This window comes from Lycium barbarum, chromosome 4, assembly GCF_019175385.1.
Source record: "Lycium barbarum isolate Lr01 chromosome 4, ASM1917538v2, whole genome shotgun sequence".
Lineage (NCBI taxonomy): Eukaryota > Viridiplantae > Streptophyta > Magnoliopsida > Solanales > Solanaceae > Lycium > Lycium barbarum.
The window spans coordinates 42,967,831-43,039,919 of record NC_083340.1 but is presented as its reverse complement, the minus strand read 5'-3'; the positions used below and the strand labels follow the sequence as shown (position 1 = coordinate 43,039,919).

The 72,089-nt window shown below is 37.1% G+C and overlaps 1 protein-coding gene and 1 pseudogene across 1 annotated transcript; one reads left to right on the top strand and one right to left on the bottom strand.

Moving 5' to 3' along the window:
- Positions 1–16,505: 16,505 nt before the first annotated feature.
- On the top strand, positions 16,506–23,405 carry LOC132637447 (uncharacterized; annotated as a pseudogene).
- Positions 23,406–45,759: 22,354 nt separating this feature from the next.
- On the bottom strand, positions 45,760–47,631 carry LOC132635960 (UDP-glycosyltransferase 74F2). Its single transcript, XM_060352579.1, has 2 exons — positions 46,837–47,631; positions 45,760–46,635 (listed from the first exon to the last, which is right to left on the bottom strand). Exons 1-2 carry the CDS (start codon positions 47,485–47,487, stop codon positions 45,901–45,903), a joined length of 1,386 nt encoding a protein of 461 aa, XP_060208562.1. The 5' UTR covers positions 47,488–47,631; the 3' UTR covers positions 45,760–45,900.
- Between the last annotated feature and the right edge of the window lie 24,458 nt (positions 47,632–72,089).

Genomic DNA, 72,089 nt, shown 5'->3' with positions numbered 1-72,089 from the left:
TTGAGAATTTGGAACGACTATAAGTACTAACTAATCATTGATTGAAGTAAGTGGAATGTGGCTTTGGATGAGTTGCTACCTGGGTTGCATTACCCGAGTACAGATGATCAGATGAGATTTTATACTATATATAGAAAGGTTCTTCTCGCCTTGTGGTTTTGTTAAGGGTTCGTACGTGGATAACCAAAGTCATAAATTATAAAGAAAAGACATGGATATGGTAGAGTATACCAAGTGAGTTGGGAAAAAAAACAGATCAAGCGAATGTGAGATTGGAAATAGGGACATAGAGCAGAATATAAACAGATAATGGTATAAGTATACCCTAAAAGGGGGGAAGCGGGTGAGAGAAATGTGAGTGTAAGATGGAAACAATTGACCCTGCAATGTATTTGACATGGATACTTAAACTTCAAGTGAGATCCCTTGCTGAAACAAGTTAGTAAGATCTGAGAGCCAGCAATAAACGGATAGAAGCCAGGATGATATTTGAGACAGTGTTGAGAATCATTTGTAAAGGTCTTGAATTGTATGACATTAATAGTTGGTGCTTATAAAAAGAAAGAGTACGACAAGAGAATGGTAACGAGTAACTTGAGAGATATTAAAAAGGATAGCAATGCTATACTTAGAGGCTAAGATTTGGCAACAGAGTTGTGCGCTAATGATATTGTGACTTATAAGTAGCAAAGGGAAGGGATAGAAAATCTCCTATCATAGGATATGAGAAAATCAAAGGGGTGAATAAAGGAGAGGAAAGGAGTATGAAAAGAAAGGTTACGAACGAGTTTTAGTACGGATATGTAAAGCATAATGAATCAGGAGAAGGAAAGACTATGACTAAGAATGGATATATTTTATATAAGTTGTATAAGAATAGTTATGCAACCTACGAATATTTGTATGCTAAGAATGAGACCAAGTGGGTACTTGATAAGAAGAGTAAGGATTCAGTAATAACAATGCGGTTATGATATTTCGGGTACATCAAGGAAAGGTGTAAGATGGTTTGAGCCAAATTACCGAGATAGAATTAATACTGAGGGCAAATAGGACATGGCCATGGTTGAGCCGAGAATTTTTATCCCGATATCAATTGTAAGATACGAGAGGAGAATGCATGGTAAAGCATAAAGACTAGTGAAACGACGCTAAGGTATTTGAGCACCTTTGCATATTTTTGTAAAGATTGCAACATAATGTGTGACAGAAAAACTAAGAGCAAAATTTGAGTAAAGAGGCAGTAGAAGTGTTTGAATTAAAAAATAGGAAACGACATGAGATAATATGCCTAAAGTGTTATAAGTTGGATTAAGGGAAATGGTTTAAGCGAGACGACCAGAACAAGTGGGATTACTGGATGACAGTGAATTTATATGTCAAATCAAAAATTCCTTCAGAATTATACCAGTTAATGATAGTCAGATCACAAAGCAGCTATGTAAAGATATTAAATGAGGGAACTCTAACGCTACTTGATGGCCAACTCTAAAGATCGAGATAAGGGCAAAAAGGGTAAGGTCACAGTGAAAGTCAAGAAGTGATATATAATGCCGGAGATTCCAGAAGATGGGCTGTAACAGTTGAGCAATGTAAGGTTATTGAAGTGAAATAATGCTACACCAAGGGAAATTTCGTTTTACTGGTAGAATCTGCGAAGGGTCTACAGGTTACTAGAGGCATGAAATACTCCAGGGATAATAAATTCTAATAAATTGACGAGGAACGTCTACGCGTAAGAGGTAGGATGAAGTGAACGATACATCTTAAGGAAGTAACTTATAGAAGAAGAAAGAGTCGAGTTATGACTAAGTGCACCAGATAGAAGAGTAAGATTTCAACGGGAGAGCTCGCAATACAACTGTTAACCAACTGCGAAATGAAAAGGAAAGTAAAGACAACGGCGTGGAAGTATTACCTCGAGAAGCAACAGAGAGAGGAAATATTATGGGAATAGTTACTTAGAGATCTGAAATGTATTATAATAAATTGAAGGGAATCGACCAACGAAAGAGGCATGTGAAGAGTATAACCCAGTAAAAGAACATTTAAGGAAGTATTAGGAGCGCAGGACTAGTTTAACATTCGAGGACGAATGTTCTAAAGGGGGGAAGGATGTTACATCCCGTATTTTCATGTGTTGGAAAGCGTGCGAGTTAAATGATATTAGTAACGAAAACGAGATTATCCTCCCAAGCTTGTGGGTGGTTATAGTAATGGTACATATGTGTTATAAATATTTGAAGTTAAACAAATCTAAGAAAATAAGTTTTGTCGAGGTTCGAAATTTATTTGATGAAATACGGTCCAAGCTATAATATCCCGTATTTTTGGACTAGAAAATTTAATCGTCCAACATGAACAAATTTACCCAAGCCCGGAGAATTCGATCATATCCAAGGATGAAAATTGAGAGCTCGGTGTACAAAGATTTTGAGGTCCCGAAATAATTTAGGACTTAACAAGTGTGACCACGGTGATTGGGAATAATATTTTATGTATGACAAAGAGGCTATGGACTAGAGTTCTACCGCATGATTTATGATAATGATTATATGGAGTGTGTTAAAGGTGATAAAAGGGTGGCATTTTACGTGAAAAATCTAGATGATACACAAGGTTAATATGTAATGTTGGAGAGGGGTACAAAAAGGCGTGTATTAACTGATAAATCGGTATATTTTCAAATGCCATTATATGCATTGTTGTATTATTGCTATTGCCACGTGTAAAATTAGGGGACAAAACCCTTGTGCTTGGTAAGAGGGTTTTAAATGCAGCATGTGGTACATTTTTCTTTACATTGATAGCTAGATTATTTAATTAAATTTTGTTGATGCTATAAAGAAAGATATGTGGGTCCATAAAGGAATTAATGCTTAAAGTGATAGCTTGAACAAAGAGGCCATACGGTGGTGCTTTATGAATTGGATAAAAGTATTTGCTTTGTTTATTTTCCTTGGCTAAAAAGGTGCCAACAATGTTGTTGCTACTTCATCTTATTTAAAGTGTGAATAAAGATTTAAATGGAGAATGGAAGAACATAGCTAGAGCTGAAACTTTCAGTAGCACAAAACCCATGTTTGAGGCCTTATGATAAAAGATTAACTTGGGGGTGAAGGCACCACGCACAACAACCATTTTATTGCTCCAAAATTTATTGTGCAACGTGAGAGAATAGAGATCTGAAGCCACGACTTTAGGGTCCAAATGAGACGAAGCTCAAAGTGTTTTTCCCAACCTTATATCACGGATTTTCGGATCGTGAGAAAAATATCAAGAATCATTAAGAGGGCTCAAGTTGGGCTTTTAATAATCAAGGTAAGACCTCTCCTTTATCTTAACTTATGAGTTCGTACACGAGCGTATATTGAACTGTTTGGGTATATACTCTTATGTATTGATGATTTGACTCCAAAAGGAATTTAATAAGGTTGAGCTATTATTGTAGGATTTGTTGGTATTGTTGTCGATGATTTGGCCGAGTTGAATTCTCGGGGTTGGTTGAATTTATAAAGGAAGTGCTGTCCGAATTTCTATAAAGGACGTGCTAGCTTAGGGTTGGATTCCTAAGTACCTATAGCTAATGTGTGGTATCTACTGACGTTGTTGTAGATGTTGGGAAGTACGAGACTTAAGTTTGGATTAGCTTAAGAAGCAGACAGGTATGTAAAGCTAACCCTTCTTTCTTTTTGGCATGATCTTTATAAAACAAACAAACGACGTGTATATGATTCCAAAGAAGTTCTTATTCTTAGAGCCACTAGAATGGCTAATGTTCTTGACTTCCAGAAGCTATTTCATTATGTCTTGATACGTGCATACGATTCCAGAAGTTCTATTTTGATATAATCCGTATTGACATTCGAAAGGTACTGGATATGGCTATTGTCTTGATTTTCAAAAGATGATTTGTTTTAAATATTCTATTGAGTCCTTGAATTCCATAAGCTATTTCATGTTAGCTTGATATGTGTCTATGATTTTCGAAGTTCCATTTGACATAATCCATAATGATATTTGAGTGATACTTGACATGACAGACTCCTTTGACACTCAAGTGTTAGTTTATTTTACTTATTCTATTGAGCCTCAGATGATGACTTGGTTTGTATATGGTCACTCACTACTCTGCTCGTGCATGCTGTCATTACGTCATTCACCGAGTCCCGGGCCGGGTATGTTATCGTGCACAGTGTCACTGCATTATTCACCGAGTCCCTTACTAGAGGGCCGGGTACGGTATATGTATATGATGATATGATGATATGATTATGACACCGAGTCCCATGATGGGTCGGGTATGGTATACGTGTACACGACTTTATTCACCGAGTCCCTTACTAGAGGGCGGGTACGGTATATGTATATGATGATATGATGATACGATGATATGATTATGGCACCGAGTCCCATAATGGGCCGGGTATGGTATATGATAATGATATGCATGATTTTGTTTCGTAAAGCACAGGTACAGTGATTTCTTGATTATCATACTTGTCTCCTGGAATCTCTACTTCAGTTATGATCTTCCTTAATGTATTTCATGCTTTATATACTCAGTACATATCTCGTACTGACCCCCTTTCTTCGGGGGGGCTGCGTTTCATGTCCGCAGGTACAGATAGTTGGTTTGGTGACCCTCCAACTTAGGACTTCTGCTCAGCTGTTTTGGAGAGCTCTATTGTTCCGGAGCCTAGATTATTTTGGTACAGATCTATTGATGTAGATTTATGCATATCCAGGGGTACGGCGGGGCCCTGTCCCGTCATATTTCACTATTGATACTCCTAGAGGTCTGTAGACATATGTGGGTTGTATATGGGTTATGGCCAGCTGCGTCGATATGATTTGTTCTGGATATTCCTGTATGTAGTGGCAGCCTTGTCGGCGTGCGTATTGTATTATGCTTTGGTTAGCTATGACTCCTCAGGAGACAGGTTTATGACATGTGACGTGATGAATCTTTAGTTGCCTTTACAAGTTTCCATACAGTCCTCAGTTCAGTCTGACTATGTCTAACAGGTTTGTATATGAGTGTCCAGCTCGGGCACTAGTCATGGCCCATGGGGTTAGGTCGTGACAGCTATAGATCAAGCCTGTCTCCCTGGCCACCTGCAGGCATGACGCAGTGTCCACAGACCAAAGGACGTTAGTATGAAGAATGTACTGAGTATGTAAAGCATGATCAATATTAATATAGAAGCATAATAAGCAACATGAGAAATAGCATAAGATGGGAGATAGTAGAATCGTCGTCATAAGCACTTACTTGCTTTTCATAGGGACTTTCCATTTCTAATGCGAGGTTGTGTAGATACATCCGTATTCGTATGCGTACTCATGTCCTTACTTGTTTACATTCGTATCCATAGTCATATCCATATACATATCCTTATTCATATACATATTCTTATTCGTATTTGTATCCTATTCGTATTCATACTCATATCAATATCATATACATATTCACATCATATACATAGCATTTACATAACATACCCGACCACGAAGGTTCAGTGTTTCACGTACCCGACCATGGCTAGGCTCGGTTATAATACATACCTGGTCAACCAAGGCTTCAGGGTTACACATATCTGGCCCTACCAAGGCTTCAAGGTTATCCATACCCAACTGCAAAGGTGCCCGCGCGTTACATAAATATATACATATTCTACTCGGCCTTATAAGCTCGGGGTTCCATAATAGTCATACATAGACACATATACATAATAGCTCATAAGCATCTTTAGCATCATTACTATTATCATCGTTATCATCATCGTCATTACCATTATCGTCGTCATCATTATCGTCGTTCATTACATCTATCCTTATAGGATTATTCGTCATATGAGGAATTTAGTACAATCGTAATACATATCAAGAATTATAAGTTTTGTAGCTTTTTGAAGATAGAATCATTTGGAGAGCATCATAAGCTCATAGAAGAATAGATATTTGGCCAAAGAACCATGCCTTATTAAAGAAGGGTTAGCCTTACATACCTTTCCATTCAACTATTTTATCACTTGCACGTTCTCCTTCAATACTCACGTTTATACCTTCATTAGAGTTATACTATCATTAGAAAACCGATAGCTAGCATACATGACTAAGGCTAGAGAAAATTGGACAGCATCTCCTTTATTTATACGACATTCCTCCATATCGTAAATCAACTCTCAAACGTAAATAATACATTCATAATATCATAACAATAGTCTTTATTTATCCACATTATCTATATTTCTCAATTCACTTCCAATCACCCATATTCATGGTCATAGCACACTATTAGATCCACTCATATACAATGTCTATCCCATGTTCTTAATGTCATTTATAACATGATTATAATCATATCATATCACGAATCATTACTCAATCCAACTATTACTCAAAGATGACACTATTCCCACATTCGGGACCCATCTTCTATATTCTTTTACAATAAAAGTGTTTCAACCTTAAAACACCTTAAACTACACGGAAATATCATAAAACTTACCTTAGAGGGTGTGGGGATGAATCTTGAGTGGAAATACTTCCCTTGAACCAAACCCTAGTTCTCCTCCAATGGAATTTCTTGTGGTCCTCTAACCCTTGGAAGCTTCTTAACACATAAACACTTGATTCTAGTCTTTGATCTTTGTGTTCTCTTGAACTTGAGTGGAATATGCTTAGATAAGGGTTTTTGAGCTCTCAACACTTGTAGAATATGAAAAATGAAGTAAAAGAACCCAAGGCATCTACTTATACAAACATTAAAAATCTGCCCGTCAGGACTTCCACGGACACTTATACGGTCCGTATAGTATTGTACGGTCCGTATAAGTGGTCGTGGTTCACGAACCATCAAATCAACTCCCTTCCGGGAGTTATACGGACACCTTATACGGACCGTATAAGTGGTCGTATAACTCCATTCCTCTGAAATGGTTTTCGTCGTTTCGTTCGATCTCCAATCCTTATGGAACCTTCTTAACACTTGTATAATACTTCATTAACCATACAATAGGCTCTATAGCATCCCTTCAAAACATCACCACATAAACATTAGCTCAATCATAGCGGAACCTTTCCGAACACGACTTTCGTTTCGCTCCCTTCAACAAACTAAACTACACATATTCATAGAACTTCAAAATCTTCTTAGATGAACCTCTAGCTATCTAATCCTTCGCTTAACCTTGTAGGGATTTCATAATCACCTTAAGCTCACATTAACCTATCCACAAATCAACACATACGAAATTTCTGAGGTGTAACATCATATCTAGGCCTCATCCTCACCCCCGGTCAAATGAGCCTTTTTCATATATGTATATTTATACGTATCTAGTGTCACATTATTATCAATAGTCAAATTATCATTTGTATCTCAATTCCACCAAGAATATCATATTAAATTCTCATCACAACGCCAATGACCTGTAAGTCCCAACATAATGAATAGTGGCACGAAGCCCACATAATCACTCAAACAACAACATATAGGAAGTTCAACCACACACACAATCATGTTTGAAGACTAGACATGCTTTCTCCTATCAATTTCACAGCACATACAATCAACTAATCAAAGTCTAACTCAACTAGACCGTAACCTACCTCAAACATAGAGCTGGAACAATGCGAATCACTCAGCTACAGTCTTCCCCTTCGGTAAAGCCTCGGAACGCTCAAAGTCTAGCAATTAGAATGCTCAATAAGTTATAATCACTGTAGTCACAAAATCAATTTAAGAACACCCTTCCCTTTAGCCCCATTCCAATGGGTGAATGATTTTTAGGTGTCAATCAACCTAACACTTGCCTAGCAACCACCAATTATCAATTTATAAGGCTATTTAATCAAAACATCTATTACGAGCAGTTTTCATGGTCAACCTATCATTTTTATGGAACCCTAAGTCTCAATTTACTCAGTTCATGAATCTAAAGGTTCAATTCTTGATTAAAAGGAGATAATAAACACATGATAACAACCATAACCCATCAACTATAGAAGGTCTATTAGGTTCTAGGGTTATTATTTCTAATTCACCATTGTAGACCCATAAAAGGTATGATAATCATGAAGATGATAACGTAATGATGGAAGAAATGGTTGAGACTTACCTTTCAAGGATATTCTTGCCCTAGCTTGGAAATTCGCCACAGGTGCTTGTGGGGAACTGTTTTAGAGTTTTATGAATAAAGAATTCAGAACTAAATGTTTAAAAGTCGACATTTTGTTCCCGTCGACCACTACGGCGGTCAAATCACCGCTGCAGCGGTCCCACTATAGCCGCCAACTGCCCGCTATAGCAGACCACACTAATCCTGACGTCCGCCATGGCGGGACTGATCCCGCTATAGCGACATCGCCTTAGCAATCCAGTGCCTGCCATAGCGGACACAAAGAAAACCAACTGACCGCTGCGGCGAGAAGCTCACCGCTGTAGCGGTTCTACCGTAGCGGTATCTCCCCCGCTGCAGCGGTACCGCTGAAACAGTAAGCTCAAAAGTTTCCCAATTTTTCAACCCTACCGCCCAACATTTCATCCGAGGCCTCACAAATAAAACAAAACATGCACATAAATATAAAAATACTATACAAACTCGCCCGTGGCCTCGGAATTCCCAACGGAGTTCTAATTCCCCACGTCACCCCCCCCCCCCCCCAATGGACTAAACACAAACAACAAAATCACAACACAAGCCAAGTTTTCAGTTCTTAGACTTATACAATCGAGTTTCTATTAACTCGTTCTACCACTGGGAAGGTTCTATTTGGTGGGGTGATCCTGTGTTTTCCATAACGACCGGCAGGGTCGTTACACCAGATACCAATTAAAACACCGTTCGTTCCCGAACAGACAAAGATGAGGAATCTAGGAAAAGTCACCTGACTCGGTGAAAAGTTGATGATACTTGCTACGTATATCTGATTTTGTTTCCCAAGTAGCTTCCTCCACCGCGCAGTTCTTCCACTGAACCCTCACGGAGGATTTTTTCTTGGACCTCAACTTATGAATATCTCTATCTAAGATAGCAACAGGCTCTTCCTCATATGTCAAGTTCTCATCTAGAAAAATCAAATCCAAACGGATTATGTACGAACCATAGTCGTGGTACCTCTTCAACATCGAAATGTGAAATACCGAATGAACGCCTGATAGACCCGGAGGTAAAGCCAACTCATAAGCTACCTTCCCCACACACTTGAGAAGCTCAAACGGCCCAATGTACCTTGGGCTAACCTTGCCCTTCTTCATTAACCTCATCACACCCTTCATGGGTGAGACCTTCAATAATACTTGCTCTCCTTCTCCAAACTCAAGATCTCGGACCTTACGATCTGCGTACACCTTTTTCCTACTCTGTGCTTCCAGAAGCTTAGCTTGAATCACCTTCACCTTCTCTAAGGACTCTCTCAGCAAGTCTGTACTCCAAGGTCTCACCTCAAAAGCATCAAACTAACCAATAGGACACCTACATCTCCTCCCATACAACGCCTCAAATGGAGCCATGTCAATGCTCGAGCGGTAGCTATTATTATATGCAAACTCAACCAATGGTAAGAACTGATCCCAATGACCATCTAAGGTCCAACCTAGTACCCAATTCCTCATGCAAATGCTCCTAAATTTAGATTTGAAAGTTATGCCCCTGTCGGACACGATGGAGATAGGCACCCCATGAAGCCTAACTACTTTACAAATGTAGATCTTGGATAATTTCTCTGTGTCATAAGTTATCCGCAACGGAATAAAGTGGGCAGAATTCATCATCCTGTCAATAATAACCCATATAGAATCAAACTTACTCAACATCTTCGGAAGACCAACCACAAAATCCATTGCTATTGTTTCCCACTTCCACTCAGGAATAGGCATCCTCCGAAGTGTACCTCCAGGTTTCTGATGTTCATACTTCACCTGCTGGCAATTCAAACACTGAGTAACAAACTCCACTATATCATGCTTCATCCTATTCCACCAATAGTATTGTTTCAAATCAAGATACATCTTACTAACGGCAGGATGAATGGAATACCTCGAACTGTGAGCCTCTGTCAGAATAGTCTTAGTCAAATCACCCACAGGTGGCGCGCAAACTTGCCCTTTAATACGAAGCACACCCTCTTCATCAATCATGGCCTCCTTGGCCTCACCACGTAATACTTTGTTACGAATTTTACACAACTTAACATCCTCAAACTGCTTACCTTAATTTGCTCCAGAAATGATGACCGAGCCTCAACACAAGCCAACACCCTGCCTGTGTTGGAAATATCCAGTCTCATAAAACTGTTAGCCAGAGTCTGAACCTCTCTAGCTAACAGACGCTTTGAAGAGATCAAACGAGCCAGACTTCCCATACTAGCCGACTTCTTGCGCCATGCGTCAGCCACCACATTTGCTTTATCAGGATGATACAGAATGGTGATGTCATAACCTTTCAGCAGTTTTATCCATCTCGGCTGACTAGAGTTTAGATCCCCCTGAGTGAACACATACTGCAAACTACGGTGGTCAGTATACACCTCACAATGGACACCATACAAGTAGTGCCTCCAGATTTTCAGCACGAACACCACTGCTGCCAGTTCTAAGCCATGAGTAGGATAGTTCTTCTCATGCACTTTCAACTATCAAGAAGCGTGAGAAATCACCTTATTTTCCTGCACCAAAACAACACCCAAACCAGAATGTAAAGCATCACAATAAACAACAAAATCTTTACCCTCAACGGGCAATGCTAGAATAGGCGTTGTAGTCAAAAATGTCTTGAGCTTTTGAAAGCTCTCTTCACACTCATCGGACCACTGAAACAAGACCTCTTTCTGAGTTATAAGTATCAAATGAGAAGCAATAGAGGTAAACCCTTTCACAAACCGACGATAATAGCTAGCCAGGCCCACGAAACTACAAATTTCGGTCACTGATATGGGCCTATCCTATTCCCTGACTGCCTGAATCTTCTGCGGATCCACCATGATATGGTCTCTTGAAATTATATGCCCCAAGAAGGACGCAGAAGACAACTGAAATTCACACTTGGAGAACTTAGCATACAGCTTCTTCTCCCGCAATACCCCAAGAGCAATCCTCAAATGTTTCTCATGCTCCTCCTTACTTCTAGAATAGATCAGGATATCATTAATGAACACTATTATGAAAGAGTCTAAAAAGGGATTAAAACACTGTTCATCAAATCCATGAACTCAGCTGGGGCATTTCTAAGACCAAAAGACATAACCAAGAACTCATAGTTTCCATACCTAGTCCTGAAGGCTGTTTTAGGAACATCTTCTGCCTGAATCTTCAACTGGTGATACCGTGACCTTAAGTCAATTTTAGAGAACACTAAATCTCCATGTAACTGATCAAACAAGTCATTAAAACAGGGGATGAGATACTTGTTTCTGATAGTCACCTTGTTCAGCTGACGGTAATCAATACACATACGCATAGAACTGTGCTTCTTTTTAACAAACAACACAAGAGCACCCTAAGGAGAGACACTCGGGCGAATAAACCCCTTACTCAAAAGATCTTGCAACTGCTCTTTCAATTCCTTTAATTCTGCTAGCGCCATCCTATATAGTGGAATAGAGATAGGACGAGTCCCTGGGTCTAAATCAATCCGAAAATCAATGTCACGATCAAGTGGCATACTTGGCAAGTCCGCGGGAAACACATCCGTAAACTCGCATACCACTAGAACTTAATCAATAGATGGAGTATCTACGTTGGTATCACGGATATGTGCCAAATAAGCTAGACAACCCTTCTCCACTAGCTTCCTAGCACGAACGAATGATGTGACTCTCTTAAAGAGGGGACTAAGGTTACATTTCCACTCAATTCTAGGTGCCTCGGGCATAGCAAAGGTAACCGTTTTAGAGTGACAATCAAGAATTGCATAATGCGGGGACAACCAACTCATGGCCAAAATGACATCAAAATCTACCATATCTATGATCATCAAATCCGCTCAAGTACTATATCCCATAAATGTAATCGCGCAAGAAGGGTAGACTCCATCTACCACCACTGAATCCCCAACTGGAGTAGATACATAAATAGGGGAATTAAGAGTATCACACATCATATCCAAACCCACAGCAAGATATGAAGATATATATGAAAAAGTAGTTACCGAATTAAATAAAATAGAAGCCATCTGGTCATAAACTGAGATAGTACCTATGATGACAGCATTGGAGGCCTCAGCTTCGAGTCTACTTGGGAAAGCGTACAAATGACCGTGCCCTCCTGTAGCTTGTGAACCCCCGCGATTACTCTATCCAGTCTGAGCCCCACCCCTGCCGGACTGCTGTCCACCTCTGCCAGCCTGAGGGCCGCCTTAGTTAGGTTGAGCGCCACCGCTGTCGGTGCACGGTCCTTACCCCCTCTATTTGGTGCAAATGGAACTCAGGGAGCCTGATACTGAGTCCTCTGTCCACCCTATCTAAGCTTAGGGAAAAACCTCTCGATATGTCCTACCTCACCACACTCGTAACATGCACGGTCCAGCGTAGGTCGCTGAATAGAAGCTGATGAAACATTATAACCCCCATGCTGACCTGAAGACTAATAATTGGCCCCTGATGGCCCCAACAGACACATGTATAGCGAACTGAACTGGACATCCTGAATACACCTGTGAACTCTGACCTCTCAAGAAGGAGTTGCTGAAATTCCCACCCCTTCGGGTTTTCTTCTCTATCTGCTTTGCGTGACTTTCCCGTTTAATCCCCTCAACAACAAGGACATGCTCCACTACCTCCTGGAATGAAGCCCCAGTGGCTACAAGCTGAAGAGCTGATAGCTGAAGTCCAGTGTTCAATCCCTTTACAAAATTCCTGATCCTCTCCTCCTCAGTAGGCAGCAACTGAAGAGCATACCGGGATGAGGAATGCAAACGGGACTTGTAAACAGCAACAAATGAGTTCCCCTAATCAATATTAGCAAACACGTCCTTCCTTCTGTTCCACAGAGTACGTGGGACATGCTTATCTAAGAACACTGAATAGAACTGAACCCAAGTCAACGGAGGTGACCCAGCTGGCCTGCACTCCACATATGCCCTCCACATAACTTGGCATCACCCAAGAACTGAAAAGTCACAAACTCAACATCATACTTGTCCATAGCCACCATACTTGTCCACAACCTCTCATAACAATCTATAATGAACTCGTACACATCCTTTGACTCAGTATAGATCATGCTCATCACCGGTCATCACTGGCCCTGCAACTGGCCTCAAAAAAGCCCCGAAACCCGAAACTTCATCAAAGAGAGGTGTCACTGCTGCGGCATGCTGAACTCCCAGATCCTGAACTCTATCCAGACCTGGGGCTGCTATCCTTGCGCCTCTACCTGCTGGAACGGCCGGTGTAGCCCCAGTCTATGCTAACCCATGCAACCAATTTAGCACTTGCGCCATCACATCTGGTATACCAGGAGCAGCTGCAGCCCTTGGTGAAACTGGTACTGCCGCTAGCTTGCCTGGTGCAGCTACATCTCCTGCTACCTCATTAGGGGCCACTGAAGGCATGGGATCAACTGCTGGGACCCCGCCCCTAGCTGGTGGCGCCCTCTACCTGCTCCTCTACCTCCAACTCTGCCTCTAGCTGCTGCCGCGCATGTTCTCGCCATCTGCAAGAGAACGAAGGATAGTCAGATACCAATTCAAATTATCCAGATACCAATTAGAATGAAGTAGCACGAAAGAAAGAAAGAGAAGAGAAAATTCCTATTGTGCGATAGCCTCTCAAAAATAAGTACAGACGTCTCTGTACCGATCCGCAAGACTCTACTAGACATGTCCTTATACGACGAGATCAATGAACCTAAATCTCTGATACCAACTCTGTTACGACCCAACCCGCTATGACTGGCACCCACACTAACTCCTAGTGGGCAAACCCAAAACGTAAGCCATCTACCCGTTCAAGTCCATTTTTATATTAACCAATTCAACCATTATTAACCATTAAAGCACAAGATAAATCAAATTAAGTCATTCCATAAAATAATGAAGTAAATACGGAAGTCCTAACTATTACAACCCCAAAATCCGAAAGTCGTTATACAAGGACTCTAATCCAAAACATGTCTAAGGAATGTAAGCTGTCTAAACAAATAACCAACAATGTTTGGAATAATAATAGACATCATAAAGGAAGATCTTCGGGCGGCCTGGCATGGATAGAAGCTTACCCTAAATCTATCAGCAAACAGCCTCAACGCTAGTATGAGTTCGGGTAGCAGCCTCTGGATCACAATCTACACTCAAAAGAATGCAGCAAGATAGTATCAGTACAAATACTATGTACTGGTAGATATCATAGGCCGACTAAGCTGTTGTTTTGCCATAAAAATTATTCACTTTTTTCTGAAATTTTCTTTCACGTTTTTCACTTTTGGGCGTTTGGCCATAAATATAACGAATCCAACTTGAAGTTGTATTCCGAAATATCAAAAACTCAAAAAACTTTTTTTTCAAAAAGATTTCACTTTTTTACAACTACATTTCACCAAAAACTACAATTTTAAAAACTATAGCCAAACACAACTCCAACTCCAAATCCAACTTCAAAAATTCCAAAAAACAAGTGAATTTGTTTTTGGTATTTATGGCCAAACGACGCCTAAGATTATTATCATGCATACATCATAAAATTAATAAAATAGACAAGCTAGTCAACAACACATAATCAATAACCCAACACAAATCAACAAAGGATATTAACTATCAAGTCACCCAATGATATCAAGAGTCAAATCAACGGAAGCAAGCAACGGAAATAAGTCTATCAACAATAACGATATACACGTTGTACACACATGCTAGATGATGTCATTGCTCAGTAGTCATGACCATCAGGGGACCCATGGTGTCCATGTACCACTCGTCCCGAACTCACTTCTCGGACCCGAGCTCACAATTAGGCCACATCCTCACCCCCGGTCAAATATGCCTATTCATATCTAGGCCTCATCCTCACCCCCAGTCAAATGAGCCCTTTTCATATATGTATATATATCTGTATCTAGTGTCACATTATTTTCAATAGTCAAATTATCATTTGTATCTCAATTCCACCAAGAGGATCATATTAACTTCTCATCACAACACCATCGACCTGTAAGTCCTAACACAATGAATTGTGGCACGAAGCCCACATAATCACTCAAACAACGACATATAGGAATTTCAACCACAAACACAATCATGTTTGAAGACAAGACATGTTTTCTCTTATCAATTTCACAACACATACAATCAACTAATCAAAGTCTAACTCAAGTAGATCGTAACCTACCTCAAACGTAAAGCTGGAACAATGTGAATCACTCCGCTATAGCCTTTCCCTTTCGTAAAGCCTCGGAACGCTCAAAGTCTAGCAATTAGAAGGCTCAATAAGTCATAATCACTCTAGTCACAAAATCAATTCAAGAGCACCCTTCCCGTTAGCCCCATTCCATTGGGTGAATGATTTCTAGGTGTCAATCAACCTAACACTTGCCCTATCAACCACCAATTATCAATTTATAAGGCTATTTAATCAAAACATCTATTACGACCAGTTTCCATGGTCAAGCTATCATTTTGATGAAACCCTAAGTCTCAATTAACTCATTTCATGACTCTAAAGGTTCAATTCTTAATTAAAAGGAGATAACCCAAGCCATTAGATGATAAACACATGATAACAACCATAACCCATCAACTATAGAAGGTCTATTAGGTTATAGGGTTATTATTTATAATTCACCACTGTAGACCCATAAAAGGTATGATAATCATGAAGATGATAACGTAATGATGGAAGGAATGGTTGAGACTTACCTCTCAAGGATATTCTTGCCCCAGCTTGGAAATTCGCCATAGGTGCTTGTGGGGAACTCTTTTGGAGTTTTATGAATAAAGAATTCGGAACTAAGTATTTAAAAGCCGAAATTCTGTTCCTGTCGATCGTTACAATTGTCAAATCACTATTGCAGCGATCTCGCTATAGCAGCCAAGTACCCCCTATAGTGGACCACACTGATCCAGACCTCCGCTGTGGCGGGCCTCATCCCGCTATAACGATATCACCAAATCAGTCGAGTGCTCGCCATAAAGGACACAAAGAAAGCTAACTGAACGTTGCGGCGAGAAGCTCACCGCTGTAGTGGTTCCGCCGCAGCGGTACCATTGAAACAGTAAGCTCAAAAGTTTCCCAGTTTTTCAACTCTACCACCCAACATTTCATCCGAGGCCTCACAAACAAAACAAAACATGCATATAGACATAAAAACACCATACGAACTCGCCCGTGGCCTCAGAATTCCCAACGGAGTTCTAATTCCTTACGTCATCCCCCTCCCCCCAGTGGACTAAACACAAATAACAAAGTCACAACACAAGCCAAGTTTTCAGTTCTTGGACTTATACTATTGAGTTTTTATTAGCTCGTTTTACTCTTGGAAAGGTTCTATTTAGTGGGGTGATCCTATGTTTTCCATAACGACCGGGAGGGTCGTTATAGGAATATGCATAACTCTTGTGGTTCTGATGGGCGACAACTATCATGAATGGGCTAAGGTAGTGAGAAATGCTTTTTGAGCAAAAAAGAAATTCATTTTTGTCAATGGACTGATTACACAACCCAAGGAAGAAAGATTTGAACTCTATGACTGGTATGCCATCAATTCGATGTTGGTTGCTTTGGTCTTTAACACCATATATCTGGCACTTCGTTTGGTGATCTCTTACATGAAAACTTTTAAAGAACTATGGGAAGGCTTGCGAGAACAATTTTCAATTAGTAATGAAATGGGAGTACACCAATTGAAAAGCAACCTTGCATCCAGTAAACAAGGAGGACAAGTTGTTGCTGCATACTACGGTAAACTAAAAAGCATGTGGAAGAACTTATTGGCTACACAAAAAGTCTGATATGTGTTGGGTGTACTTGTGAAGCAGCGAAGGAACTGGTGCAAGAATGTGGAAAAGGAGAAAGTTCATCAATTCTTGATGGGACTTGGTGATGAGGTGTTCGGGATCACGTATTCTAACATATTACGCACAGAACCTCTGCCCACGTTAAATAGAGTCTATGCTATGATTTTATAGGAGGAGCGACAACAAAATGTTGCTCGAGCTAAAGAGGAGAGTGCAGATGCTGTAGCTTTTGTTGTGCAGTCCTTATCTCATACTCGTAGCAACTACGGTGGTGGACCATCTAATAACTCGTACAAACTGAGATGTGCTAATTGTGGTAAATTTAATCATGATGAGAAAGACTGTTTTCAGTTGATTGGGTATCCTGAATGGTGGGGTACAGGACAATAAGAAGGAAGGACTAATGGATGTGGTCGTGGCGGACCATCTGGAAACTTTGGTAATTCTGGATGTGGTCGTGGCGGACCATCTGGAAACTTTGGTAATTCTGGATGTGGTGGCACCGGACATGGTGGCACTAGTCTAGAATTGCAGTAGTTTCCAAATACCAATGGACTGTGCTGATATCTAAGCTTAACTCTCCAAAATAAGAATCATGAACATTGACAGGTAATGTTTTTGGAATTCGCTGGATTGTCAGTGTTGATTCTAAGTTATTAAATGACTCATGTGATGTGCCACCATATTTGGCTAGCCTTCCAAATGCCATGACTGTCACTTCGAAGATGGGAACTTTTATATTAGCAAATAATATGAAACTACATAATGTTCTTTATGTACCTCAGTTAAAATTCAATGTAATCTCTGTGTCTAAGCTTACGATTGAAAATCACTGTTTAATCATATTTGATGACAAGCTTTGTGTGATACAGGATAGACTTTTGAGGATAGTGACTGGTGTGAGTGAGCAACGCGATGGGGGTATATTATTTCAAGGAAGTGGCACGACAAGAAGCACAAGCAAATAACACACATAAAGTGGACAATTTTGATTTATGGCATCGTCGGCGTGGTCAACCCTCCGATAAGATAGTTTCATTTCTTCCTAAAATTAGTAGTCGTAATAAAGCAGGCGATTGTGTAGTATTTTCCTAAGATCAAAACAGACACGAGAAGTTTTTCCTAATAGCATGAATCAAAGTTTTGATTTATTTGAATTAATTCATTGTGATGTGTGGGGCCCTTATTGTGTTCCTTCTTCTTGTAATACAATGTATTTTCTTACTATTGTGGATGGTTTTTCTCATTGTGTGTGGGTCTACTTAATGGCCGAGAAAAGTGAAGCTAAGGCATAAGATAAAACAATTTTGTTCCATGGTAATTACTCAGTTTGGATGAAGGGCGAAAATACTTAGAAGCGATAACGGTAAAGAGTTTACATGTCTTCATGCTTTCTATGCAGAGCAGCGAATAGTGCATCAAACAACTTGTGTTGATACCCCTCAGCAAAATGGACGAGTGGAACAAAATCATCGAATGTTACCCATGCACACCGTTTCCAAGCTAATTTGCTGATCTCATTTGGGGGAGAATGTGTCTTGATCGCAGTTTATCTTACTAATCAAACTCCTACTACTATATTGAATGGAAAGATTCCTTATTAGTTAATCTTTGGAAAAGAACCTTCATAGAATCCTCTAAAAGTATTTATATGTCTATGTTTTACTAATTCTAAGTCCCGAGACAAAGAAAAGTTTGGCCCCAAGAGTCGTCGATGTATTTTTATTGGATATCCTTTAGGGAAGAAAGGATGGCGAGTCTACGACTTGGACACTGGAGTTTTTTTTGTGTCTCGTGATGTCATTTGTGATGAAAAGTCTTCCCTTGTGTTAGTTTAGTAACTTCCCCCGAGACCACCACTTCACTGGATTCTCCTACTATGCAACATGCCCACTCACTCGTTATTGACTCAAGGGGGACATCAATATTGAGCCTAACGCCAATGAAGATATGAGGGTGGAGATTTCTTCTCCTAGTCCCACTCAGGAGGAAAATACGAACAAAGTTCGCCTATTATGGATACAGAAGCTACAACTACGGTGGCAGATGCTCTTGGTCAGGGACATGGGGAATGCAAAGTGTCTAGTAGACTGAAACATTATGTATGTTACACAACTCAATGTCATGTTACTCGTTGCGCTAATACCCTAGCATAAAGTTTGTCACCCACTAATTCACAGTCTTCAGGTACATCGTAACCTATAGCTAACTACGTGACTAGCAATAATTTTTCTTCTAGACACAAGTTTGGCAGCTGTAACTGCAGGAACTGAACCCATAAAGTTTTCTGATGCTGTACGCGACCCTCTTTGGCGACATTCTATGAAAGAAGAAATTCATGGATTGGAAAAGAATGTTACATGAACATTGGAGTCTCTTTCTCCGGCGACGAAGGCTATAGGATGCAAATGGATATATGTCACCACCCGTTAGGTCATTTTGATTTTTTTCTCTTTTTTGCCTATTTTGCCCTTGTGAACCTGCCCCTTTATTTGTTTTCGATTGCTATGCAGAGGGTGTGGTTGGCACAATTTTCGAGATCGTTGAAATCTTTTAAGCTTAAAATTAGCTAAGTTAAAGAATTCTTAAGTGTTGGGTTGACTTTAAGCATCATCGGGGGCAATTGTGTCATTTTGGGAATTTTGTCAGTTCCATTAGCTTCGGAACGTCGAGTACAGGTTAGTTGTGTATTTGGTACAGTTCCCGAGGGCCTTGGGGGCATTTTCATCTTTTGGTTGGGAAGTTAGTTTTTGCCTGTTCGGGGTTGACTTGGCCAACGAGACATCTTTTGGAAATTTCAAGTGCGCGAGTGAGTTCGTAGAGCATTTTAACATGTGTTTGCATATTTGGTTTGTGTCAGGGAGGTCCCGGGAGAGTCTTAAAATTTCGGGTGATGAGAGTCAAAAATCAGATATTTGCTGGTTTTTTGGTGTACCCACAGGTGCGAGAGTGGTCTTGCCCCTGCAGATATGCTCTAACGAGTGGAGGCCCGTAGGAGCGTGACTCTGAGGATTTGGCCTAGGTCCGCTTCAGCGAAGATATTCCTGTAGAAGCGAGATTGCAGCTGCGAAGGTAGTCCCACAGCGGTGAGATCGAGATATTTTTTAGAGGTCCGACGGTGTGAGTTTTCTAGTGCAAACTTGAGTGTGCAAGTGCGCATATCGCTGAACATAATGAGCTTTTACGTGTCTTCGTTCCTTGGACATTCCATTTCTAAACCCTTAAGTTGAGAGCGTTTTTGGAAGAGAATTCAAGGAAGAATTGGTGGGTAAGTCTCCTAACTCAATTTTATGATTATTTCCATGGTTAGAATCAAAACCCCGTGGTTAGAATGTTGATTTTAAGAGAAATATTGAAGGGTTTTGGAACCCAACCTAAATTTGGAGTTATTGGAATTTGAGCATGAATTAGTGATTATTATTGGATGATTTTCAGTTTATGGGTTATATCAAGTGTGAGGAACATGATTCTAGGCTCAATTTAATGTTTTGCCCTTTGGGTTCGGAATCCTAATTTTAGGGCTAAATTTGGGGGCTTTGGATTATGTAGCAATATAGGTGTTGTTGGATTCGTGTTCTAACATATAATCCATATTTGATTAAACTTTTTTCATTTGGAGAATATGCGGAAAGGCAACGGGCTTCATGGTTTGAGATTCCGCAATTTCAGGTATGTTGAGACCTTGAACTCTTTCTTGAATGTGTGTTTTGGATAAATGAACCTAATAAGAGGGAATTGGGGCGAATTAAGGGGGTTTTGATACTCGTGTGGTGACGAGCACCAGTATCGGATACCAGTCATTATGTTATGGGTATTTGTGCAATTTCAATTGTATAGTTGGTCTGAATGCCATGCTTTGGGTGCTAGCTGATAGAATAGTACGATTCTTTGGATCTGTGATTGGGATCTGATGCCCGTAATTTATGTCTCTTATTGTTATTGCCTGTCATGTCTGTTTGTATTCATATCACTCATATATCCTCGTTAAAGTAAAAAGGAAGTAAAAAGGTGAAGCTTTTATGATATTGTAAACATGAGGATGGATTCCATGCTTATATGCTTGTTCTTGACTTAATGTATGCCATATTCATTAGTTATATGTATTCATGCATATGATTTGAGGATATGCTTGTGAGTCCGATGGGATCTTGTTCTGGACGAGTGACGATTCTTTTAGCGTGTTCCGTTAACAAATGGGTCCGGTCGGCTAAGTGACAGGTACTTGAGATATGATATGTGGAAACCGTGATCCGAGGTTGCTATCAGAGCGGTCTGTGATCCAATGATTTTTCGAGGCGGTGATATATGGGCCTCATGAGCCCCCATGAGCCATGATTCGTTAATATTCTAACGTGTGTATATCGGGAAGTCGAAACAAAGGCCTTGCAATGCATTTGAATCTCATTCATCTTATCTTATGTTATTGTTGTGATTATTGGTATTTGACTTGCCTTTGCTTGAATTCTATTTGCTATTTGAGCTTAATCATTAAAGCATGGTTATCTTGTATTTTGGGCTAATGGTGGACAAGTGTGGTTGTGGTTTCGTAAACCAACCCTCGTCTCCGTTCCGAAAAGGGTCGGTCAACGATGCTGCTAGGTACCCGTTGTTTATTATACTCACGCTACACTTGCTGCACCTTTTTGCTTGCAGACTCGGTTCTTAGGACGAGTGAAGCTCGTGACTACCAAGCAGCCTGCTAGAGCCTTGCTCGAGAGATTGGGATGAGCTCCTTGGATTCTGGATGTCTCTGGATTTTCCTTGTCCTTTATTTTCTGTCTTCTTCAGTTTAGGCAGTTTCTTATGTATTCAGACTATTTCATACTCTTAGTAGTCCTTGTGTTATGGTGATACCAGATTTTGGGAAGGATTGTAATAACTATTTAAGTATTTCTATTTAAGATTTTTAAGACTTGAAATTAACTTGTATGATTTATTCCTCTTTTAGTATTTCTGTTTATTTTGGGCTATTAATGGTTGGTGTTGGCTTACTAGTACGGTGGGACTAGTGCCATCACAACTTGGTAATTTGGGTCGTGACAATATATAAGAAGAAATTTAATTCTGATGGTACAAATGAGCAGTTTAAAGCTCGACTTGTGATTCTTGGCAATAACCAGGTGGACGACATTACTTATAATGAAACTTTCGCTCCGGTGGTGAAAATGGTAACTAAACGAGTTTTCCTTAGCATTTTTATAGCTAAAAAAATAGGAGTTGCATCAAATGGGTGTTCATATTGCATTCTTGCATGGTGATTTAAATGAAGAAGTTTATATGCAACTTCCACCTGGATTTGAGACCACAACTCAAGGGAAGTTGTGTCGTCTCCACAAATCCTTATATGGATTGCGACAAGCTCCAAGAAATTGATTTGCCAAACTCGCTACTACTTTAAAGCCATTTGGTTTTTTGCAATCATATGAGAATTACTCTTTATTTTCTTATAGAAAGAATGGGTTGACACTACATGTATGGTTTGACACTACATGTTCTTGCTTATATCGATGATCTGATCATTGCAGGAGATGATTCTGGTGCTATTACTAACTTTAAACAATATTTGCATCAGTGTTTTTACATGAAAGATCCTGGGCTTTTATAACATTTTTGGGGATAGAAGTGGACAGAAGTACAAGTGGTCTGTTTCTTTGTCAAAGAAAATATGTACTCGATATTTTGAGTAAAACTGGTCTTCTTGGTGCCAAACCTGCGAGTGTTCCTATTGAGAAAAATCACAAACTCGCTTGGACAACAATAATGATTTTACTGAACCTGAAAAATATAGATGCTTGGTCGGTCGGCTGATTTATTTGACCATCACTCGTCCTGAGCTGTGCTACTCAGTTCATATATTGGCTCATTTCATGCATCGTCCAAAGGAGAAACATTGGGAGGAAGCACTTCACGTAGTGAGATATTTGAAAGACAGTCCAGGTCAATGAATTTTCTTATGAGCTGATAACAATTTGCTTTTAAATGCACATTGTGATTCAAATTATGCAAGTTGTCCGGTAACACGACACTCTTTAACTGGTTATTTTATTCTATTAGGAAATTCACCAGTTTCTTGGAAAACCAAGAAGCAACATACTGTCTCTCGCTCCTCAACCGAAGCGCAATATCGTTCTATGGCAACAATAGTGTGTGAGTTGAAATGAATCAAGGCATTGTTATGATCATTCGGGGTCTTTCACAAGGATTCGTTTGTATTGTGATAGTGAAGCTGCTCTCCATATATCTGCAAATCCGATTTTCCATGAGCATACGAAGGACATTGAGGTTGATTTCCACTTCATACGTGATGAAATAGCAGCTGGTCACGTTGTTGCATCTGATGTGCACACTTCTCAACAACTAGCTGACACATTTACTGAGGCGCTCGGGAAACAACAATTTTTGTATCTACTTTGCAAGTTGGGCATTCACGACCTTCTTGCTCCAACTTGAGGGGGAGTATTAGGAGATGTACCATAAGTGTAAATAGGCGGTGGTATATTTGAGGAAGTTGTATATATTTAGGAGACTATTACCTTACTTACGATAGGTTTTCTTGGTTAGCAAAGTTTAGGATTTGTATATATATATATTTGTCTTCAACCTATTCATTGGAATACAACATTAATTCCTTCAACCTCGTTTTCTTAAACTAAATTTAAAATAATGAAATTGACATTAAAAACTGCATTAACACGAGATTTCCATCTTGAAATCCATTTTTTATCATCAGATATTTACAAAAGAAGAAAGAAAATTGTGTACAAATTTGGGGAAAATTCAAATTGAATGGGATAACGGGCGTTATTCTCAAAATTGGCCCGGCCAAACCTCCTTGTGGCTTTTTGTCCCGCTAGATCTCTGAAAAATACACAAAATAAAAAACAAATCGAGTATCAAAGATGAGTTCATGGGGTTTAAAAATTTACTGGAGTTTCAAGATCAAGAAATGCTTCATCGGGTTCAAAACCTTATAAGTTAAAATTGAAGAAATAATTTATGGGGTTCAAAAATTGCTTTGTTGGAGCTATTGTTCCTTTGGTAACTTGAATCCACGATCCTGGTGTAACACCCTGTACCTCCCAATTGAGTTACGCTCATGATTCGAGACATAGAAACCATGACGGGGAGTGTTGGGATTGGAAATTGGCTTGCAACGCTAAATGTACATTTTACGTCATTTTGTACGGGCCGTACAATTTTGTACGTGACATACTCTGTGGGCTTACATTAGGGAGGAAAATCAGAAGTCACTGAAATTTTCCATTTCGAGGTACAGCTTGGATGTACGGGATGTACATCAATGTACGGGACGTACTTTTGTCCCGTACATTTCAGACCAAAAACCGTAGTCAATGGATTTTGAAAAATCATAGTACGGCCCAATTGTATGGGTTGTACTTAAAAGTACAAGACGTACAATTGGCCCGTACTTTCCCGCTTCAGCAAATAGTATAAATACATGGGTTCCGTCCAAAAATCTTATTTTCATATTTCCAATCCCTAGCATGAAGTTCTTCTCTTCCCACAATTAGAATGCATCAAAGTAAGCCTATTCTAATCATCTCAAGTGAATTCTAACATATATTCATGAATATTACATAAGGGTTCATCATTCCTAACCTAGGATTTTCAAGAAAACCCATCTAAAGGATTCAAGATTAAGGCTTTCAGGATTCTTCTCAAGTTCAAACCATTAGTTACAAGTTTTGGAGCGCTTACAGGTGTGTAGAGTTTCTATATACGTGCTTCATTGTTCTTCTCCACACCACTTTCTTCCATGGTAATATGAAATTTCACCAAAACTAGGGTTTCCGGCCATGTTCATGATAACCCTAAGTACATATACCATGATATACTATGTTGTATTAATAATTCGTTATTGTGTTCTTAATATTCCATTCCGGTTATTGAGAATCTGTCTGTAATCCATGAAAACCCATAGTTTGCATTCCATGGTTCTTAAATGCAAGATATGAACTATTATGCTTATTTTCATGAAAATCCTACATGTCTCCATGTTTTCATACAAGTTATACCACGTATCCATGTTAATGTTATATTATAGCTACAAATTATGTTGCACGTTATGTTTATGAAATTCATGGGCTACTAAGCCAAATATATCCATGTTCATGTTTTGAGAGCTGCACAGATTACCGAAAAGGCTCAGATAGCCTAAAACTACATATGCCAACGTAGTTTTTTAAGGCTCGCTCCGCCCAGTTAGGATTGTACCTTCATTTTTACCCATTGCGGGGTTATTGGATCCATTCATGTTCATGTTTATGTTCATGTCTTTTACCCCGGCAAAGTACAGGATGGCTTAGTTAGTCGCTCAGAGATCAGACGCCACATACTTCACGTGGTGGTTACATATCAGTTATACTAAGGCTCTCCCACTTCAATGTTTTACTCATGTTATATATATATATATATATATATATATATATATATATATATATATATATATATATATATATATATATGTACTTATGTCGGATATGCCCATGTTCATGTTCAGCTTACGGTTTCAGTTTCAGTTCTATTATTTCATGTGCCATGCTTTATTTCATTTAGTTGCTTTACATACCAGTACAATTCGAATGTACTGACGTCCCCTTTATTTGCCTGGGGGCGATGCAGACTTACAGGATGACGGATCAACACGTTAGGACTAGCTCGTGTTTCTATTCTATTCGAGGTGTTATCTCTATTTACGTTTATTTTAGTCATGCAGTGAAGGTATGCCGGAGGCCTCGTCCAGGTAAACATTGTAGCAATCAAACTCATGTAAGAGGTTTCATAGACTAGTCAATCATGTTTATGTCATATGGTCAGAGTCGTATAGCCAGCATTGCCTCAGTATTTATTATTATATTTTCAGACATCTTCTGCATCATGTTTAAACAATATTTTCAGTATTACTATGAGGTCACATGTTTTACTCAGATTATCCACGTCTTACATTATATTCTACATCAGTTCATGCCCCATGTTAATTCAGCAAGCCATGTGGTTCGCTCGGTCACATGCAGCACGGCATCAAGTACCGTATTACTCCCAGGCCATGGTTTGGGGTGTGACAAAGCTTGTTATCAGAGCCTAGGTTCAAGTGTCTTAGGGAGTCTATGAAACCGTGTCCAGTGGGGTCACTTTTACATATGGGTGGCTCCAAAACTATAAATAGTTGATCACTAAGACATCTAGGATTGTCTCACTTCTTTCATACTCTAGATCGTGCAGTAAGAATTATGTTTTTAGGAATCCTTCTATCTCGTGCGTATTACGTATTTTAGACATATGCCTACGAAAAGAAAGTACACAAAGAGGACATCGACCACTGGCCAAATTACCACTGCTGAGGACTTTCAGACTCAGGAAGTTCACACCGAGACTCATGGGCTTGCATCAGGTTCAGTGCCCCAGACTGCACCCCCAACTACAAAAAGTCCTGTGGAGGTCCATCCTACAGTTACTCCGCAGCCGAGTGCTACATACATGGATGTCAAAGGAGATATATGCTAGGAAAGGGCTCCTAGCGCTAGTGCTAATGGTGGATCAGACAGTTCGAGGACTAAGGAATTCTTGAATTTATAGCCTGCAGCGTTCACGAGGTCTAACAAGGAGGAGGACCCACAAAACTTCATTGATGGACATCAAAAAGTGTTTTGGGTTATGCATGCTACTGAGACAGAGGCAGCAAAGTTGGGAGCGTATCAATTGTAGGATGTTGCTCACATTTGGTATGAGTCATGGGAGCAGTCTCGCGGGTAAGATGCACCTCTAGAAACTTGGGATAAGTGTACAGATTCTTCCATTGACCACTTTCAGCCACTTGAGGTCAAGGAGGCAAAGGCTTTTGAATTGAGAGGCTTAGACAGAACACATGAGTTTCAACGAATATTATCTCAAGTTTGTTTCGTTGGCTAGGCATGCTCCTCACATGGTTCCTGATATGAGAGCCAGAGTTAGACGGTTTGTGTTGGGCCTTATACCGACTTGCATGGTGATGTAAATATTGTTGCTCAGAATTAAGAAATGACTATCACCAAGATAGTTACTTTTGTTTAGGGTAATGAGGACCGAATTCCAGAAAGAAAAAGACAGAGAATTCAACAAAAGAGCTAAGTCTGTGGGTAACTTCAGTCATGGGAGAGGTGGAGGCAGAAAATTCTTTAAGAATAGGTCATGAGGACCTGCCCCATCTGTAGTCGATACCCCAGTCCCAAAGTTTAGGAATGATCAGAAGAGGCACAATTTCAAGCCAGCAAACTCATATTCTCAAGCTAGTACGGGTCAGCAGACTTATGATAAGCCGGTTTGCAACAAGTGTGGGTATGGATATATGCTATAAGTGTGGCCAGCAGGACCATTTCCAGAGAGACTGTCCATCAACGAGACAAGGTATCGGAGGTAAGGTGGCTCAGTCCACAAATTCAGCAGCTCCTCGAAATTCATAAGCCCAGTCAGGGCGTAGTGCGGCTAAGTCAGGTAATGCAGGCGGAGGTTGAAACCACATGTATGCTTAAGCAGTTCATCAGGATACTGAGGCACATGCATATGTTGTCACAGGTACACTAACAGTTTTCACTTTCGACGTGTATGCTCTTATTGACCTAGGATCCACCTTATCTTATGTAACCCCATTCATTGCTAAGAAATTTGGAATAGAACCAGAAAAGTTGCATGAACCCTTTTAAGTGTCCACACCTATTAGGGAGTCAGTTATAGCCAGACGTATTTATAGGGGTTGCCCAGTTTTAGCCTATCACCGCAGAACCATAGCTGACTTAGCGAAATTAGATATGGTAGACATTGATCTAATCATGGGTAGAGATTGGTTAGCTTCATGTTATGCCACATGGGTCGTAGAACCAAAATTGTAAGATCTGAATTTCCTAATGAACCAGTCATAGAGTGGAGGGATTTTTCTCTATTTCAGTCCCATTGAACAAGTTGACTGAGAAAAAGGTTAAGTTTCAGTAGTCAGATGCATGTGACCAATGTTTTGAAGAGTTGAAGAAGAGGTTGACTTCTTCTCCAGTTTTAAAGCTGCAAGAGGGAACCCAAGGGTTCGTTTTATATCGTGATGCTTCGAAAATTAGCCTCGGATGTGTCTTAATGTTGCATGGTAAGGTTGTAGCGTATGCATCTCGTCAGCTTAAGGTTCATGAAAAGAATTATCCAAGTCATGATCTAGAATTGGAAGTTGTGGTTTTTGCACTTAAGATATGGCGCCATTATTTGTGTGGAGTGCATGTTCATATTTTCACCGATCACAAAAGCCTACAGTATATTTTCAAGCAAAGATAGTTGAATCTTAGGAAGAGAAAATGCCTCGAATTGCTCAAGGATTATGATGCGGATATTCACTATCATCTAGGAAAGGCGAATGTAGTAGTCGATACTCTGAGTCGGCGATCCATGGAAAGTTTAGCTCACATCAAGGCAGATAATATAATTATGACAAAGGGAGTTCACCGTTTAGCCAATCTAGGAGTTCGACTCTTGGACTCCGAAGATGGTGGTGTTGTTGTTCAGAATAGAGCTAATTCATCCTTAGTGGTTGAAGTTAAAAATAAGCAGTTTAGTGATCCCTACTTGTTACAGCTGAGGGGATTCACAAGAAGACAATTACTTTTAAACAAGGGGGAGATAATGGTACCTTGAGGTACTGAGGCGGATTATGCGTTCTAGATGTTGACGAACTTAGAGAGCAGATTATGTTAGAAGCTCATAATTCCAAGTATTACATTCATCCAGGTTCCACTAAGACGCATCATGATCTTAAGAAAATTTATTGGTGGAACGATATGAAAAAGAATGTAGCAGATTTGTGGCTAAGTGTCCGAATTTCCAACAAGTGAAAGCCGAACACCAGAGGCTTGGTGGGTTGGCTCAGAATATTGATATTCCTTTTTGGAATGGGAGATGATAAATATGGACTTCATAATAGGTCTACCTCTTTCATCCCTTAGATATGACTCTATTTGGGTAATTGTGGATCGACTTACTAAGTCAGCGCACTTCTTGCCAGTTAAGACCACCGATTCAGTAGAAGATAATGCCAAGTTGTATATTTATGAGATTGTCAGATTGCATGGGACCCCAATGTCTATCATTTCAGATCGTGGTGCTCAATTCACAACAAACTTTTGAAAATCCTTTCAGAAGGGGTTGGGAACCAAGGTTAACCTCAGCACGACTTTTCACCGCAGACAGACAGTCAGGCAAAGTGTACTATTTAGACTTTTTAGGACATGTTGAGAGCATGTGTCATAGATTTCAAAGGTAATTGGGATGACCACTTACCTCTCATTGAGTTTGCATATAATAACAGTTATCATGCTAGTATCAGGATGGCACCGTTTGAAGCTTTGTATGGGCGAAGGTGTAGATCACCCATTGGTTGGTTTGAGGTTGGTGAAGCAGAGTTGTTGGGACCAGATTTGTTCTATCAAGCTATGGAGAAAGTTAAGTTGATTTAAGAGTGATTGAGAACGGCTCAAAGTCCTCAGAAGTCCTATACAGATGTGCGGCGTAGAGACTTAGAGTTTCAAATTGATGATTGGGTGTTCTTAAAGGTTTCGCCTATGAAAGGTGTGATGATATTTGGCAAGAAAGGAAAGCTCAATCCCAGATATATTGGACCGTATAGAATCCTGCAAAAGGTTGGTCAAGTAGCTTATGAGCATGAGTTGCTACAAGAGATGGCAGCTGTGCACCCAGTGTTTCACATATCCATATTGAGAAAGTGTGTGGCAGACCCGTCGTTAGTTGTTCCTGCTGATACTATAACGGTCAAGGATGGCCTAACCTATAAGGAGATCCTTGTAGCTATCCTCGATCGTTAAGTTCGCAAGTTGAGAACTAAGGAAGTAGCCTCTGTGAAGGTGTTATGAAGGAGTCAAAAAAGTTGAAGAGGCTATATGGGAAGCTGAAGAAGACATAAAATCCAGATATCCTCATTTATTTGAAGATCAACTGGAAAACGTTCAAGGTAAATAACCTCCATATCCATGTCATGTCCCTTACGTATTCATGCTTCACATTTCATTTTCATGTTCATGCTCTCTTTTCATGTCTCATGTTTCAACATTCATGTTTTCACAAAATCATCTCATGTCAGTTAAGTCCCCATGCTCCATGTCATGTTCCCTTCACGTTTAAGTATTCAAGTCATGTTTAGTTATTTTCTTAACCATGACCCATCATTCGAGGATGAATGATGCCAAGGGGGAGATATTGTAACACCTCGTACATCCTAACTAAGTTACATTCATGATTCGAGACTTAGAAACCAAGACGGGGAGTGTTGGGATTAGAAATTTGCTTGGAACGGTAAATGTACTTTTTACGTCATTTTGTATTGGCCATACAATTTTGTACGGGACGTACTCTGTGGGCATACATCACGGGGGAAAATCAAAAGTCACTGGAATTTGCCATTTCGAGGTACAGCTTGGTTGTACGGGACATACATCAATGTACGGGATGTACTTTTGTCCCGTAAATTTTAGACCAAAAACCGTAGTCACTGGATTTTAACAAATCCAGGTACGGAAAAATTATACAGGCTTTACATAAAAGTACGGGACGTACAATTGGCCTGTACTTTCCCCGCTTCAGCAAATAGTATAAATACGTGGGTTCAGTCCAAAAATCTTATTCTCATATTTTCAAGCCCTAGCACGAAGTTCTCCTCTTCCCACCATTAGAATATATCAAGGTAAGCCTATTCTAAGCATCTCAATTGAATTCTAACATATATTCATGAATATTAAATAAGGGTCCATCATTCCAAACCTAGGGTTTTCAAGAAAATCTATCTAAAGGATTAAGTCTTTTGGGATTCTTCTCAAGTTCAGATAATTAGTTACAAGTTTTTGAGCATTTACAGGTATGTAAAGTTTCTATCTACGTGTGGGAACATTATTTGTTCTTCCCTACGCCACGTTCTTCCATGATTATACGAAATTTCACCAAAACTAGGGTTTTCATCCATGTTCATGATAACCCTAAGTACATGTACCATGATATACTATGTTGTATTAATAATTCGTTATTGTGTTCTTAATATTCCACTCTGGTTATTGAGAATCTGTCTGTAATCCATGAAAACCCATACTTTGCATTTCATGGGTTCTTAAATGCAAGATATGAACTATTATGCTTATTTTCATGAAAATCTTACATGTCTCCATGTTTTCATACAATTTATACTATGTATCCATATTCATGTTATATTATATCTACAAATCATGTTGCAAGTCATGTTTATGAAATTCATGGGCTACTAAGCCAAATATATCCATGTTCATGTTTTGGGAGTTGCATAGATTACCGAGAAGGCTTAGATAGCCTGAAACTATATATGCCAGCATAGGATAAGGATCGCTCCGCCCAGTTAGGATGATACCTTCATGTTTACCCATTGCGGGGTATTGGATCCATTCATGTTCATGTTCATGTCTAATACCCTAGCAAGGTACAGGATGGCTTAGCTAGTCGGGCAGAGATCAGACGCCACGTTGACGTCCCTTTTATTTGCCTAGGAGTGATGCAGATTTACAGGTTGACGAATCAGAACGTTAGGACTTGCTCGTATTATCTTTTGGTGAGCCCCATTCTATTCGGAGTGTTATCTCTATTTATGTTTATTTCGGTGTTATCTCTATTTACGTTTATTTCAGTCCTGCGGTTAAGGTATTCCAGGGGCCTTGTCCCGGTAAACAGTTTAGCAGTCAGACTCACATCAGAGGCTTCATAGACTAGTCTGTCATGTTTATGTCAGATGTTTAGAGTCGTATATCCAGCATTGGCTCAGTATTTATTATTATATTTTCAGACTTCTTCCGCATCATGTTTTACTAGTATTTTCAGTATTACTATGAGGTCACATATTTTATTTAGATTATCCATGTCTTACATTATATTCCGCATCAGCTCATGCCCCATGTTGATTCAGCAAGCCATGTGGTTCGCTCGGTCACATGCAGCAAGGCACCGAGTGTCGTGTTACGCCTAGGTCATGGTCCAGGGCGTGACACCTGGATTGTAGGAGGGGGTGTTGATCAGCTGAGCAACCCTTCTATTCGATTCATGAGGTTTAAATTTGCATGAAATGCGTAAAAACTTCTGAATACTAATTTGTGCATCTGCCATATTTGTATCTAAGCATAGATTTGTTCGGATAAAAAAAATAATCACTTCTTATTTTCTTTTTACTCAATCAATTTTTTATACGATTATTGTTATTACTCTGTTTATGGTGATTGACTTCACAATATGTAAATCAAAGGTTTGGTTGAGATTGAAACCAAATAAGACATACTATTTTTAGAAGACAACTCCAGAGAATTGATGGGAAAAATTTTAAAAGCATACGTGGACCATGCAAAATGGTAAAAGCATTACGAGCGACTTTTAATAGAAGAACTCCAACTAGCATAGAATACTAAAGTTTCATCTGTTAAAGTTTCAAACCCCAGCATATAGAGTTAGGGTTTCCCCTATAAATAGAGAATTTTAGAATTTCACCTGTAGAGAATTTCAGAAGTCCGAGAATAAATCACGGTATTTGAAGTGATAAATGTTGAAATTCCATTTGGTTCTTTCATATTTTAAGTAGGGGTATTTTTGTCCAAATTTTATATCTGTAATAAGGAGTAGCTATTTCCCTATTACATTTCAAATAATAGCTAAAAATTCACGTCCCAAAAAGTGGCCATCCCAACTTTTTTTTTTCTACAATTTGTAGTACTATTTCTTTTGGGACATTTACAGAATTAGCTATGTGCCCAAAAAGTATTCAAGCGGATATGTTTACTATGAATACCCCTTAAAATATGGTGAAATAGGGGCACTTCAGTTTTTGTATATGACTTTATGGATTTATATCAACATTTTCACCTTATGGGGTTATGCTAGGTATATAGCTTATGATGTACATGTTACACCCCGTATCTTCGAAGAGCACTTATCAAATTTGAAATATAAGTACGTTGAGTTAGGGTTAAGTAAAACCACTTTGGAATATAAGGAGCAAGCATTATTAAGTATATTTAATGAGTGAAGGATGTATATAAGGTATACCGGAAGTTTTATGAGGAAATGAGTGGAAGAAATGTAGTACGACTTTGGAGAAAGGATGGGTAATGTTTTGTGTGAAAATTTTGGTCCAATTTGGGAGACGAATGTCTCTTAGCATATGAAATGTTTTAAGGTGAAACAAAAGCCTAAAATGAATTTCGTCGAGTCTAGTTTCCAACGCAACAAACCGCTCATCGATAGGACATCAGAGTAGAGAATTATGGACATTACAACTTCAGCTGACAGAGCAGAAACGCGTGCTACAGTACTGCTACAGTAACCGATCGCTACAGTGAAATGCTACAGTGAACCCGACCCGAATTTGAACCTTATATAAAGGGTAATAACCCCCTTTTTTCATCAGATTTTGCTAGAAATTTCCAGAAATTGAAGAGAGAGAGAGAGGTAAACAAAAAGTAAGCAACTTTCAAGTGACGGAGTATTAATCGAAGCTCGGATAAATGTATAGATGTGAGTCTAGTATGGTTTTGTGGTGGATTCAAGGTGGATATTGGAGATATCATTGTTTTAACAAAAATAAGGTATGAATCTCTCCTTATTAATATTACTTTTGGTTTATTTACGAAGATAGAGTGATGAAATGGTTGTATAGTAAAGTCGTTGGTTGAGAAATTGGATAAAACATCGTGTGGGATGTTTATGGAATATTTTGTTGTTGATAATATTGTTGTTGATATTGGTATTGTTGTTGTTGTTGTTGTTGGTTGCTGAATTGAGATTTTGGGCTAGGCATATAAACAGGGGAGATGCTGCCAAATTTCGGCAGAATCTAGAAAGATTTATTTGAAGGACTAAGACAAGCGTATAAAGGTGAGTCTAACAATAGTATAAATTTTCTTGAATATAGATTTACGAGCCTGGGAGGACAAGCGTTGAGTAGTTAAAGTTAAGGTGACCAAAAAGGTATGTTAAGGCTCGTCCCTTTCTTTCAAAGGCATGATTCCTATGTTATGATTCCATACATATGTTTTTCATAACCTTCTTACTTCCAAAAGTTAGAAGTTCATGATGCTTAAAAGCTTTTTATGATACTAAGGATGAGATGTTTTCTATGATGATGATGATTTTAATTCTAGAAATTCCGAAGCTATGATTTGAGGGCATTATGAGATTATTGAGTCATTCCACGAATCCCTTGATCTTACTTATTGTTCATGGTCTCATCTCATGCTACTCGTTCCTTCGAGGTGAGATATAGCGAAGATAATGATTCTATTTCTAATGCTATCTAAGTTCATGATTCTCGAGACTCCCATGACATCGTCGACTTCACCTTAAGATAGTTGATCTTCTAAGGAAGGATATAGTGATAACGATAATGCTAATGATGATGTTGATTTCATTTATGTATTTTTATGTATATGTATGTATGTATGCATTGCATCCCACTGATCAGCTGGGGATAATATTGAGCCTATATGGCCGAGTAAGATAATATCGAGCCTATATGGCCGAGTAAGATAACATCGAGTCCCGAAAGGGCCGAGTAAGATAAAACCGAGTCCCGAAAGGGCCGGGTAAGATGACACCGAGCCTACATGGCCGGGTAAGATAATACCATGCAAGACGCTATGTGTATATATATGTATTATCGTGCCTTAACGGCCGGACGAGATATTATATATGGATATGTATGTAAAAGCTTTTTTTTTAAAAGCTAAGCATGCACGACATTCGCCTTAAAAAGGCATTCAGAGGCATAGATTGATCTCTTTTATATTACTTTATCTTCATACGTTCATTATATTATTTTCCATGTTCGGTATCTCTTAATATGTTACTATTCATGCCTTACATACTCAGTACATTGCTCGTACTGACGTCCCTTCTAGTGGACGATGTGTTCATGCCCGCAGGTGTAGATAGACAAAACGAGGATCTTTCATCGTAGGTTGCCTTCAGGTACTGGTCTCGAGTGGTGGCTCCACTTTTTCCTGGAGCATTTCCGAGTCGGAGTCTATATATATATATATATATATATATATATATATATATATATATATATATATATATATATATATATATATATATATGAATTGTGTTAAGGGTACGTCGTGGGCTTGTCCCGACCTGTATACCTCAGTCATGTTCATAGAGGCTTTGCAGACAGCTCCTGTGTACAGCTTAGTCATAGTGTGACAGAAGTAATGTCGGCATCATGGGTCTATTGTACATTTACTTATGCATGATATTATGTTCATATTTGGCCTGTTGATCTTATTGTTGCCATTCGAGACATAGAGGATGTGAGTTGTAAGTTGGTTCGCTCGGTTTCCACAAGGTGTCGGGTGCCAATCACACCTTACCTAGAGTGGAGTGTGACAGTACACCTCCCTACTGGCAATTTTCAAGTTTGTAACCAAGGCATAGGGCACCTTTTATACAAGGATGAACTATTCATTCTCATTATCCCTCGCTAAGGAAAGCACCATCTTCCTTCTCTTGTACTCTTGTTTTGCTGATGGAATGAACTAGTAGGGGTCTGCCTAACCCCCAACCATTTAGATGGCTTAATTTACAAACAAAAGTGGTAAAATAGCTTGTTGTGGCCATTTTTCGAACCAAAAATTAGAAATACCATAGAGTAAAAAGTAATTAAAAAGTAGCTATACTTAAATGAAAATAAAATTAGGATAAAATTACCTGTAACTAATACACGAATTACTGTCTTGGAGTTTAAATTTATACAAGTGATGTAGCAAACACTACTCCAATTCTCTCGAGAAATAGATTTTATTAATAACTAAAATAGAAAATTACAGAGATGAATGATAACACTGCTGGGGATAAGGGGAAACGACTCAAACCTAGGGAGGGAGAACCACAGAAGGGGATGAGGAGCTACATACTTTTCAACAATATTCACATAACCCTACTCATACTACAGAAAACTTGATATTTATATGACCAAGTAACACAAGGGGTGAATTGTTTTATGCCTGATTTTCGCCTAAGTGATGGGCCATGTTACTTTATTTGTTCATACGACTAGTTTACTGTATAATAAAGAACAATAAAGTAACAACATGGTATTTATACATGAATAGCACCCAACTCACATAGGTGACAAACCACGACCTACACCTCTGTAGGATTGGATTTGTCACAAACTTCACTAAAACTGTGAACCTCAACAAATTCATATTACAAAAGCTGCAACCTAGAACTAACTCTAATCCCTCATACAACAATCTACTTATATTGTTGAGTCCACTCTGAGTTTCCCTCAACTTGGAGCTGAATTTAATTAATGTCTTTACCTAAAACAATGCTTTTAGGAAATCTATAAATAGGTACAGCTCAATAACATCCCTAATACAAAATAACTAGACTTGAAGACTGTAAAGCATAAGACTATGAAACATGTTCTTCAATAAGGTCTTTCGTATCATACATCACTTCAATAGCTAATAAGAAGTCTCTCAAATATGCTCTCGCTTATTTGTGTGATTTCTGCTTTTCTTTCAATATATATGCGTAACCTTCTTCAGTAGAAGACTTGCATATATATAGCAGCTTGTGAGTAGCAAATGGGTTGGTTAGAGTCACCTTCTTGGATAAGAAATTTGAGGAGAGACAGTGTTTGAGATGGAGACAACTTCTTGGCTATCACATGGCTTGAGATATGCTTGATGGGAGTCCAGAGTTTAGCCCAAATAATTCTTCCAGAACTCCTAGATGTTGTCTGCTATGTACGTATCTCAAGACCACTTCATTCCAAGAGTCATGCCATATCTGAACTCTAGAATGGAACATGTAACTGCTTACCTGGTTCATTCAATATAGTCATCTTATCAATCATCAAAATATACAGGGTCCCACAGAACTAGTTGTATAGCAACTATATTTCCTGTTAGCTTGTCCAATAGTCCATCAACCTGCATCCCAAAAATAGTCCAATCACATCTTGTTGGGCCCTTTCAACCTTCGACTCTTGCATAAATCCTTTCCAGACCCAATTATTTCAATTTGATATCTGAGAATTCAACTTTTACAAATAAAGTTACAAAATATTGTCCAGAAATTTAATAGTTACATCTTAAAACTCCAGGATACTATGTTGAAGGTTTCAATGGCTTCTTAGAAAGAGCATTTGCAATGTTGAGCTTCTTGAAAAGTTCGAGAATGACCAGTCTCTGTATTCTCTCCTTGTTCTCTTTGATTCTCTTGGCTCTCTTAATTTGCTGCTCCATCCTTGATATTGTTGGGCCCTTCTTCTACTTAATTCTTTGGCTGCCCTTTTTTTCTTCGTGCCTTCAACATTATCAGCTATTTGGTTGTTACTTTTTTTGTGGTCCTGAGTTAGTATAAAGTATGGGGTGACGGAGAAGTCTTCTCTGGCCAAAGAATGTTATCTTTCTTTGTTCAAAGCAGTAATTTAACAAAACCAGTTTCTGTTTTAGAATCCAAAAAAAAAAACGTTAAGGACAGAAATGTAGAAGAATCAGAATATTTCCGAGCCCACAAGTTTCTTTTGTGTCCTTAAGAAATCTAATTCCCTCACAGTTGTCAAGGTTAATGGATTAATTCCTCCCATGATAGAATGGAAAAGTATTCTACAATAGCAGCAATGCAAATTGCAGAACTTTAATGAACTCAAATAGTGTCAGCAAATCACACGACACTTACATTTTGTTTTGGAAAAAACAATGCAGAGAAGAGGAGAAATTTTAGAATTTTTCAGTATCTAAGATCTGAGCAAGGCCTTTGAATTTATAAGAAGTGAAAGGGTGAGATGAAGAGGTGCAATCCAAAATGTGCCTCTTTCATTTTCCATTCACACATTTGAAAAAACCCAACAAAGAATAGGGAACAACAGAAACAATGGGTGTCAAATGATGAAATAGAGAGAACAGTGATTGATTATGACCATGTATGGTGAAGTTGCATCAGAGGAGGTATATATAGTATTTGTTGGGGTTGCTGGACTAGACGATGTTGTTAGTTCTGAGACCTTTATTTGAAGGAATTGACCTTGAGGTAATGAAATTGGTAGTGTTAAATTTCAGGATATTGTCATGAAACTTAATCGATTGTTTCTTTTTGAAAAGGCACATTATCACCATAGCATAAGTTCATCTACTTTTTTTACTTGTAAATACATACTGATGCATTTTTGCTAAGAGAAGATGGTTTGACAGTGTGATACGTACATTAATCCCTATAATTAGATAGTATTTGATGGCTTAATTTTATATGTATTAGTGCCTTTTATATTTATTGCACTACCTTGTGTTTTGTACTATTAATCTAGATATTTTAGTGAAAATGGTCGAGTAATTATCAATGGTGATGCTAGACTAAGCCTGTCAAGTGAGCCGGGCCATTTAAATGTGGGCCACATGGGGGCTGGGCCGTAGTTAAGGGGCCGGGCTGGGGGCCGGGTTTGGGGAGGAAAAAGGGTGTCCGGGCCAGCCCTACCCGAATAGGGGCTATACCTCATGCTAACCGGGTCGGGCCGGTTTAGTTATTGGGCCGGACCTTTTTTTTTAATAAAGTTTTAATACAAAAATAGACATTTACATTTACTAATAATAGTAAAATTAACATTTACATCTAATGATAAAATTGCTAAACTAAAAAAAGTTTAGTCGTTGTCAAATTCAAAAAGCTAGCCATTGTAAGTTTAAAAAACTAGTTGTTGTCAATTTTATTTGAAACCCTAAATTTATGAATAACTACACTTTGGTCATATTTTCAAACTATAAATACCCCTCCATTCTTCTTCATTTTCACACAATTCTCTCTTTATCTAAATTTGCTATTCAACTAGTGTACATTACTTCATCTCCACCTTCTCCTCGAGTTCGAAGATCAACTTCAAGTGCGGTATGGATGCATTTTGAGCGAGTAAATGAGGAACATGTTAAATGTCAACATTGTGGTGACATATATCTCCACAAGTCTGGAGCACCGGGTATTAGCCTATTAGAGTGGGGGTGGGGGTGGGAGTGGGTGGAGGGGGGTACCGGTTTGTTGCGTAGGCACTTGTGAAAAGGCACGAAATTGAACTTTGAAGTTTATCTCTTCTTTAAATTTGTCCATCGATGTTAGCCGTTTAATTTGTATGTTTTGAACTTTTGATTTGCAATATTTCGCCGTTCAAGTTTGTATGTTTTGAATTTGCAATGTTATCAATTTAAGTTTTAAGTTTTATTTTAAATTATTTATGTAGATGTTGATATGTCTATTTGATTGGACACGAAGTTTAAGAAAGAAGAGAAGACTTTCAAACTTGTGGTGTTAAATGAGTCACATATATTTTGTGTAGCTATAAATCATTGCATAAAGATAAATTGTTTCCAAATATAGAAAGAGGTCATTCTTTTTAGCACGGACTAATAAAGAAACAGGTTCACGTAAATTGAAACGGCGAGAGTATTATATCTGATATAATCTACGTATCCACAGTATATATGACATGCTAATGGAATTTTACTTTTATATAAAACTAGCATAATCTAATATATACTATATACTGAAAATGTATCAAAGGTATATTTGTTGAGAAAACAAGATTGTCTAGCTTTAAAATACAATTTTAAAGAAAACTTAAGTGCTCCGTAAAAAGAGACTCCTAATTTATTGGGATACAATGTTTTTAAAATATTTATTATTAGTAATAAATGTAGTACTTATCTCCCTCTTTTTTTTTAATTTGAAGTGGGCCGGGCTAGGGGGCTGTCCCCCTTGTCCGGCCCAGCTGTTACACCTCGCGGTTTTGAACTTTGAGATTCTGTCACGACCCAGCTAGGGGCCGCGACGGGTACCCGGGGCTAGCCACCGAGCACCGCTCGTTCTACTACTCATCTTACTCATTTAATGCTCTTTTATCAGTTTATACTCAAATCGTAGGAAAATCATCTTTTATGTGGAAACATAAATACTTTATATATACATATGCCTCTCGGCCATCAAAATAATATGTACATATAATAACATCTCGTGAGACCATCTAACCCACACTGCGCATCTACGAGCCTCTACTGGAGTGCTAAACATAAGGACGGGACAAGACCCCGTCATGCCCAAAAATATATATACATGAATATACACAAAAGAATCGTCATAAGCACCTCCGAACAGAGGAGTGCTTTCAATCGGCTGACAGCTACTACGAATCTGGGTCAAGCTCTCCCCCCTGTCTACCTGTGGGCATGATCACAGCGTCCAAAGAAAACGAACGTCAGTACAAATATTGTACTAAGTATGAGAGGCATAAACAAGGAAATAAGTCAATGATATACAAGAAGTATCAATATGGGATAACTGTATCTGACTATCAAGTGTAAAAGAAATAAATGCATGTTGGCTTACTCATAGTCATCATCATGTCATGTGTGCATAAATATATAAGTTGTCCACCCATATAGGTACGGTGTAATAATGTATAAGCTGCCCGTCCATATCGGATCGGTGTGATAATCATAACATTAGCCTGCGTCCAGGCCTCCCGCGTCCGGGGTATCATCTCATGTCGCCCACTAGTGGTGTTTGCCCATGCCATTTGGCCATGGTGTATCGTATAGCTGCCCGCCTTAGCAGTGACTGCCCGGCCAAATAGGCACGGTGTTATATCACCATCATGCATGCTCATCATAATATACTTATCATAACATACTTATCATAATACATGCATAAGGCTTTAAGGACAACTTTGCTTTATCGGGGTGACGTAAGGTCGTGATCCCCCAATTTCATTATGGAGCAATTATCGACATCCTGCCTCACCTTGAAGGAACTAACGAATAAGGTGAGTGTGAGCAATAAATAACAGCATGCCATTTTAGGATCATCATATCATATCTCTTATCTTATATTACCATTCATAGATATAGACTTTTAGCTTGCTGGAATATAGGAACTCATGAAGAGGAAGGAGAATCATGCTATGAGATTCATGCCATTAGAAATAAAGGACTAGCCTCACATACCTTTGAAGTTTAAATAAACTATCGCTTGCTTGTTCTCCTTCGATATCACGTTTCTACCTTCAAGAGAGAATTCGCACTATCGTTAGTTAATTCGACTATAAGAACGCGTTACTAATTCTAGGGAAATTTGGGCAGTACTTCCTTTGTTTATACTACTTTTCCCATATGCTATATCAACTCCCACACGCTCACAACAACATTCACAATATTTCATTCAACAATCGTCATTTTTATACATTGACCACAATCCACCATTTCTCTTCAATTTCTCCACATTTATGGTGATAGCTTACTATCGCGTTTCCTCATATATAATACCTATTTCATGGTCTAAATATCATTTATAACGTATTCATAATCACAACACACCAACATTCATGATTCAACCCAACTACCATCCAACCATGACACTATTCACTCATGAATGACCCATTTCCTATGTCTCTTTACAATTCAAGTATCTTAACCTTCCAATACCTTAAACAACACGGTTTAGTCATGAAACTTACCTTAGATGATGGTTGAACGAGCCTTGAATGGATTTACTCCTCTAGCATCAAAACCCTATTTCACTTCCTTTGAGTTTTCTTGAGAGAGATGAACTAGCTAGGTTTCATACACTTTATTTCATGGATTTGGTGTTATTGATCATGGATTTCCTTTGGTTTTCTTATGATGAAGAGTAGAGAGCATTCTAGATGTTTCTAGAAAGAAATATCGTGGAGATGAAATGAATTGAATGAGCTTAGGTCTCCTTTTAATGACTTAAAATCTGATCCAGAATGAACAGTAGCTGAAGTGCACAGTGGTCGTAAACCCATTTTACGGTCCGTATTCCAGTTTACGGGCCGTATTTCATGATTGTATTTAAGCATATCAAAACCAGAAAGGTATGCTGAGGATCATGGTGATTTACGATCACGGTTTACGGGCCGTATTTCAATTTACGGTCCGTATTCCAAGTCGTATTTAACCATTTGAACATTTGACAGAAAGTTGAAGTTTTGTGAGTTGAAATACGACATGGTGGTTTACGGGCCGTTTACTACTTTACGGTCCGTATTTCATTTTACGATCAACTGGGCCAAAGTGCAAATCTGCTACTTTCACGTCTTCATAATCTATAATTAGTCATTGTGGAGCATAACCTTATCCCTTATTCCTATTGCCTTTGAAATCTTACTTAAGGTCGTCAAACGTCGTTCCCTTCTCATTAAAACATCATATACCCGTATTCTTCATTAGTCTATTCATTGTACGTTCTCGGGGATATTTTCGAGGTGTAACAGATTCGTCCTGTGTCAGCGGTTCTGGTCTTGGATACGGGGGTTATCAAGGTTAAATGAGATTAGACGAGGTTCTCTTATAGTTATAAAGGTTTAAGTTCATGTTTAGTAAGTATTGGAAGGATTAAGGGTTGAACAAATCGACGAGAATATGTTTCGGGGAAAAGTGGGTTTTACGGTTGGATCTACGGACTGTATAATTTTTACGGACCATATATCTGGCTGACCTCTGCCGTAAATTGATTCCAGAAAAGGGTGAACCACTGGTGGGATTTTACGGTCCAATTATACGGACCGTATAATTTTTACGGTCCGTAAAGTTGACCGTAAATCCGGGTCAGCCCAGATTTCTTTTTAGTTATATATATCCGACCCTTACTCATTTTTCATTTTCAACATTTCCCAAGTTCTTGAGAGCTCTAGAACCTTCTTCCAAATATATTTAACCAAACCCAAATGAAATCAAAGATCAAGAAGCAAAAATCAAGAGATTCAAGTGTTTGGAGGCTCACTAGAGTTTGTAGAATCCAAAAAAGAATCCTTTAGTGTTGCAGTTGGGGTTTCATTCAAGTGGAATAAATTGATCCAAAGCTCATCCTTATATGATAAAAAATTATTTTTCATATCTATTTCATGTTATTGTGAATACTTGATTGTTGAACAACTTGATTGAGGAAAGAAGGTGGAAGAGGAAGTTCAAATGTGGATTGGATGATATTGTGAGGAGTAGACTAACTTGAGTTACAATTGTTAGAATATTTTAAGTGTAATCTTGTTGTGAAGGGTAATAATGATGATGGGGAAGTGTTAAATACAAGTGTACAAGGGGTTGTGTTGAAATTGTTGATATAGATTGATTATGAGAATGAATTTTGGGATTAAATTGAATGTAACTACTTGATTAAGGTATTGTGGATGTTGATATTGTTGTTTGGAAGTTGTTTTGTAATATGGTGGAAGTCGATGAAATAGAGGAAGTGCTGCCCAAATATCGTTAGCTCATCAATTATTCTAGTTTGAACTTAAGAGTGTTTCTAAGACTTAACCTTAGTATGCATCCTCTTGAATGTAGATTTTTCGGACTTCGAAGGAGAATGTTAAGTAAATAAGGAGACGAAAAGATATGTAAGGCTAACCTTTCTTTCTAAAGGCATGATTTCCTTATTGTGAATCCATTTAAGATATCCGAAATGTCCTATTCCTAGAAACGTTAGAAGCTCATGATTCTCAAAGTCCTCTTGATTTTGTTGATCTTGTTTATCGTCGTCGATCTCGTCTTATGACAGTTGACCCTCTAGGGAAAGATATAGTGATGATGATGATGATGATGATGATGATGTTGCTCTTACTTATGTATTCCTATGTATGTATGTATGTATATGTATATGCATGAAAGGTTTTCGTTAGAGAAAGTTTAAGTAAGTATGATGAACGTCTCAAGAGGTATAAATGGTTCTTCTATCTTATGTTATCCTTCATGTTTTTATCATGTTACTATTCATGTCTTACATACTCAGTACATTGTTCGTACTGACGTCTTTTTGTTTATGGACGTTGTGTTCATGCTCGCAGGTAGATAGGGAGACAGACCAAACCTTTAGGCTGCTTTATTAGAGATTGCCTGAAAGAGCTTCATTTGATCCGGAGCTGCAATAGTTAGTATTATTCTTTTGGTGTACATATATGGGCATGGCGGCGTCCTGTCCCGTCTTTATGATTTTAAATACTCTTCGTAAAGGCTCGTAGACAGATGTGTATAGCTAGATATCTCTTAGCTTTGTCGGCTCATATTTTTTATATCATTTTGATAGCCTTATCGGCTTGTGTATATATGGGCATAGTTAGTGAGTTTATATAAAGGCGCCTACTTCCGATGAAATTCGTGTTATTTGGCGCATGATAATTATGAGTTAGCCATGTGGCTCACCTGGATGTGATTATGAGGATATGTTAAGAGGTGCTCGGTAGGTTAGCTCCGGATGCCCGTCAAGACCCTCTGGTTGGGTCGTGGAACTAGCCCCCTAATAAATCCCACCTACCTCAGCCCCTTACACATCTTAGTGGGTCTGGGGCGGGCCAGTGGTGGGCCGAGTTTGCCGGGCCGGGTTCGGGCCGACCCAACCCACTTGACAAGCTTACGCTAGACTATGCGCCCCACACATATCGTGATTGAAAAGGAGTGCAAATCAACCTGAAATTTCTAGCACCAATCTTCACGCTGTGGTCCAAACATGGAGCTCTTATTTTATTGAAAAAGGTAAGCGCTATATTTCTCATATTTTTACCAAGACTAGGTGCCACTTTCGTATTAATTTTTAGGAAAGAGGTTCTTAATTTTAATGAGTACTCTCTCCGTCTCAAATTATTTGTCTTTTTTGTTTTACACGCTCTTTAAGAAATATTAATTAAGAGGGATATTTGACTACTTTAAACCTTATTTATGTTTAAGTTATAATTTCTCTCAATTAAATGTGTACTCTATTTATGTGTCATATCTCCATTAATGACAAAATTCTACTAAGGGTAAAACGGAAAAAAAAAAATTGTGCATTTTACTTCTAAAATGACAAATAATTTAAAATAACTATTTTTAATAACCACCACGAATAATTTGAGACGGAGAGAGTAATAGTTATTCACGTCCTTTGTCTTCTATTTTGGGAAACCCAGGTTTCGCTCTTCCCGTAAATAACATAATATTTGCCTAACATGGAGATGTCAATTTTTAATACTTTTGACTAGAGTTTGAGCCAAGGAACAATTGAGAGCGTAGATTCCATTTATCTTTAGGAGTTGTATTCTCTAACTCTCCTTTATGGAGTAATTTTTCTTAATGGGAACTTGATTATGATTTAGTTTAGACTTTAGTTCTTTTTGTTTTTAATTTTTATTGCCTGTGGGCTGTGGTTGACATTTGACAATACATTCCTCGAGTTTGGTTTTATTGTATTCAAGAGAAGTAACAAAGTGGATCATACACTTGAATTAATTTCCCTAATTTATTTTTTGGATAGAAGAATCTACTACAGGAGAGTCTTTTTAACTCGTCTATTCAATAGAAGAATTGGTTGCAGAAGCAACTTTAGATTATTGGGATATCCATGAGGAGTTCTAATAATCCTAAAATCCGTCACTTAATAATTATACACTTGTTGAACTCCTAATGTGTTTCTAAAATCATTAGGTTATAGTTTTTTTTAGAGAAGACTTAGTTTAGTTGATTTTAGGTATACCCGATTATTATATTTAAGAGAGTAATCAACATTGACCATCCAAATTTACTTGTACATAATTTATTTTACATGTATAATTATTTACTCAAATGCTTATTTTAATAATTTGATATTAATTTACTAAATTTTGTAGTACATGAGTGTCTATACGTACGTGCAATAATGCTCGTGCCGAAAAATTAGTAACTAATAAATGTTAATTAGAAAAAGTGTTGTGAGGTTCTTTTGTGATTCCATATAGAAGACATATTTAAATCATTTATTTCATATGGCAGAAATAGAGTATACAAGATGAAATCAAACCGGTGGAAATTAGAATTCAGATGCCAATATTTTCCCGTTCTTGTTTGCTAACAAAAACTATAAAGCAATGATTAAATCACTCATCATCAAATTGTCTAATACATTTTGATACAAATTCTTCAATATTTTTATCAGACGTTCCACCTACGTCAACAGCTTCCTTAGCTAAATCCTTCCATTTGAGTGCATTTTTCTTCATTTCTTTCCCTTTATCTCCTTGTAACACTGTCCTTACACATTCCTCAATTTCTTCTCTTCCAACAATCCCTTTGTCATTAACTTTAACTCTCATCCCTACACTCCAAACATCTTGTACAAATTTTGCATTTGTTGTTTGATCAGTCCATAGTGGCATTACCACCATTGGCACTCCCAGACTCAATGCTTCAACTGTTGAATTCCAACCACCATGTGAGAAAAAACACCCAATTGCCTTATTAGATAACACTTGTAATTGTGGACTCCACTTTATTATTAATCCTTTCTCTGAAGGAATTTCCTCAATGAATTTTTTCGGAATTTTTTCTTCATCACAAGTCCTAACAACCCACAAAAAGTAGCTAGTTGTTGCTTTTAATCCCCAAGAAATTTCTTCCATTTGTTTCTCATCAAAGGTGGACATACTACCAAAAGCTGCATAAACAACAGATCCTTCTGGTTTGGTATTTAGCCAGTTGATTGTAGAAGCATCCACTTGGAATAGATTGAGATCATATTCAATGTCATTTTCAACTCTATTGTCCATATAGAAAGACGGCAACATTGGCCCTATGGTCGATAATGCAGTGATTTTTGACATTGTGTCTGCCACCTGCAATAAACATTAATAAAAAATGAATTTAACTTATATATATTCAGTGATAACATATATTTAATTGCTATATTAATTACTTCCTCTATCCCAGTTTATGTGGTATAGTTTGATTTTCGAAAGTCAAAATTTTTAATTTTGACCGTGAATTCGGAGGGAGTAATAGACTACTAGTCTACTAGTACTAAGTTTGAAACTGACCTCTGCTTCCAACTTGTTGAATGAGTTCACAAATACATAATCAGCTTTGTCCACATTCGTAAACTGATTCAATACCAACTTAAAATAGGCTGGATATGTGCCATGTACGTAAATGAACGAAGGCATATCTCGAAGTTCGAGCTCCGGCAATCCCGGAATCTTCACAGGAGTTGAAGAAATTGGCAACATCAATTTTCCATGATGAACATAATAGTATATATAGTTCACAGCACATGCTTGAGAAAAAAAGCAAGCTCCAATTAAGCCATGCTCTTTAGCTACATCTAAAGCCCATGGCATGAACGCATCATAAACGATGCAAGTTATAGGAAACTCAGTCTTTTCGTATTTCTTGATAAGATCGGCTAGGGTTTTTGAGCCGATTTTCTCAAAGCATTCGAGGTAGGCGGCTACGCTCTCAGCTTCAGCGTAGCCGCCTTCATCGAAGCCATCAGAAACCGTGTCGATACCGACGGTACCCGAAATTGGACGCATGGAATTGGAAATGAAGTTTGTAATGGCTAAAGTTGTTTTTAGACCTTTGGAGACTAAACGTTTGCAGAATTGAAGCATAGGGTTTATGTGGCCTTGGCTTGGATAAGGAAGTGCCAAAATATGAGCTCCATACTTTTTGTTTTTCATCACCTCCATCTTTCTTTGTTTGTTTCTGTTTTTGTGGATTAAGTTTTCCCTTACTGTGTCTTGTGCGAGGAAAAGATATAGTTATAGAACTAAGGATAAAGCAAGGGGAAAAGTACACAAACTATACCCCCTAAAGGCAAAATATTTACCCCCATACATTTAAATCACACAAATACCCGCACGGCTACAAATTATTACCCGTGTGCCCCTTCCCAATCTTATTCTTGAAATTGTCCGCGTATCGCGCGATCTTTAGAAACATTAATAAATTTAAGAAATGATACTTTTATATGTTTAGCTGAGATAAAGAAGAATTGATATATCTACTTACATATTTAATTCTATAAGTTAGTCAACTCAGTAATATGAGTATTTTAAATCACATCCAATTGCCATGAATGCAATTTTCATACTTTAAGCAGGATAGATGTCACAAGCTATGATGGATTCCGGAGCCGGGTATAAAAATACACGGTCTTTATCAAAAGGGGCTGGCAAAAAATTAATATACCAAAACGGGTATATCGTGGATCAGCCCACGATATACCCCAAAAAAAATTTTCCGTGTCTGACAATTCAACGAAAAACAAAACAAAAAAAAAATGTATAACGTGGACTGATCCACGTTATACAATATAAATTGTATAACGTGGATCAGTCCACGTTATACAAGTTATAATTGTATAACGTGGATCAGTCCACGTTATACAATTATAACTTGTATAGTGGACTGATCCGAATGAACTCACTCATTCTACCCTAATATTATACAATTAATGCATGTTTGTTTTTTAATATCAGGTGGGTGAAGTGGGATACATAATATTCTTTGATTTCCTTTGCTTTTTTTCCTCCTTTGTATAACGTGGATATTTTTTTCATACTCGGTAAGACGTTACCTAGATTTAAATCATATTCGGTTATATTTTTAATAAAAAAATTTTTTTTTAATTTTTAAAGCATGATTAACTCAAATAAACATTTTAACACATGCAAATAATTAAATGTGTTATATATGCAAACAGAAATAAAAAATTAAATATAAGTTAAATAAACGTCACACATTAACTGACTAGTAAATGTTAAATTACATACTAACTATTAAACGGCACAAGACATGTTATATATTCTTGGAAGAGTACATAAGGAAACAACAATCGTATAAGTTAAAAAAAAACATAAAAACCAACAAGCAACAATAACTACTGATTTCTGTCGGGACAGCGATTCTTGTTATGACCTGTTTACTTGCACGTAGGTAAGGGCGGAAATATAGTGTAGTACGTGCAAGCAAACAGGTCATAACAAGAATCGCTGCCCCGACAGAAATCAGTAGTTGTTGTTGCTTGTTGGTTTTTATGTTTTTTCTTAACTTGTACGATTGTTGTTTCCTTATGTACTCTTCCAAGAATATATAACATGTCTTGTGTCGTTTAATAGTTAGTATGTAATTTAACATTTACTACTCAGTTAATGTGTGACGTTTATTTAACTTATATTTAATTTTTTATTTCTGTTTGCATATATAACACATTTAATTATTTGCATGTGTTAAAATGTTTATTTGAGTTAATCATGCTTTAAAAATTAAAAAAATCAATAATTTTTTTTATTAAAAATATAACCGAATATGATTTAAATCTAGGTAACGTCTTACCGAGTATGAAAAAAGTATCCACGTTATACAAAGGAGGAAAAAAAGCAAAGGAAATCAAAGAATATTATGTATCCCACTTCACCCACCTGATATTAAAAAACAAACATGCATTAATTGTATAATATTAGGATAGAATGAGTGAGTTCATTCGGATCAATCCACTATACAAGTTATAATTGTATAACGTGGACTGATCCACGTTATACAATTATAACTTGTATAACGTGGACTGATTGTATAACGTGGATCAGTCCACGTTATACAATTTTATTTTATTTTCGTTGAATTGTTAGATACGGAAATTTTTTTGGGGGGTATATCGTGGGCTGATCCACGATATACCCGTTTTGGTATATTAATTTTTTGTCAGCCCCTTTTGGTAAAGACCGTGTATTTTTATACCTTTTGAGCTCCGGACCCAGCTATGATGTTCCAATTTCTATAAGAAGGTATGTAATTGTATACAAACCTGCCAAACACTTGAATTACACAGGTCAAAAAAGGCGGCATGTAGAGATCTCCCATTCGATTTCAACTCCTATTGGTTTTGTTTTTGTTATAGACTTTAGAGCTTTAATTTCTAGTATAAGCCAAAATACATGATGAGACTTTTGGGCTTTTTGATTAGGCAACGGATGCTTCTTATGTTGCTTCATATTCAGAGTGTAAAGTACATGTCAAATATGTTACAATAACCATTCAAGGTGGCATTATTCTTGTTTTTGTTATAGACTTTAGAGCTTTAATTTCTAGTATAAGCCAAAATACATGATGAGACTTTTGGGCTTTTTGATTAGGCAACGGATGCTTCTTATGTTGCTTCATATTCAGAGTGTAAAGTACATGTCAAATATGTTACAATATCCATTCAGGGTGGCATTATTCAGAGTATTAATGATGGAGACTTATTGCTACGTTTAATTGAGCTTTATGATGCTTTATTATCCATTAGCTAGTAGAATAAATTAACAAAAAAAATGCAAAAAATGGTGAATATGTTATTAAAAAAAAGGATAAATAGTCATAGAAAGGTGTCATATCACCTTGTCTATGACTAGCTTTATATTATATATAGATTTGATAGATTGATCCTTCCTGGCTTACCTACTTTGTTTTGTTTTTTGTCTTTTCCTTATTTTGTTTTTTACTTTTCTTTTCTTATCTTTTTTGTTTTCTTTTTACGGATAAATTAAATACAAGGAGAAAATATTAGATAACTATTTTTACAGTAATAAAATATAACAAAATTTAGTGATCAGACTACAAGAAAAAGTGGTTAAGAAAACACTAAGGTCACTAGCTTACTTATTAAAATTTATATTAGAAAATATATTCTTACAATATTTTCTTTTGCAAATGAAAATAAAAAAATTATATCGAAAATATCAAAAAACAAAAATCACAAGTAAAAATTGTTAAAATGATATAAAATTAGTATATCAAAATTAAGCTTAAATTCTTAAATTCTTGTATCATAAAGGATTGAGGAGTATGCTTCTTGAAGGAATGAACATGTTCTCATGATGCGCTTTTGGTATATGATATATATACCATGTAGGTATCATAAAGGACCAGACTCTTTTTTAAAAGAATGAATCAATCCTCTTTGATATCTTATCAGTATATGATATATCATGTGAGTCAGTCATTGATGATACTCTATCGGCATATGACATATATCATGTGGGTATCATAGAGGATTGAGTTGTGTTTCTCTTGAATAAATAAATCAGTCATCTATGAAACTCTATCAGTATATGATATATACCATATGGGTATCATGGAGGACTGAGAAATATTTTTTTATTTGATAAGGAATGGATTAGTCTCTATGATACCCTATTGGTAAATGATATACACCATACGGGTATCATAGAGGATTGAGTTGAGTTTTTCTTGAAGGAATGAACCAATCTCTGTGATATCCTATCAATATATGATATATACTATGTGAGTATCATAGACGATTAAGCTCTTTTATGAAGAATGATATATCATGTGTGGGTCAGTCATTTTTGATACCCTATTGGTATATGATACTATGTGGGTATCATAGAGAATTGAGTTGTGTTTTTCTTTAAGGAGTAATCCAACCCTCTATTCAAAAAGAGTCCTCCATGATACCATCACGGTTTATAAATCTATGCAGCTGATATCATGGAGGATTGAGAAATGTCATTGAAGGAATGAAGAGGTCTCCATGATACCATCTGCGTAGATTTATATATGATGATGGTATCATGAAGGACTCTCTTTGAATGACTAAAGCAGTCCTTCATGATACCATCTCAGTATATGTTATATACCATGACGGTATCATGCAAGACTGTTGATACATGTGAAGGACTCAAGAAGTCTTCCATGATACCATCTCAGTATATTTTTATACCATGATAGTATCATGGAGGTTGGGATTGTTGCATTCAAGGACTTCAACAATCCTTCATGATACCATCTGAGTATATGGTATATATCATGATGGTATCTCGTAGGGTTGTTGAAGAGTGTCTCATTGAAGGAATATACTGCGATGGTATCATATAGTAGTATATATCAGGATGATATCATAAAGGACTGAGTGTTTTCTTGAAGGAACGAACTGCCAATCCTCTATGATACCTGTCAGTATATGATATACCATGTGTGTATCGTAGAGGATTGAGTAGTATTTTTTGAAGGAATGAATCAACCTTCTATGATATCCTGTCAGTATATTATATATACTTTCCGGACAAAATCTGTCACTCTTTAGGCAGGTGTGGACATCACTGCAGCAGTCCTTCGTGATACCATCTCAGTATATTATTATACCATAATGGTATCATGGAGAACTGTTGAAGAGCGTTTTCATTGAAGGACTACAAAATTCCTGCATGATACTATCTCAGTATATTTTTATACCATTGTCGTACCATGTAGGACTGGTGGGGACTGTTTTCTTCAAGGACTTCAGTAGTCCTTCATGATACCATCATGGTAATACAATCTCACTATATGCTAGAATAATCATTTTTTGAGATATAGAAAAAAAAATTAGAATAATTTAAAAAAATAATATACCAATTATCCTTTTTATTAATATTAAAAAATGAAAGAAAAGTAGCCAAAAGGCCTATAGAATTATATTATGAAAAGGAACAGGAAATAAAGAAAAAAATAATTTTAAAAAACTGAAATTAGAAAAGAAGAATAAATTTAAAAAGAAGAATAAATTAAAATAGCAAAAATGGTGAATGAAATTAGATTATGAAAAAAAAGAGAAAAAAAGAAAAAATGAAATTAAAAATAGAAAAAATCAAAAAGAAAGGAGCTAGAATTAAATATGGAATCATATTATGGTGAGAAGAAAAATAAAAATAGTATGATTTGGGAAAAAAATAAATGAACAAGAAATTACAAAAAAAAAATAGAAAAAAAACGAAAAGCAAGGAGCTAGAATTAAATATGGAATCATATTATGGTGAAAAAAGAAAATGAAAAATAGTATGATTTGGTAAAAAAAAAAATTAACAAAAAAGGAGAAAAAATGATAAATTAAAAGAAAAGAAAGAAAAGGAATAAAGAAATAAAAAAGAAAAGAAGAAAAACAGACAATTATCTACAAAAGCTACAATAGATAGAGAGGGTAAATAATTTTGGAGATATGAAAGTAAAAGGGGCATGAAAGGATAAGTATTTTATGTGTAAGGGGCATTGATGTTCTTTTCTCTAAAGCAAGAGCTTCTACACCAACTCCGGCAACGTTTTCTTTTGTCACATAGTTGGATATTTTTCAATGCATTAGGTAATACGAGTAAATTTTTTTTTACATATTTTATTAAGAAAATGTTGACCACATATGCGGGGAATAACGGGTAAAATTTTGCTTGCACATAACGAGGAAAACATATTACTTGGTCTACAAGGATTTAGGGGTGGCGTTCGGTTTTTCGGTTCGGTTTTATCAAACTTTAGTTTGGCTATTTCGGGTTCGATTTTTTGAAGGTGAACACCGAACACCGTTCGGTTCGGTTCTTTCAGTTTCGGTTTTTTAAAGTTCGGTTCGGTTCGGTTTCGGTTTTTTCAATTCGGTTTTTTTGATATAATATTAGAAGCGATTCCATTGACACTAATTCATAATCTCAAAAGCAATAAAACATAAAACTGATAAATTGAAATCAAAATCAAACAAACAGGATACACAAGAACAGAAAACTATAATCATGATATAGGATTACTAGGTGTTATATACATATCGTAAAAATAATTAGGAAAACACATAAAGGACATACATTAATCCTAAAGACACATCCTAGTTACCTTTCTTTGTTAAGGATATTTGATTTTCTCAATTGAAGTGAAAAATTAGGGATACAAATGCAAAAAAGGACTTATTACAATTGGGTTTTTTTTGCTTTAAACTTAATGGACCTGGACTATTTTTTTATTTTATTTTGGTAATGTATTAAATTTCGGTGCGCATTCGGTTTTCGGTTCGGTTTTATCAAACTTCGGTTCGGCTATTTCGGTTTCGGTTTTTTTACGGTGGACACCAAACACTGAACAAACTAGTTCGATTCGGTTCGGTTTGTTGAAGTTTCGGTTTGATTTTTCAGTTTTCGATATTTGTGCTCAGCCCTACAAGGATTAGTACAAAATTACATAGTTGAACACTACTCGTATATAATAATAATAAAGAGAATCTTCTTCTTTTAAAATTCATTTCATTAAGGGCTTGTTAGGAAAGCCACCCATGTAATTAGAATTGAGTGTAATTATACAGTTTGACATATTTGTTAGGCCAAATAATTACATGGTCCGCATGTAATTGGGTTTAATTAGGAAGTGGTAATTACATTCTCCAATTCTCAAGGAAGGGTTGACAATTGAGTGTAATTACAGAGTTACTTTATTTTTTTAATATTTCTATTATTTTAATTTACTTTTTATTTTTTAAAATATTTTTTTTATATTATTTATCTTTTCTTTTGTTTCTTCTCATTTCCGGCCCAACCTTTACTTCTTGCAATTCCATGTAATTCCTCGTATTTTTTTTTCTTATTTTCTTCATTTAACGTAACTACGTTATTATTCTAGTTTTTGAAATTACACTTCTTAATATTCGAAAGAATGAGTCATTAACAAACGTGACACATAACGAGTGATGTTATTAAGGTAGAATTATGTTGTTGAATGAGGTTATAGACTTATATATGTTATCCCTTTCTTTTGAATTATATTTACTTAAGTTATGTTGGAACTTATTTTATGTTATGTTGGAATTTGACATAAAAGTATCATGTTAAACTTTTTTTTTTTTTTTTTTTTTGGATTTTGAATTTAGGTTATATTTTCGCTTTCAATTTATTTGCTTTAGTACTATTCACTTGTTGTTTTACATTGCATGTTGTTCATTTTCCACTTACATTTGATAGATTATTTTTTGTCAAATATTTGAATAATGCCTTGACATTATATGTATAAATATTAATCCTTTTGTCAAACATACAACCCATGATGTTCTTACAAAATGTATGCTTTTAATTTTTATAATTAATTAAATTAAAACAATTATTAATTTGAAGAATATCTAAAATTACTTTTACAATATTATTTACAAATATGTTATTATTCATTAATATATTTTCAAGAAGCAATATGTATCTTAAATACCTAATTTAATATATCATTTATAAAGGCACATATTAGTCAAGTATTAATTTTATTTTTAAACTAATCTAACTATGTAATTACAACATGTGCAACCAAACAATATGTTTATAATTACACTATAATTACGTTATGACAAACAACTATGTGCTCATAACTACTACCCTAGTAATTACACCAATTCTAATTACTAGGTGGCTTTCCAAACATACCCTAAGTGTTTATAGTTTGGCTAAGACTTGGATATCTCAGCATCTTTAATGAAACTACTACAACATAGGGGCGGATCTAAACTTCATCTGCGCGCGCGCACACACACATATATATAGACACACACACACGCACACACACTAGTCTCTATAAACATGTTGCACGTTATTTTCAAACAAACATTATCTCTATTATGTTATTCAAGACAAATATTAAATACCTTAAGCAAATGAATTTACCATTCATTTATAACTATTATTTCCCTCCTCCTAGTTTTCCTCTGATCAGAATGCAAACTACATCTGAAAAATAAAGAATAAGAAAAAAAGACAAACTACATGTGACTTACAAAATAATTATAATTAAATTAATGAAAAAAGGGAAATTATAGTTAACTCATGTAAGTTACTGAAAGGGATATGCCAAATAATGCTCCATTTGTGGATTTTGTTGCATCTTCCAGAAAGAGGAAATTTTTGAAAAAATTGAGGTCGAAAATAGTTGTTGCATTCCGCAGCTATAGCTTAATAATTGTAAACGATATTTCCAACTCTTGTTCACGGATAAATAGTTAGAGTCATGATACTTCACGCGGTCAGTTATGATTATGACGTAGTGACTTTTGCTTTGTTATAATAAATCTTTCCACTTTCTAACGTGTTCATTGGATGGTTGAATTTTTGTTCCCTGCAAAAATTATTCAAAATTAATTTGATGTTAATAAAGAAAAATGAATAAGTAAAAAATATAATACAAATATATTACCTCCCATCACCTCCTGCGTTTATATATTGTATTATCTGTTATTCCAATTACCAATACCTTTATTACCCATTGAACTTCGAACTTTCTAGGATTATATATAGGCACATATTCTTTCGCCAAATCTGATTTCATTGGAATTTTAAAAACACCTGTAATAACTTTAAAAAAGTTGAAAAATAATATTTACTCTAAATACAAATTAATTTTATTATCTAGTTCGGTTGATTTACTTTGAGCCTGTTTGGATGGGCTTAAAAAAAGCAGATTATAAGCTTATAAGTCAAAAAAAAAAAAAGTAAAAAAATTTGGGGTAGCCCAATTTTTTTTTTTTTGACTTATAAGTTGTTTTCAGCTTATAAGTTACTTTAGATAAGCTAAGCCAAACAGACCCAATTCTTTTTGGGCTTATTTTTTTTGCATAAAATGACTTTAAGCTGGCCAGCCAAACACTCAAAAAAGCTGAAAACAGCTTATTTCAGCAACTTATAAGCCAATCCAAACGGGCTCTTTATTAGAAGCAAATATCTAATATATCTAATGAGGAGAGACAACTTGTACTGGCAATAGCTATTAACAAATCGCAGAGACCTGTAAACATAAATGATAAAGTTGAAAATAAAAAGTATAATAATGAGAAGAAATAATACCTTTCGAGAAGTTTACCTAACTTTGTTATCTTCTTTCTGAAGCAGCAGTACCAAAGCTTACCATGGAGAATGTATGTTTTTTTATAGAAGTATTTGGCTCCCATATTAAATTAAATTGGAGTACAATTCAAAAGGAGATCAAATTGTTACATTGTCGTAGTAGACGTCTTGTTAGCTTTTTTTTCAGTTGTTAATTAGTTCAATAGATATAGAATTAGTGATATTAGTAGTAATAGTCACTAAGGCATAAAAGTCAGGATGCTAGGTATTTCAATAAAAATAGGATTGGTAATTAGTTTTCAACCAGAAAAAAAAAAAGGATTAGTAATTAGTAGTAAAATAGGATTGGTAATGAGTTTAGCAACGGCTGATGATTGGGAGTTTAATAAAATTAGGATTATTAGTAATTAAATGTTAATAGTAATAGTAAGGGTATAAAAGTCGTTTAATATTAACATTTAAAGAATATTTTGATCAACCAACATTTAAAGGATATTTTGGTCAACCGATATTTATATTAAGAAATCTGCTTGATATATCTATGACTTTCTTATGATAAATTCAATTGTTATTACATATTAATTTGAGACCTTTGTAATGATTCATAAATTTTAAATCCTGAATCCACCTCTTCCATTAGCGATTAGGGGTGTTTATGGTTTGGTTAAAAATCTATCCAAATCTAAACCGAAAACCGAACCAAACTGATTAAATAAATTGGTACTTTTTTTAGGTTTGGTTTGTTTGGTTTCAAATTTTTAAAAGGGAAAATAACACTTTATGCCAATTAGGGTAAAATAATTATCCGTTTTAGCCCATATTTTTTTTATTACCCGAGCTAGCCCCCTATCAAACTGTCGGATGCTCCTATTTTCCCGTTCTCCTTCCAACTTTGCATCTTTATATGATATGAATTTTCTACCTATTTGTTCCTTGTATGTGGTTAATTTGTAATTAACACAGGTAATGTATTTTTTTTTTTTGGCGTTGCTTCTTTATTTTTTTAGTTTCCTCTTTTTTTTTTCCTACTCTTTTATACGGTATGGTATAGTAGAGTATATAAGCACCTATAGAAGGGTATATAAGCACCTCTTATACATTATATATAAACACCTCTTGTATAAGTTCGTATAATATTGTATACTAGTGTAAAAGTGTGTATAAACACCTCTTATACACTGTTATACACTTTATACAAGGTTTATACATCGTCTACAGTAGGTGTATAAAGTTGTATATTGTTGTATATTATTGTATAATGTTGTATACAGTCAAAAAGTGGCTATGCAGTTTTTAATTTAAAAATATGGCTACACAAATGTAATTTTGTATGCTAGATTGTACATTACTAAAATTTCCCCTTTTTAACCTATAATTGGTACGATTTTGGTTTTATTAAAAAAATTGAAGAAAAGCCTAACCAAACCGATAAATTATATATTTATACACACACATTATATTTATTTTTATGAATAATTTTAAATATCTTATATAATTTTTCATCAAAAATCTTTTTTATAATCTAATAATATTTAAGTAAAGAAATAACAAAAAGACTTATACTCCCCAACAAGTTAAACCTAATCGCCCAACTCCTGCCCCCACTAAGTCATTTTTATTTCCCCCACTCTCTATCTCCATCTTGCTGTCTCAATCTTCAAAGTTTTCGAGAAACTCTTTCTCAATCTTCTGGTGATTTAACCTACGAAGAATAAAAAAACACTTTGTTTTTTGATTATTTTGATAAGGTACATCCCTTTTCTTCTATATCTATTCATAGAGACAAATTAAAATTCTAAAATCCACATAAATTTACTACTATCCATCCTTGAATCTTTTCCACGGGCAACAACCGCGATTCTCAGTGCATTCACATTAAAAGCCTCCAATTCTAAATAAGACACTGCATAGTTAAATTACTAAATGTATTTAACTTGTCCTGAGGATATTTTAACGAAATGATATTATATTTACCTAATAAATTTTTGGTCACTTTATATGTTTGATAGTGTCAAGAAATAATAGTAGAAAAAGAAAGAAATAATATATATATATATATATATATATATATATATATATATATATATGTGTGTGTGTGTGTGTGATGGTTAAAAACAAACCAATCGAACCGAACCAAAATCGATAAATGTATATTATATTTGATTTGATTGTAATAACTTAAAAATTGACTAAACTAATGTGATTTTGATATTAACAAAAGATCGAACCGTGATACTGCTACTAGCGATAATATCTCTTAGTTTAATAAGATTATCGTCTTTGAATACCAAAAGTAAAAGAGAATCTTTTTACGCATGCTTTTTTTTTTTTTTTTTTTTTTTTTTTTTTTTTTTTTTCCACCCCATTTAGGAGTACGCATGCTTTGTATTGTTAATGACGCGGTAATGTTGTACGATTAGAAAGCAAATCTGAACTAGTCAACCTTTATTCTTTGTTACTATTTTTTTTTTTTTTTGGGTAATCAAGTATATGGAAAGCAAATTACATACTAGTGCCAGTATATTTTCTATTCCAGGAGTTAGAGTAGTCAACAAAAGCATTAACAATTATTCTTTGTTATTATTATGCCGTCTTACTATTGCCTTGATTTAGCAACTTTGAAGTTATATGGAATTTAAATTTTAGTGGATTTTAAAATAATAAGAAATGCGAGTTATGAACTAAATTCAAATTATATTAGTTCAAATAAGTATTATGGGCTAACATGATTAGTTGGATTAATTGCTAAGTCCAATATACGTGAATTTAACTAAAAGTACTAATTTATTGGGCTATCTCATCTAGTTGATATTATTTTTTTAATTAACTTGCCATCACCTGAGGTTACACCTTCGGTGTTTCTGGACCTGATAGGACCCTCCATTCCATCCAAAAAACTACACAGAGAGATGGGGGCATCTATCTTACCTCAAAAATAAATACATAAGACTTACATACAGCCTACAAAAAGGGGAAGATACTTAACTATCCACAAATATTACTTCCATAGATAACATGTAAATCAATTAATTAACAAATTATTAGTCTCATTGCATCTTTTTCTTATGCTAGGAAGTTGTCCTTTGTGAGGTAGAAATGGTCCCTTTACTACATCTTTCGGAAGGTGTTGAAAAGAGTAGTAAATGGTACTATGTATTTTCTACTTGATGCCGCCAATTTTACCATGAAATCTGCAACCAAATCAAGCTCTCTATAACAACGAAAGTAATTAACTTCAGCATCCTTCAAGTTGTACCGGATGCCTCTAATGGTACTCTTGAGCTTCATATTGCTGATAGTCCCTTCTTTGAGCATGTTGGCAATTATCATAGAGTCTACCTCAGTGTTGATTTTGTTTCCATAGTTGGCTGTGCCCAAAATGACCTCCCTCGGGCCAGGGCGGCTCAACCATATTGGGGGCTAAAGCCACACTGAAGGCCTTAACTTTAATATATATATATATATATATATTTGAAATTTATTTAGCTTTTTGATATGCAAAATAACTAATAATTTTTTTCATAATCAATATTTTCTAATAATGCTTTTTCAATTGACAATATAGCTAATCCATTCAATTTTTGTTGAGACATTGTTGATCTTAGGTAAGAGTTTATCAATTTGAAACACGTTTCTTACGAAATTCAGGGTCGATATTCATCTCAAATGAAATTTTCTTAACAGAAATTCAGGTCACAATAGTTATCTTCCTCTTTTTATGCTAACAAACTGGTAGTAGTTTTTTTTTTTTTAAACTACTAAGTATTTTTTTTTTAAAAATAGTATATATATAGAAAATTATGGGGTCTCATAATTATGGGGCCTTAGGAAATTGCCTAACTTGCCTTATGGACAAGCCGGCACTGCCTCTGACGCCTGCATGTTCGCATGAACAGGCCTACTGGACCAGTGGCGATAACCCCTCATGGAGTAGCCCCTATCTCCAGACGAGGCACCACCGTTGCCAAACCACGGGGCCCCTTACCCGCCCGCTTCCATAGTCCTAACTCCTGAAAAACTCTATTTCCTTGACCCCATCCACTACCCTTTGGAAAGAAGCTCCTATGGCAGCACCTTGAGCTGCAGCTAGACGAAGAGTTCAGAACCTAAATGGCCCAATAAAAAATCAAATTAACACAAATACCAAAAAAAAAAAAAAAAAGTTACCAAACTATCTTTAACGCAGGAAATTGCTGCGTTAAATGAGGTTCTAAAATTTCCAACACTTCGTCTTCATTGATCGTCCATATTTTCATTGTATTTTCATACTTTGGCTAAAGATTAGTCATGTCTAAAGACTCCAGAACGTCAATATTTTATATAGAACATGATATTTTCTTGTGCGAACAATAATGTAGACTCAATACATCAAGGATCAATAATAGTTTGGATCGTCGTTCTAGGGGTTGTAAAGTGCCCAAGTAAGTTTTATTTGGAAACTTGTTATCATTAGGTTAAGTGTTCTATTTTTTAGGGTTTAGATTTAAGAGAGTTATTTTTTAGTTTATGCATAAATTTATTTTGAATATATCGAGTTTTTTTAATTAATTTTTTATTATTATTAATTTAGGGTGTCACACGATTTAGTAATAAACGATAATAGATAACCTCGGGAACCACATTGCCCACCTCACACGCAAAATACTATCGAAATGAATCCATACGAAGGGTACTTCGGGAAACAGGGAAGAACGCCCATAACGACCAAACAAGTCGTTACACAGTCATATACACGCCATCTTCTCGCAACTTCTCAAACAAATCTCTATTCTTCTTCCTCACACTGTGAGGAACCAACTGCTCGAGAAATACCTGAGTGAACTGAGTCCATGATAGAGAAGGTGACCCTAATGGTCTAGTCTCAACATAAGCCCTCCATCACTGCTTGGCAGCCCCGATCATATGAAAAGAGGTGAAATCAACTCCATTAGAGTCTGCTAACTTCAAATTGTGCAAACTCTCATGGCAACTGATCGAGAACTTATAAGCATAATCATTTGGATTTTCATCGTACTGCGGTGGGTTCACCTTCTTGAACCAATCAAACCTCTTCTTCTCTCTATTGTTATGTAAGTCGAGAAACTCTGTGTGGAGAAAGTCTAGGGAATAATATACCCATAAATTGGGGAGCGGCAACAGTAGTTGGCTTAGCCCTCAGAGTCTGGAATCTTGGAGCAATCATTAAGCCGGGAGTCTGACCTTTGGCCCTAGTCTGAGAACCATCTGGAATGACTAGTAAGATACCCACTTGAGCCATATTCTTAAAGAAGTCCAGCATCTGAACCAAAGTGAACTAAATCATAGGATTAGAAATAAAACCAGGTGGTGCCCATGCCGGCCCCAACTCATCTGCCTGTATTAGCTCATCCTCAAGATCAACCTCTGGCTCAGTAAATACGACTCTAGCACGACACATAACAGATGCGGGTGTTCGGCCTCTAGCAGGTGTTGCAACATAGGCTCTACCCTGTTACGCCTCTCGTTCTCGTCATATTAGAACCTATGATTTTCTAGTCGGGTATGCCTTTGGAATAGAGACCCGTGTCCGACTTTTGGAGATAGGAAGTGTCTTACCCCGTGTACAAAGGTACCAGCAGGTATTCCAGGCAATTTACAGGATTTGAAGTTGAACGAATCAAATCGACACGATCTGAACTAAACCGGAGAAGTCTGTAGACACCAGTCATCGTCGACGGGCCGTCGTTAATGCAGCATCGATGGGCTTCTGCATCCCTGAATCTGTAGGCGCAGGTCGACGGAGCACGTTAACGGACCGTCGACACGTCGACGGGTCGTCGACCCGATCGTCGAACCGCACCGCTGTAACTTTTTAATTGCCAAGTATAAATATATGATCCATGACCTTATTTCTCATTTTCCTCCATTCCAAATCATAGAAACCCTAGTATTTGCTCTCCCAACATTTTCCATCATTATTAGTGGAGCTGTGCTTGTCAAGAAGAAGGTTGTTTCTAGGGTTTCTTCAAGTTGGAGTTGAAGTTGATCCTTGGAATCCTAGGCCTCTCAAGGTATGCAAATGATTTATACCCTTGTATTTAAGTTAATTATCAAGGATTTTAGAGGTTTTAAGCGAAGAGAGGGTATTCGTGGAAGTGGTAAGTTGATGAAGGTTAAGATAGTGATTTAGGGCTATTTTAGGAGATGATTGGGACTAGATTTGAGTATATTTATATATATAAGTGTTGTATTGTTGTTGTGGTTGATGTTGGGTTGAATGGGAAGTTGAAGGGTTGTTAAGCTTATAAGGGAAATGTTGCCCATAATTTATGAAGCTCTATTCGTATTTAAAATTATTAGTAAGCGAGGTAAATAATCTAATTAAGTCCTATGTTATCTTAATTATAGACTTACGAGCTCGAGGATTAGAAGTTGGACGATTGGATATAGTTTGAGGTATGTTAAGGCTATCCCTTCTTTCTTTTGGCATGATTCTATAATATGAACCAACAAGCAAGCAAACGAGCTTCCATATTACTCTACTCTTCGAAGCATTAGGAGTACTTCAGTCTTTGATGCCCCTATACCCCGATTATGATTATTCCTTCTGTTCATGGGTCTAGTTTTATGTACACAGTTATTCATGCATTACATTTATTTACATATATTCATATGCATATTGACCCGTGACCAAAAGGCGTTATATACGCGTATATTATATGTATATGGGGTATGAGGGAAAAGCGGAAAGGCGTTATATACGCATTACCACCTGATCAGCTGGTGCACAGTGATGATGATATTGATGATGGCCGAAGAGAGGCCGATGGGATATGAGATATGGATCGGTCTGAACATTCATATATATATATATATATATATATATATATGAGCATGATTACCATTGAGAGTATGCATACTATGCGCCCACAGAGGCATTGTCAATTATACAGATTTATGCAGATTCATATAGATACTAGTTTATACAGATTCATGCAGACAGTCATTTTAGCTTATGAGTTCTGGATTTCATTCATGACTCTTACTTATATGTTGCTCCTATGCTTTACATACTCAGTACATTATCCATACTGACTCCTCGTTGCTCGAGGGCCTGTGTTTATGCCCGCAGGTACAGGTAGACAGGCAGGTGGTCCAATTTAGTAGGACTTTTATCCAACAATGATCAGTGCACTCCATTTGACCCGGAGTTGCAGTCTATTTTAGTATGCCATTCTTTTGAGATGTATATAGATGGGTATAACGAGGCCCTGTCCCGTCCTTCTACAACTTTTATTCCAGTAGAGGTCTGCAGACAGTTGTATGTATTAGTTAGATGATGTAGCATTGTCGGCTTCTATTATTTTGTGTACAGTATATGTAGCAGCCTAGCCGGCTTGCACTATCTTTCAGCACATTTATGTATATATACAGATTGTTCAGAGTTCATGATGTCATTTAATTATGAGGCAGTATAAGATCAGTTTTAGTCACTTGTGGGCCCTTGATGTTCAGTAAGATTCAGATATGAGTATAGGGGTGCTTGGTCACTGGAGGTCAGACACTCGTCACGACTCATCGGATAATGGTCCTAGCAGCGGGTGCGGGATCCTGCTTTCCAACGCAGTCGATCGTGTCTTCACCATCTGTGAGAGACTGAAACTAGAAGTTTAGAACTCCATTCGAATAAAATGCACACGATAAGGAATGAAAGAATAGATATTCCTAAGTGTCTCATAGCCCCTCGAAGAGAAGTATAGACATCTTCATACCGATCTGTGAGACTCCACTAAACATTCCTCTTGTACCCATGAGAACGGTGAATCTAGGGATCTGATATCAAATTGTCACAACCCAAAAATTACACTAGTCGTGATGGCACATACTCCTAACCTAAAGCCAATTTTAGTTCTTTTACCAATTAACAAGCGGAAATGTAAAGTGAAAGTAATATCAAGTCAATAACCAAGTCTCATAATCATAAAAGATGCGGAAGTAGAAGGTAAAGCCCTAAACCTGGTGTCATAGGTACAAGAGCTACTATAATACGAATACAAAAGTAACATAAGTCTCAATATATATTTCTCGAAACAAAAGGACAAAATGAAAAGAAAGAGAGTGGAGTCCGGTGTCATGAATCAGCCAAGCAGCTCACCCCGATAGCTCCAACTGGTAGCATCAACGATCAGCAACTCCACGAACTCCACTAGTGTTTAGTACAGACTCTGCACACAACAAGGTGTATTAAGTGTAGTATGAGTGCGGAGAAATAACATGCATTCAACAACATCGAAGACCGATCCCAAACTGAAGTGGTGGCAAGGGCTGGTCTTGCAAATGCTTACTTCTATACTATAACTATTGTTAGTTCGATAAGAATACATACATAAATCTAACAAACAACGGATAGATTAATTTCCACAATTCAGCTGGATATCAAAAATCAATAGCTAGAACAAATTATCACGAATAAGTATCAGAATCCAATAATGAGCTCAACAACTTTAAATAATCAAATATAGATAATGAAATGCAATGCACTGGCCAAATGCAACCGATAGAGACACACACTTGCAGTAGGTTTCACGTGACCCATAGGGGACTCATGAGGTCAATATAACCACCCGAAACCATTTCCTATCGGGGTACCAGCCCCTGAGGCTGAAATCTCATCACTCCAGCCGAAACTATTACCCGGAAACCAACCTTTTAGGCTAAAACCATATCTCTCAGTTCGGAACCATTACCCATCGGACATCACAGTATGAATCATCGAGTACGATATTCATGATATATCACATGAAATCATAAAGTCACATGCATGCAAGGTATACACAAAACTGTTTAATGTATTACAACAACTTATTTGTTACAAGTATACGAAATGTATGGAGTGATAAATAACCACATAGGCAGTTTAAATCACGATTAATATCTTTTAGTTCAGTCTAAACTAGCTTTAGAATTCATAAATTTCATCAAGTAATCACATAATCAACCAAATACCCATCACATAACATTGGTACCGGCACAAGTGCTCGTCAGCTCACAAGTGTGTGACCCCTATTTCCCCTTTCCTTTATTAATTAGTTAATGCCAACAAAACACTCCAAAATAGCGTCTAGAAAGTCTCCACTTGCCTTAGATTCGGAGTCTTGAGCTCACGACACGACTTTTCACTTCCTTAAAGCCTCCGAATGATACCAATCTATTCAAATACATAGTCTACATGAGCATACAAGTTCCTAGATACCCTATTGATAAATAAATAACTTGGTCGAAAAGTCAACCCAAAAGTTAACTCCGAGCTTCCGATGTCAAAACTGAAATTTTATTGAGAAATTGGATTACCCAAACCTTATAGGTCCTAAATCTCAAATATCAACTAATTACATCCACAAATTGATCCTCAAACCCCCAAATTACCTCCTTTTAACTTTGAGGACAAAAAGCCCTAATTTCCAACCCAAAACTTGAATTAATGATAAAAGGGAGGTCAGAGTCTTACCCCGCAACAAATCTAAAAAAACTCGTTTAAAAGTTCCTTAGGTGGAGGTTTAAAACTAAAGATATTTATGGAAATGTCAAATACAAACTTGGGAAATGTTTTCTTCTGGAAGGACCTTCGCAGGTGCGATCACTAACTCGTAGGTACGAGCCTCCCCTAGCAGGTGCGAGCACCTACCCAGTCACCCAACTCTGTAGGTGCGGCATGCATCTGCGGAAAAGACCTCGCGGATGCTGAAACAACTAGCCCCACATCTCTTCGCACCTATGTACTGCCTTACATAGATATGGTAACGCAAGTGCGAAACCCATCACAGAGGTGCTATTGCACCAGACATCAGCTGAGATCAAATTTTCCTCTAACACTCTGATTAACGAATTCAACCCTTAGAATTCACCCGAAACCTTCGGGATACAAACCAAATATGCAAATCGCTTCTAAAACACGCTAGAACCTACTTGAATGCTTAAAAGACCGATTCGAGGTCGTCTTGACCCATCTTTAACTGTGGCCAACTCAAATTTTTAATCTTCAGTAGTACTCAACCAAGTGTCCGAATCACTCCCGAGCCCTTCGGGATTCATCCAAAACATTCAACTAAGTCATAAATCACGTTGTGGACCTAATGGAATTCTCAAAACTCGAATCCGGCTCATTAGCCCCGGATGTTGACTTTGGTCTTTTCATATTTCAACTTAAGAACTTCAAATTTTAGGTTTTCTTCTCTGGTACTCACCTGATTGCCAAGAAATGCACCACTCATTCCAGCAAGTCAAAAATAATATTTTAATGCTATGGGGAGGGTCATTTGGAGAAAAAGGATCCGACAACTCAAAACGATTGGGCGAGTCATTACATCAATGCCATAATCAGGTGCTAAAACTTACAGTGAACAAATTGTAAAGTTGGAACAATTTATTTTGTATAAAGCTTTTCCATCTTGTCATAGAGAAATTGTGGTTAATAGAATCTAATCTAATCATCAATTTCGACAAGCACTTGAGAGTTTATATACGTAGTTGGCTTAAATCGAAAGGCACCTACTATATGCATAAGTCTTTTAAGCAACACCAATCATTAACTAAGTGGGGGATAATTAAAATAGTTAGTGTTGGTAGGAGTATTTGGGAGAATGAAGTCTGTAGCGAGGAGAGGGATAAGCGCGCCGCACCCACCATAGTACCCAAATAGGCATGGTGGTCATTGCGACACAACCTGTGCGGCCCTTAAATGGGCGCGGTGGCCAATGTGACAAGCCTGTGTTGCACACAAATATGGCTGTTAATTTTTTAAGAGGTGTCTAGTTGTAAAGGTTGATTTTGTTAATTCCAAATAGACCTAAAGGTATTGTAAATACCGTATCTTCTCCAAAACGAAAATTAATTAGAATTATTCTCTTCTTCTCTCACTACAAATCACAAACTTTGTGCTTATGAGAAATTCAAGTTGGATTGTTGAAATTCGAATTTCATAGGCTTTGTAAAATCCTAAAGGAATTCTATCACAATCCCTATAGTATCTGCTGTGGGGGTGGGGGAAGGGGTGGTTATATTCCTTAAAACAATGAATACACTATCAAAGTCGGTTTAATCATTCACCAAATTTTTCTAACAATTGTGACCCATGTGTGGTGAAGTTGCATAAGAGGAGTGATAAGTCCAAGTGCCTTTTATTTTGATGATTGTCAAACTATTTCAAAATCAGATAGAGACATAGTCTGTAACTTGCTTTCTGTACACCTTGCATCGTTAGTAAAGAACAGTTGTAAAGCCGAGCAACTTGCTGCACACAAGTACAGCTATGAGTTGGCCCACGCTTTAGGTCAAAGTGAATGAGTGGTCTTTATCCATCTCACATGCTCGCACTATATATATAACATGATGACAACATATTGAGTAGACTTGAAAACCTAATCAAAATCGAGCAAATCCTTGCCGTCACAAGTTCTCAAGTTCTCTCAAGAACAAGTCACTTGCAAAATTGAAGAAGCCGATCCAAACACAGATTTAGCCTAAAGTTCTTTTTGTTGTTGTAAGTCTTTGTTCATTTGTGCTTAAATTGTAAACCTACTCTTCTGTGTTAAGAAGCTGTTTGTCGGTGTTTTGAAAAATCTCAAAGTGTACTTGCTGGAAGTGTGTGTCCATAAGCTTTTGAGTGGTACACTAGGCTTGAGTTAGTCTAGGTGTATTAGTGGTCCTTGGCTAGAGTTAGTCAAGTGGAGTTGCTTGCAATCAGAGTATTGCAAGTGTTGAGGGACTATGGGGGTTAGCTCCTAGGTTACAAAAGAGTCATTGTAAGGGTGATGGGTTATGGGAGTTAATTCCTCGCTTACAATCAATTGTATTCTAAAGTTGCTCGTGTAGTGGACTTTGAAATCCTACTGGATTAGGTCGTGGTTTTTAATCCCTTGAGCAAGGAGTTTTCTGCGATAACATCCTGTATTCTTTATGTACTGCATTGCATAAGGGTATTGGTACACAACCAGGTCCCTCCATACTGTGTTTGGTGGATGCATACCCTATAACAATTGGTATCAAAGCAGGTGCTTTCTAAAAGGTTAATACCTAGAAAGAATATATAAAATGGTAGCCCCACCAAATATGGAAGAAGGATAGTCTTTCACCTGGCCACCTAGATTTAATGGAAAATATTATGGGTGGTGGAATACAAAAATGCACGACTTCATCATGGACGAAGATTCAGAGCTTTGGGATATCATCTTTGATAGTCCCTATATCCCAGTTCACACAAGTGAAGACGGTAAAAAGGCCACTGTCAAAACAAGAAAAGAATACAATGAAGCTGACAGGAAGAAAGTGGAGAAGAACTATAAAGCCAAGAAGATTTTTGTCTGTGGAATAGGACCGGATGAGTACAATCGAGTCTCAGCTTGTTCATCAGCAAAAGAGATGTGGGAAGCTCTTTAAACTGCTCATGAAGGAACAACTCAGGTAAAAAAACTCCAAGATCGACATGCTCACCACTTAGTATGAGATGTTCAAGATAAAAGAGAATGAATCCATTCATGAGATGCACACCTGATTCATCTCCATAATGAATGAGCTCCAATCTCTCCGAGAAGTCATTACAACTACTTAGCTGCTAAGGAAGATGCTTGGTGTATTACCTGACTCCTGGGATATAAAGTAAATGCTATCTCTGAAGCCAAAGATCTAGATACGTTAACTGTCGATGAGCTTATTGGAAACCTCAAGTAGATGAGATTATTGGAAACCTCAAGACATATGAGATAAAGATGACCATGAAGAAGGCAGAATAGAATGAGGTGAAGAAGGAGAAGAGCCTGGATCTCAAAGCTGCAAAGGGAGAGTCCAGTGATGACGACTCCGAAATGGATTATCTCACACAGAGGTTTCATAAGATCATAAAGAAAAATGGCATGTTCCCTAAAATAGAAAATCCCAACAGAAATGACTACTCCTGTCACAAGTGTGGGAAACCTGATCATTTTATGTAGGATTGTCCTTAAAACAGGCTAGACAATTATGACAGAACTGCTAAGAGGAACTAGGTCCCCGACAGGAGTTTCAGAAAGAAAGAAGCCGCTGATGAGATTGTGAAGGAAGCACTTGCAGCCTGGGGAGACTCCTCAGATGAGTCTGAGGATGAAAATGACAAAGGGGACTTGTCCATGATGGCAATTGACAATGGAGCAACTGAGCATAAGTTGGACCTTGCACTCATGGCTGTCTCTGACGCGGGTGATGTTGATGATAAGGTAAATTTCTTTAATGTAAAGAAAAATCTGAGAGATCACTTTAAGAAAGAACTCATATCATTGTCAAGTGTGCTAATTGATGCTTATCATGCTCTGGTTGCTGAGAGAAAGAAGCTGAATCGTGCTCTTGATGAAATACAACTGGATAAGGAGGACCTGTGCGAAATAACGAAAGAAATGGAGAAACAGGTGTTTGAGACAAACCAACACAATATCTTGTTGGAATGTCAAGTGAGAAAAGAGATGGAAACCTCCTCCAAAAGAAGAAGAATAGCAAGTGAGACTTCCTTAGAGCTTGAAGCTAAACTAAAGAAAGTAAAGTCAAGTCTTACTGCTGAAATTGAGAAGAACGAACTGCTAAGAAAAGATATGGAAAGGGCTAAGTTCGACCTTGACAAAACTCTTAAGCGGACCTAGTCTTCTGACAGAATCTCCCCCAGAAATGAGAAAATTGGAAATGGCAGAACAAGACTTGGCTTTGAGAAGGAGAAAATGCCCTATGATATCCACATCAAACATGTTCCCATAACTAAAGATTAGCCATTTCCTCATTGCGGGAAAATAAGTTGTCACCAAGAGTCCTACAAGATAAAGGCTGACGTTTTTAAAAAAATAGAAGTGTTGTCAAGAACGGAACCAGAGTGAAAGGAGCAGGTCCTCAAAAGAAAGGACATTTGAAGAAAAGAAGGAATGTGCTGCCCGTATGGGATAAAAGGAGTCTGATTCACCCCTTCTATAACTACAAAGGATCCAAGCTGGTTTGGGTTCCTAAATCCAATCAATAGTATCACTTAACAGGGTGGGAGAAAGAAGGAGCAGTCAGCATAAACTGATGAACTGTGACAGCTCCGAGGTGCAACTATGGTTAAGAAGTCTCCCGTCAAAGCCCTTATAGCAGGATGTGTGTGGTGTGATGATAAAAGGAAGGATCTCTGATGAACAATGCTGCAAAAAGACATCACTCAAAATGGCTATAATAAGTGAAAAGGTACACTGCTGAAAAGTGTTTTTGGCTATATCTGACTCTCTTTTGTACCATTACAGGTATACATGCATATAAGGATCAGGAGAATTCAAGCATAAGCAATTCTACACAGTTCACAGTGATGTCCTGATACCTCAAAAAATTCTGATCAGAGACCAGGTCTCTGTATCTCCGGTCAGTAATTCTTTCAGTACTCATAAATGTATTTGAACTGCAAAAATTGCCAAATATGTCATGTGTCTTTTCCTTTTCCAAGAAATTTCAAAAGAGTGTCAGTGCCAAATCGTCACTTTATTCTTGAACAAATCAGTTGTTCCCTCTTACACCTATCCTAAAGTGCCACCTCTGCTTCTTTAAAAGACATTTCCACTCATCCTTCTCTCTCTTCACTTTTCCAAATCCTTGAACTTCAAGACTTAATTTGTACATCTCTCTCGTATAATACTCGCCTAAACTCTTATTAAACATTACCAATCCTCATCAAGCCTGAGGAAATGGAGTCCAAATCATTACCCTTAAGGCACTCAACTTCCTCTGATCATGGCATAAATGAAGCAACTTCAGCCTTCCCTATACTCGTTCCTTCAAAACCCAACAAACATAGAACAACTAGGGAATTTGCATCCTTGTCGGATATATTTGGTCAAAAGGAAACATATGATCATATAGGTGGCAAGAATGCAATACACTGAAAACAAAAAGGGGAAACTATGATGCAGGAAATCAATGGACTGAGAAAGGGAAATTGAGGTCACTCGGTAATGATTTAACTGGATTCGATGACTCAAGCTCTCGCTGTCCCTCAGATATTCCGAGTGTTGAGGACTCTGAAGATGAAGAGGAGAGACCTTTGATATGGAAAAATTCAAAGAAAGAAATGCTAAGTGAAAATAAGCATTTGCTTTACCCAAAGTTGGAAGGTGATTTGAGGGAAAGTGTGGGTCATCAAAGAAAAGAAGTGAAGAGAGGAGAGGAACCTAGTTCTCTATCATTACTTTAGAAAAGAAAGATGAGTACAAGTGAGAGACCAGATTCCTCCAACAGGAGAAGTAGGGAGGAAGAAAGAAGAAAGAATAAAGAGAACCTACAAAAACAAAAGGTTCTCTTTAGAAGAGTCTTTGATGTCAATCTGAAAGAGGAGCCTAGCATGAAATATTTGCTGGAAAATGGTGGAGTTCCAGGAGTGGATCCATTTTTTTACTCAACCACCAGCATGTGTATATGTCACTAAGTCATGAGGTCACCTACCTTCTCCATCTCGATAAGCGAACCCTTAACCTAACAATTCATAAACACTTAGAAAAATAATAATTAAGCGGAAGAAATAGAAATACTAAAGTCTGACGATAATGATATAGAAAAATTACGAAAGTAAGGAATACATCGAAACAACCCAGAATCTAGTCTAGTCATACAAGAGCCTCTAACTAGAATCTACAAGTCTGGAAATAATAATAATAATAATAATAATAATAATAATAATAATAATAATA

Bases quoted from the DNA above. Each gene is read 5' to 3' on its own strand.
- LOC132635960 (XM_060352579.1), bottom strand. From the start codon at position 47,487: ATGGAGGTGATGAAAAACAAAAAGTATGGAGCTCATATTTTGGCACTT. The intron at 46,636-46,836 runs GTCAGTTTCAAA...TGTTTATTGCAG, and splicing joins TCAACAAGTTGGAAGCAGAG to GTGGCAGACACAATGTCAAA.